Here is a 72,089-nt window from a genome sequence, read left to right on the forward strand (position 1 = left end):
CTCACAGCCTCCAGACTCTTTAAAGAATACATACAGACTTTTTTAGGATGATCGGATGAACATCCATAAAAACAGGACCCTTGGAATTTGTCTGAGCTGTTCCTAGTCACATCAGATTTCTCAACAAGCGAACGTTGAACATTATCTGAATGGTGACAATCCTTTGGAAAGGAACAGCCGGATTCTCTCAGATCCAATGAGGGACTCTTATTGGATATCAAATCCTTAAGAGTTGCAATTTCTGCAACAAGATCAGAATGGATCCGGATTTGTTCTTCCAATCTCTTTTGAAGAGTAACCAGTTTATCAGACCTTTTCCTACGATTGTTTTTTAAACCTGGTGAAGCGTCAATTGAGAATTTATGGTCCATATAGTCAGATCGCTACAAACACAGACTGATGAGGTATTAAACGTGTTTTCCTGCTCTGATACCAATTAAAAAAGCGGGGGTCTAACAACACCACCCAATAATTCGATTATCAATCTGTATGGACTAACTCTGAAATATTTTGCTAGTGAATCAACTAGACAGTCAGACTCAATCTAGATAAAAAGTATCTCAATGAGTTAATATCTCAATCTCTCGATTTAATCTTACTCAAGCAAACTGCGAGTCTTGATTAAAGAGAGATAACTTGGAAGGTACCAAAGACCAATGTCCAAGGATCAATCAATATCAATCAACAACCAAACGTTGGATTTCCAATTGATGATCTTAACGCACAACCTGTATTATTTCAATTATATAATAAATATAATGCGGAAAAGAAATAACACAGACACCAGAAGTTTTGTTAACGAGGAAATCGCAAATGTATAAAAACCGCGGGACCTAGTCCAGATTGAATACACAATGTATTAATCCGCTACAGACACTAGCCTACTACAAGCTAACTTCGGACTAAACCGTAGTTGAACCCCAATCAGTCTCACACCGATCCAAGGTACAGTTGCACTCCTACGCCTCTGATCCCAACAAGATACTACGCACTTATTCCCTTAGCTGATCTCACCCACAACTAAGAGTTGCTACGACCCAAAATTGCAGGCTTAAACAATAAACGAATCTGTCTCACACAGACAAGTCTATCAAAGGATAAATCTGTCTCCCACAGATAAACCCTAATAGAGTTTGTTCCGTCTTTTGATAATAATCAAGGTGAACAGGAACCAATTCATAATCCGGACTTATATTCCCGAAGAACAGCCTAGATTAAACAATCACCTCACAACAATCCTAATCGACTAGCGAAACAAGATGTCGTGGAATCACAAACAATGAGACGAAGGTGTTTGCGATTACTTTTTATATCTTGCCTATCGGAGAACTCTCACGATCTCAAGCCAATCAAAGATTGTACTCGTACGATAGAAGATGCAAGATCAGATCACACAACTACGATAAAAGTAGTATCGGTTTGGCTTCACAATCCCAATGAAGTTTTTAAGTCGTTAACCTGATTTTAGAGAATAAAATCAAAGGTTAATGGAGATCGACTCTAGCGAGCGCACTAGTAGCACACAGACGTGTGGGGATTAGTTTTGCCCAATGCTAGATGTATCATATATATAGTCTTCAAATCAGGGTTTTGCCTTGGTTACAAAGCAATCCATATTCACCGTTAGATGAAAACCCGATTTAGATTCAAGCTAATATTTCTCAACCGTTAGATCGAAAACTTAGCTTGTCACACACACTTGTAGTATACGATTACTGGGTTTGTGAAAACCGTGCCCAAACGTGTACTGGTGTATTGGTTCAACATAGTAACCAAATGGTTAACCATATGAGCATTTCATATTAACCTTGCTCTTCTTCACCAGAACTAGTTCAAATGACTTCAAGATGAACTAGTTAGAGAGTTGTTCAATTGCTATGAGATCTTATGTAACTACACAAGACACAATTGAAACAAAGATGATTCGATTCGATTGAATCGACTCATGAACATTAGCCACGGTTTGCATAAAGCATTCCTTAGTAATTTAAGTTTCATGTTCAGAGCACATCTTTAGATCATAACCACTTAATCTCACAAACAAGTTCGCAGACTTAAGTTAACCGGTTGAGTTTTCCAAACTCAGCAAAAATTCTCGACAAGAGAACTTCCTCCAGTTCGCGGACTAAGCACACAAACGAGTTTTGGAAATCCCAGCAGAAATTCTCGGTCGAGAACTTCCGACAGTTCGCGGACTGAGTCTACGGACTGGGTTCACGGACTTGGCAAGCCAATTCCACTATCCTTATGATTTCTCTTGATCGAAAAAGTTCGAAAACTTTGGTTCAAGGAATACATGGTTATGTAATATAAACTCTCATTCCAACCATTGAGACATTCTCAGAGGACGTTATATAGTCGTTATTCACGGACCGTTTCGCGTCAGAGCAATTCTCTAAGTGATTGAAACTTTTCATGACTTTCATCACTAGGTGAAGATAAACTTGATCAAAGCGAAACGCTTTACCAACACATGATTTCGAGATATAGATATGCGAGATATACTCTGCTCGAAATATCAAATGTGTATGATCCAGTCTATATAGCATACGACTTTTTGTCTCATAATAAGTAGGAGATATAATAGATAGACTTTTGAGTGATAGATAAGTTCAAGTCTCCACATACCTTTTTGTTGATGAAGTTCCATGGTTCTTTGAGTAGATCTTCGTCGTTGTATGATGAATCGCCATGAAGTCCTTGAGCTCAAATAAAAAAAATATATGTTTTTTTTTTTTAACTTTGAGTTGTTTGGCCTTGAAATTTCTTCATATCACTGTTGATATTGGAAGGGACTGATTTGCCAAAAAAAGAGGGTTATTATCGACAATTCCGCTCTTTATAGGGTTGTGAGTTGGACGTGTACGAACCTGTTTAAAGGTCTCAAATCCCTACATTCCTTTTTTCTTCTCTGATATTCTTTATATCTTAAGACTGCTTGTTGAAGTTGAATTATTGTGAAATCCTCTCACACAACCGTGCTTTCATGGATACTTCAAGCATCATGTCTTCAGATGGAAAAGATATCAATATGATTGTTAAGCCATCAATCACCAAGGAAAAAGAAAAATCTCCGGTGTCTCCATCATTGAAAAGAAAAAGAAAGAATGTGAGGAAGCCAAGGGCAGTTCCTTCTAACTCTCAGAAGATCTCTGATGTTCTTGATAAGTTGAAAGAGACAAGAAAGGAGATTCGACAAATAAAGGCTTGTGTGTTAAGATCTTTGGAAATTCAGGAAGGCCCGGTTCGACATCTTCAGCCAAGATGGTTTGTTGGTATTGACTCCTTCCTCCACGAACCTTATGTTCCAATGGTTGTTGAAGACAAGGAGTTCGGGAACGATGCAGAATTTCTCAAAGATATCAATGTCTAGAAAATATTCTTATGAGAATTTATTTCTTATGTTTTAGGAAGAATAACTAGAGTTTGGAATAGAAATTATTGTGAGTTCACATAGCTATGTCCATCGTTTTTCATCTTTATTTTTTTTAGGTTTATTTATTTAAATTCTAAAATTGTTTGGAAGATGATTTTTGCAGTATTAATCTTTATGGTTTTATATATTGCAATATTTTATGGTATATGTGTGTTTGCATCCGTGAACTATTATTGTCCCATATGATGTCAAAAGTTATCTCCTTTATATGTCGATATGCATGTGTTGATAGAAGGAGGAATGAACTTTTGACAAACAGAAGTTATGCCTTTTATGTCAATTTTTGATGGAAGATAGGTTAAAATCTTTTGTTCACAAGGATTATGTCTATTGTATGTCATTGTGCAAATAGTGATGGAAAATAAAATGAATCCTTGTATATGCAGCAGTATTGATCATTCCCTGATCCATATTTTATGTGTATACTGCAATGCTCCATAAGTTTTTTCTTGTGTTGAGCATAAGACGATTGAGTTAATAATTATTTTATGGTGAACTTAGTCGTAGCTCCGTAAGCTTTCTTGTCGAGCATTTCCAACTAGATTAATCATAAATTCGTTTGTGGTTATTTTGGTTGTGTATTCCGATTAAATTATTCATGGGTTCTCTTGTGGTTAGTTTAATTGAGAATTTTGGATATAGAAAATCATTTCTTCACGGTTTTTGGTGTCCAAGAAAATCCTTCTTTTCTTGTAAAAGTAAGTTCGCTCTTGTTGTTCTCTTGGGAATGACATCAAATGGGGGAGAGTTCTTTTGAACTTGTGCTTAATTTCCATATCTTTGTGGGGAGTGCGGCTGTGGAATTATTTAGGGGTTATCTTGTATCTTTATAAACTCCTTGATGAATGCATTTAGCCTCGGCTTTATGATTCCATCTAAACAAGTTGATATGTACTTTTCTTTGGTCTTGAAGCGTCTTCGTGGAAATTTCATTAGGATCCCGTTTTCGTACCTTTGCCAATTTTATTAATAAAAAGGGGGAGAATTAATGTGTAGTTCACACTACAAATACATTTGATTTACGTGCTTTATGGGTCATTATGTAAGGGGGAGTGGTTTTCATGTTGAGACGAAAGTATTGACTAAGGAGGAGTGATACATATCACCATAGTATTGTTGTCGAAGTTGTGATATGAGAACTTTGATGCTGTGTAATAATACTATGACACTGTATAACAATGATCAAGAGCTTTTGTTTTCTCATTGTTATGGATACGGAACTTCAACAACTATGATGCTGAATTGAACATCTATAGAATCATGGGAGTACTTGGAAAAGACGAAATTTTCAAGTAACGCTGAAGCACCAAGGAGATCAAGCATGTGGACGAGAAGCTACAAAGTTTTATTTATTTTTTAATCCATATGTACTGATAGTTCTGTCACTAACATTGACAAAGGGGGAGATTGTTAGAGCATTGCTCGGTCGAACTCGCATGCGTTGCTATCTCAAGCATGTTTGTCAATATTAGTGATCGAAACTATATGTCTTGATTTCTAGCATACTTATGACTAAGTCTCGGTCTAGGATAGTTAGGAATAGTTGATCTCTAGACTCCATGGCGATTATCTTGCAAAGACGAAGAACTACTCAAAGAACCGGTGGAACTTCATCCGACCAAAAGGTATGTGGAGACTTGAACTTATATATCACTCAAAAGTCTATCTACTCTATCTCCTACTCTTGAGACAAAGTCGTATAGGTATGATAGTTTTCATACATACACATTTTCTATTTCGAGCCGAGTTTACTCGCCTATCTTTTTCTCTAAATACGTGTTGGTAAGATTTTGCTTTAACCATCTTCATCTTTACCCGTGACGAAAGTCAAGATGACGTTTCAATCTTGAAAATAGTTTTGATGACGATAGTCGATTCTTTATGTATAACGACTGTTATAACATTATAGAAGAATGTTTCAATGATTGAAATGTAGAGTTGAGAATATGTAACCACCTACGGATGTAAGCATTTAGTGTGTTCGCACATTTGTGTATAAATCCATGTGCCGGAAACCAAGTGCATGCATATGTGTGCATGCGGTATTGGTGAAGGGGACAGATTGGGTACGCGTACTGGCGGAAATTCACGTCCGTGAAATTCTGCTAAGTTTGAAGTTTACGAACTCAAAAACCAGTCACCTTAGGTACGCATACCCGTACGCGTACTGGCAGAACTTTTTCACTCGAAAAAGTCCGCTGAGTTTGGAAACTAAAACCAACTCAAAATCCGGTAGCTAAGGTACGCATACCCAAGCTAGTTATTTCTCAAATCGGTAGTCCATGAACTTAAAACAATAAATTATAAGGAATGCAATCTTTGCAAACCGTGGGTATATTGTTCATGAGTTGATTCAAATGAATCAAACCGATTTTGTTTCAATTGTGTCTATGTATAAAGACCTAAGCAATTGAACAACTCTTGAACTAGTTATGAGAAAGATGAATACGATTGATATGAAAGCACTCATATGGATAACCATTGGTTAACCATTTGTGAACCAAGCAATGTACACGTTTAGGTACGGTTACTCAAACCTAAATGAATACATTTCATTTGTATGTGACAAGCTGAGTTTCGATCTAATGGTTGAAAGATATTAGCTTGGATAAATCAGGTTTTTCATCTAACGGTGATTATTCAATGCTTTATTACCAAGGTAACTTAGATTGCAAACCATGATTTGAAAATTATATAAGGAAACGTCTAGCAACTGTGCAAAACTAATCCCCACACCTCCTGTGTGATATTAGTTGGTTTGCTAGAGTCGATTCTCCTTTAATCGTAGGTTTCTTCTCGAGACCTTGTCGATTAACGACTGAAAAACTTCATTGGGATTGTGAAGCCAGACGAAAGTACTTATCTTGTAGTTGAGTGATCTGATCTTGTGATTTTCTATCGTACCAGTTCAATTGAATAATTGACTTGAGATTATATCTCCGATAGGGCAAGATAAAAAGAAATCACTAACATCTTCATCTCATCGTTTGTGATTCCGCAATATCTAGTTTCGCTACCATAAGATTTAGATTATTGTGAGGTGATTGATAATACTAGGATGTTCTTCGGAAAAAAAATAAGTCCGTTTTATCAATTGGTTCTTGTTCACCTTGATTTTTATCAAAAGACAGAACAAAACTTTTAGGTTTATCTGTGGGAGACGGATTTATCTATCCTTGTAAACTCTTCTGTGTGATACAGATTTATTTATTAAAGTCTCCGACTTTAGGTCGTAACAACTCTTAGTTGTGGGTGCGATCAGCTAAGGGAATCAAGTGCGTAGTATCCTGCTAGGATCAGAGACGTAAGGAGCGCAACTGTACCTTGAATCAGTGTGAGATTGATGAGGGTTCAACTGCGGTCCAGACCGAAGTTAATTAGTTTGTAGTAGGCTAGTGTATGTAACGGCTTAATACAGTGTGGTGTTCAGTCTGGACTAGGTCCCGGGGTTTTTCTGCATTTGTGGTTTCCTCGTTAACAAAACTTCTGGTGTCTTTGTTATTTCAATTCCGCATTATATTTTTTTATATAATTGAAATATCACAGGTTGTGCGTTGTATCGATCTCTTTGGCAAGCTAAGTGAAGAATGCAGATGCCAGGCATATGACAACATCCAGTTTTTCATGTTTCCCAATTAAAGAAGAAGATGGGATTACAGGCAGCTCTACCTCCTCAGTTACCATTGGTGGATCATGCAGGTCAGTTTGTAGTAGAGCCTGTTGTTGTCCTAAACAAAGGAAATACTCTTAGGGGCACTTCCAAAATTAAACAGATCTCAGTACAATGGTGAAATTCTGCCACAGAGGATGCTGCCCACCTACAAGCTCAGTTTCCAGATTTCATCCTTGAGGACGAAGATCTCTAAATGGGAGGGGCAATGTCATGATACTGCAAGTTACTTTCATTGTATTTTGAATTACATTTACTTGGGGGGTAACTTAGTTCAGTCAGGGTGGAATTAGCATTAGGTTATTTAGATTATTTCCTAGAAAACAGTAATTGAACTTGATGTAATGATAATTGTTGGATGCAGTTATCTGGATTGGCCCTTTAAAGACCAATGATTTTACTCAGGTGAAATTCAGTTAATGAAAAACCAAATTTGCTTTCAATCTTTGAAGGTTGAGATCTGCTTATAGAGAGAAAGCAGCTTGCTGCTAATTATCCATTGATCTAATCCTTGTAGTTGTACATCAGTACACTACAGTTAATTCCTATTTACTTGATAAGCAATCCTATTGTGTTTGGTTAAGTCCGAACCTTTTATCAAGTAAACATACTTCGTTGTTATATTGTCTCGATCTCGTATCCATAGGCGATCACACGAAGTGTGAACCGATTAGTTGCATTATTTCAACTCAGTCCATAGACAATCACTTTCGGAGAAATGACTTATAGGTAGGAAAAGTTTTAGCTTGAGGTATATTTGGGTACCTTCGACTTTTCACTTTTAACCTTTTCTTTTTTTGTTTTGCACAGTGTGCTTATTTCCCTTCGTACCTTGTTCCTAAGTTCTGAGAGTGGATAGCTAATATTGTGCTGACACAAACTATGTCGAGTATTCTTATCCTGAGCACATCTATGCCCATAAACTAATGTTAAGTAAAACTTCTTGAACCTGTGATTCTTCCCTCGTCAAGATGCTTGTGGTAGAGTCAATTTCATTTAGTATTTTGTATATATTACTAGATACATCTGACAAGATGTTCCTTGTTGTAAGATTCTAACAACGATTATATATTTTTTATTGAAAATAATTTTTTTCAGATTAAAAAAATATGTCACCAACACAAAAAGAAAATAATAGAAAAACGAAAGAGATGAGGAACCTGCCGACACAACCGTCTAGTTGGTCTTCAATGGGTGGAGCTGTGAGGTTGCCTCTTTTCTTTTTTTCTGATAGAATCATTCGCTACCTCTTATTTGGATTAATTATTCATACAAAACAAAATTGGAAGATCATTATTACCAGGGATAAGTAACTTCTCTAGAAAACATTCAATTAGAAATTGTGTGCCTTTTGTAAGAGAGTCGGCATAGTATTACACCATGTTTGTTTGCATTTGACTCCCGATCTGAATATGAGTTAATCTATGACTCAAGGCGAGTCAAATATCAGATCATTTGTTTTCTATTTTGAACTAGATCTGACTCGACCTCTGACTCAGACCTATCTCGAACCGACCCTGCCCGACTCATTTGAAAATAATCGTGACTCATGGGATCAAACCACTCGCTCACATATTTTTGAATCTGTTGAGTCAGATCTAATTTAAAACAAACATATTGAGTTAGATACAGAAGAGTCAAGCTATTTCAGTCAGATCCAGACGATTGCACATGCGTGAATAAACCAAGATCTATCCTTTTTTTTGGAAAAGTTTAAACAATATTTTATTTCGTAAATGAATCTAAATCGAATTGATTTTTTTCCTTAATCTGGGAGAGTGTGACATGGCGTGATATTATTTTTTTACGAAAAAATATTTTTTTAACGTGTTAATGTGCATGAAGATAAAATTATTTCTTTGCAACATAATTTCCCCGTTAATTGTGCATTCATTTCACCCTCTTCATTGCCAAATGAAATCGAATTCTCCATTCCAAAATCTGGTCAAAAGTGTCTAGTGTCCTGAATTATTTTCACCTATTCTCTCTTTGTTTTGTGCAATGTGTTTATTTTCCTTCGTCCCTTGTTCCTAAGTTCCGAGAGTGGGTATCTTTTATTATGCAGACACAAACTATATCAGGCCGCCTTATTCGGACACATCTTCGATACGGGGGTTTAGGATTGCTCGTTCTTGAGTATATCCCCGGACTAATGTTAAGGAAAATTTCTCGAACCTGTGATTCTGCCCTCGTCAAGTTGTTTGTGGTAGAATCAATTTCATTTAGTATTTATTACATATTACTTGATACATCTGACGTGATGTTCATTGTTGTAAGGTTCCAACAACAATTATACATTTTTTGTTGACAATAAATTTCTTCAGGTTAAAGAAAAATATTTCACCAACGAAAAATAAAATAATAGAAAAACGAAAAAGAGGCGGATCCCTTTCTAAGGTAACTTCTTTTGATGCATGTATTTATTAATTAAGGATTAATTATCAATTTCACGTGGATATGTGGTACCGACGGAGTCATGTAAAATAATTTTGACTACTACAAGATGGGATTGACTGGTTACAAATTTTGGTAGATAGGTTTCCCATTTGGCTTCCATCTGCTGCCTGATTTCCTTCACTGTAATTGTGTTGTATAGTAACTTGTGGCATTTGTCGAATTCTACTCTTTATTTCATTAATCATCCCAGAGATGTAACAATGATGGAATAGTGGGCGAGGTGATGAATTGAAGGAGGTTTTATGAATCTGTCTCGAAAAGAAACTTTGGCATTGCCTTCCATGGCGGTTTCGAGCACCAAGATCATAACCCATATTTTATATGTTAAGGTTGTCGTAATTCCTAGAGATTGCGCCAAAGCCATCACAGTATGGGCCTCCGAGTCCCTGCAAATGAAACCTGCACCTGGATGGCCACTGGTGGCTCCATCAGTGTTGATTTTAATCTAGTTCATGTTTGGGGCAGGTATCAAATAAGTGGATGTGATTGTGATTGAGGATAGTTTTAGGGTTAACCATTTACTTGTTTTTGTTCGACGACTAATGTTCAAAAGAGAAAAAAAAAAGAACCCACAATTGGGGGATATGAATTACTTCCCCCAACCAATAGTGTCTGCTAAGGGGTGTTTTTGGGGGCAAAAATACTAAAATACCCTTCCCTCAAAATAAAAATCAAAAAACTTAAAATCAAAAAACAAAATCATATCCCCCATTTCCATCTCCACTTCTTATTAATATATTTTAGGGTTAAAGCTTTGAAACCCAAATGTTCCCATTCCCTTTCAAATTCTAAATTTTTCCCACTCCCTTTCAAATTCTCTTCTCCTTCTATGCCGGCTCCTCTCTTTGAAATCGATTTTTTTTTACATCGCCGGAAGTGATGAAGACCATGCCGGAAGTGATGAATACCAAGCCGGAATTGATGAATATCATACCGGAAATGATGAACACCATGCCGGAAGTGGTTGAATACCATGCCGTAATTTCTTGAAATGATGAAGACCATACCGGAAGTGGTTGAATACCATGCCGGAATTTCTGGAAATGATGAAGACCATGCCGGAAGTGGTTGAATACCATGCCGGAAAAAAGTGCCGGCATGCTCGATAGAAATTTATCAATGCCGGTACTCAAGTGAAAAAAAAATCAAGTTTCTGGATACTTTACATCATGTGCCGGCATAGAAATTCAAGCAACATACCATGCCGGCACCGAGCTTTTTCAGCTGCAAAAATGGTGGATTCAAAGGAAAAAAAAAACAAATTTTCAACTTCTTATCAGCAATTGATCTCTCTTCACAATCATCCTCCATTTTCACCAAAAAAAGTTCCCTCTCAAATATTTTTTCCCTCCTTCTACTCTCACCTTACTCACACAAATTCAAATAAAAATACACACTAATTTATCCACCAAATACTTAAGATTTTACTAATCATTATTAACCACTAAACTTGATTAGTGAGGGCTAGATTAGGAATTAAAAAATTAATTACATAAGTGGAGACCCAGATTTAATATTTGGATACCTATTTTGTCATGTAGCTATATCCCCCAATTAGTTTTGATATCCCCCAATTGTGGGTTCAAAAAAGGGAAAAAGACGGTTCAGTCCAAAACCGCACAAAAAAGAACAGATTAGTCCACCCTGATCCAACCAGGAACAGATTAGTCCACAAAATGTATAAAGACGTTGTTATCCTTCGCACGCTTTTAATAAAGCACACTGCAGCGAATGGAATCAGTTTTGTAACTGACACAATGAACGTGGTTGCGACACGTTTGCTTCAAAAAAGAAACTGAATTAAAGAAACTGCGGCGTAACGGACAAAACAATAGATCCATTTTAATTGTTTTGCAGACTAAAAGCAGAAGAAAAAAATCGGTTGAAATTTTGCAGACAAACCCTAGAAATTTCTTCAAATAATTGAAAACTTCTTCAAAAACCCTAAAATCTTACTAATCAAAATACCTAGATGATTGCAGTATCAGTAACATCATGTTGAAAGTAAAAAAGTAGTTTCAAAGACAAACGCACTAACAGTGGAAGATTCAACATCAACTGAAGAAGAAATTCCATCAGTTGCGGTAGAAGAAAATCAAAAATCAACATCACCAAGAACGAGATCAAAGTCAGCATTAAAATATTCAATACCAATTTCATCCCCAACTCCATCAGTTGTTGCAGAAGAGATTCGGATATCAACGAGATTGAAGAGATCATTAGAAGATTCAACATCAATTTCAGTACCAGAAAGTTCAAAAACATCACCAGCTAAGAAGAAATCTAAGCCTTCAAATCCTCCAAAGCCTCCAAAGTCTTCAAAGCCTTCAACATCTGTTATCTCAAAAAAAGGTAACAATTCAAGTACAGTTCTGTCTATTTTTGAGCAATTTGTATTCAATTTCTTGTACATGTGTACAGATCTGTACACCGCCATGTTGTTGCAGTAATTCATATCTAGTTCTATCTTGTTTTTGAGCAATTTTTTTGGGAATTGTTGTTGGTGTATACATATCTGTACACCACAATGCTGTTGTAGTGATTCATGTCATGTTCTATTTGTTTTAAAGATGTTTCTGTAGCAGTGTACTGGTTTGTACACCAGCATGCTATTTCAAATTCATATGGCCTAATGTGTGTGTTGTGCCGTCACTTGTATTTACCAGTGTACACACCTTTGCACCAACATGCTATTCACCTTCATATGACCTGTTGTATGTGTTGTCAACCTGTTATTTCATCTTCATACGGACTAATGTGTGTGTTCTCAACATATTATCCCATCGTTTTTGGTGCTGGTGTACACATCTTTGCACCAACATGCTATTTCACCTTTATTTTGCTTGTTGTCTGTGTTTTAAAGCTGTTTTTGATATATTTTTGTATGAGTGTAAAGATTTGTACACGCACATTGATTTATGGCATGTTGTGTGGGAACAAATGTTGCTTTAGTTAGTTTTCTGTAGGAGTGTACACAACTATACACATGTATGATATGGTCCTATTTATGTGTACAGTGATATGATTTGTACTTATATGAGTATCATGAATGTATTGTTCTTCTGGGTTCATTTTCGTAGATACCAACAAACCATATAGGTCAAGTTTTCATGCCTTCAGTGACTTTGTGAATAAAAACCTTGAGGAAGATGAAACAAAAAGAGGAAAAAAAGTATGGTTCACCAATTATCAACTAGAGAAGCAAAAAGAAGGACCATTCTGGCATGTTATAGATATCTTTGTCCACAAAAAAGCAGACCGGAAAGATGAGGAAGATACAAGTAAAAAGAGAGATGATATATGGATTAAGAACCCAAACTCAATTCTGAAAATTGTGAGACAGTACCGCCATGAAATTTGTGACTCAGGGGGACATTATTTCATGTTTGATACTACCAAGAAGAACAAGAAAGTGGCAGTAAAGAGTGAACCTGAGGATTTGTTTCTATTTTATGGGATTAAGATGGTGCCAATGGAAGTTGAAAAAGGGGAAGATGTAAAAACTGCAGCTGAAAAAAGATGCGGTCCGCTGATAAACAGATTGACTCTTAAGAAACGAACTGAGCTGGGAAAAAAAGATGTGGAGGAGGAAATCGCACGTATCATGAAGCTAAACCCAAAGTAGAAAATGGAGATTGAAATAAATGTTGAAGACTTAGTGGTGTTGTTTACTATGTACTTGTGTATCACTGTCTTTTTTACCCAGGCAAACCGAAGTATGATTAGCAAGAACCAGTTTGCACACTATTTTGAGTCTTTGGATAGGATGAAGAGAACTTGCTGGCCAGTTCATATACATGAGTATCTCATGGCGTGCATTAAGAAACATCAGGATTCACCAATTAAATTTAATGGTTGTGTGCTTTATCAGTTGGTGAGTTTACATGTGCACACAGTTGTACACCTGACATATCCATTCACCATTTTAAATAATTTTGTTCATTGTGTTTGTTACTTTCTATTACATTTCTAACTATTCACCTATTTGTTAATGCATCATTGGTTTGCTTAACACAACAAAAGCATGAAGCCAAGCAATGAGGAAGGTGTGCCAAGGCTTCTTAGGTGGATCATCAGCGATGTTAGTAATACAATCGAGAAAGAACTGAATGATTGCATGAAAAAGGAATCTCAAAAAACTTTCTTAGAATAGTATATGTACATTGATATACACCTTTAAGAATGTGTACATGATTGTACATTGTTGATAGATTTTAAGAAAGTTGTCTTGTGTACAACAATGTACACTCTTACAACATGTGTAAAAAATTGTACACCTGTGATCAACGTTGATACTTTGGCATGTTTTCAGATGCAACAAGGATGGGTGAGGTATTATACTAATGAAGAGCGATTGCTTTTGGATGAGTACCGGAGGCAGAAACAAGAAAATAACATAGATGATGTGAAGGAAAAGCTGCGCATTTCAGATATGCGAAGAAAGGAGTTGCATGAGGATCTTACTGAAGTTCTGGATATGCAAGAAAGGATTCTTAGTTTCATTGAAGAGAAAAGACTAAAAGTTAATGAAGTTGGTCTAATGAACTTGACAGAAAGACAAGTTAATGATTTCCGTAATAACATTTTGAATGAAATCTTTAAATGTGCAAGGGAATACGGCTTGAAACTGAGGAGGATGGGGAGATTGAGGAGGAGGAGGAGGATGACGAGGATGAGGAGGAGGATGAGGAGGATGGGGAGGAGCACAAGGAAGATGAGGAGATTGAGGAGGATGAGGAGGAGGAGGAGGATGATGAGGATGAGGAGGAGGATGAGAAGGATGGGGAGGGTCACAAGGAAGATGATAAGATTTAGGAGTAGGATGACAAGGTTGAGGAGGAGCACAAGGAAGAAGATGATGATGGTGATGACAATGACAAGGAGGAGCACAATGAAGATGGTGATGTGCATGATCATAATTATGATGATAATAATGATGATGATGGTGATGACAATGACAAGGAGGGTAGCAAGGGTGGTGATACGCATGATCATGACAATGAAAAAGAGGGTAGCAAATGTGGTGATGACGAGCATGGAACTGAATCTTAAAGGAATGAAGTTCCGTCTGAAGCTCCTGAAAAGCAAAGGTACAACATCAGTTTTTTTAAATTTTCAAGTCATTTCTTTTTTTATGTGTGTATATAGTCGTACACCAGTGTGTGAAAGCTAATACCTTTTCTCAAAACTTGAATCTTTTTAGCACTCCTTCACCAAAGACCAACGAGGCAAATGAAGAAGAGGATGGAACAAGCCGAGGAGTTGAGTCTGAAACTGGTAACAAGCCGAGGTATATGTGTAGCTCGCATTTCTTCTCATTTTCTATATATGTTTACCAAGATGTACACCTTAGTGATTTATTCTGTGTGTGTATCAAGATGTACACCTTAGTGATTTCTCATTTTCTAAAAAAATTGCATTTTTTTCAGCACTCTTCTGCCAAAGGAAGTTGAAATTGGTGAAGGTCAAACTGATGAAATTGACAAAGTAGCTGGGTGTGAAGCTGCTAACAAGCAAAGGTATAAAGAAAATGATCTCATCTTATATATTTTTATATATATATATATATATATATATATATATATATATTTTAGTATGTGTGTACAAGGATGTACACCTTTATGACTTCTTATGAATTTGTGTACATACCTGTACCTTGGTGTAAAACTCTGTACACCATTGAAAATTCTCATAAAAATTTCATTTTTCAGTACTTCAATGCCAAAGACAATTGTAATCAATGAAGATAAACAAGACCAAGTGAACCTTGATGACCAGAATGTGATGGATGGTACTCGAACAGCTGAAATTGATGAAGCTACTATAATTGCAGCTGAAGCCATATGTCAGTTGGATCCTAAAGAATCCTTTTACTCACACAAGGAGAAAAATCACAGAACAAGACTTATACATCAATTGAGGACCTTATAGATAACTTGTCTGAAACTGTGTTCGTAAAGCTTGAAAAAGGTTGTTACAGAATGGCACCATCTGAAGTGAAGGAAAAGATGGCAACCCTGATTCTCCACGATTGTCCAAGCTTTGCATTATTGAGCCAAGAAGATCCAAAAGAAGAGTCATCGCAAAAATCATTATCCAATGAAGATGTACGAGAAAGGATCATTGAAGAAGCAGTGCAGTTCATTCAACAAAATCCTAGTGAATTTTTTAGCAGCCAAGAGGTAGAAGAAGAGAAGACGACTCCAGTGAGTACAAGAGCAGGGAGGATGAAGGAAGCAGAGATGTTGAAGACACAAGTCGCTGGAAAGTTGTCCAAGACACCACAAAAGAGAAATGCAAAAAGAAAGCTAGATCCTGATTTCACTGTCGAGGGTAAAAACAAACGAGTTGTGATAAAAGCAGATCCAAAAGGCAAGGGGATCAAAGAGGGACAAGAACCAGCTATCATGCACCAATAAAGAGAAAGGGAGATGTATATTGTCCTCACAATCCATTGCCAGATGTTCGTCTATCACCACTATACTGAGCTATGCAAGCAGGACAGGACAAAAAAAAGGTACAAAAATTCTTTGACTACGCAAGCCTGGAGTAAGTTCGCAAAACACCATGATTGAATGTTATAAAAAAAATTATGTGCACAACTTTGTACACCATGTTAACATTTCCTTTATGTTTCCGCAGCTCTGTAGCTTGGCAACTAACAAGCCTGGATGATCCAACAGTCAAGGAAGATATTTTAATTGCTGGAAGAGTACTTCGTGAACTGATGTTCAACAAATATCTGGACCAGGAGGTACTCCAGTTCTACATCCATCGACGTAGAAGAGCACTTGTCAGAGATAGCATTCGTCCTCCAGATGGAAAAAAGTACCTGAGCTGTGAAATTATGAGTCCTACTGCATGTGTAAGTTTCTCAAAACAAATAAGAAATGTCATGTATAGTTACTTTAATATGTATTATGTACATAGTTGATTGACATGGCGTGTTCTATGTGTTTTTAGATTTCTTTAGTTGTGTACATTGATATATACCAATATGCATATATGATTGACACATGGTCTGTTAAGTGTTGATTGTTAGATTTATTTAGCCATGTACATAGATGTACACCAATATGCATCTATGATTGACGCATGGTCTGCTAATTCTTGATTGTTAGATTAATATAGGTGTGTACATAGGTGTACACATGCATATCATACATGGATATACGGTCTGTTTTCAGGCCTGCAATGTTTGATTTGTTAGTTTTCTGTAGTAGTGTACATGCTTGTTAGTTTTCTGATTAAGGTGAGCCCAATTAATTTTGTTTTCTAACATATTATTAATTGCAGTATTATGTCAAGTATAATGTCACCGGCGAGGTGGAAAATCTTATGGTTAATTTCATACGGGACATGCCTGAGAACCTGGAATTTCTTGTAATCCCTATCAATCACTCTACAGATCAAACGAGGATGGGATTGCACTGGTCACTTTTGAATTTTGATTTCGAAGCCAATCAATGGAAATGGTATAACTCGTTACACTCAGAAAATGAGCAGTCATATCAAGACGATGCAAAGCAACTAGCAGTTGTGGTACAAGTGGAACTCAACAAGAAGAGAGCATTGAAGGGTCACCCACATATAGAAGAGCACGAATTAAACATCATGCCATGCCCTTCAAAAGGAATCAACCCGGACTGTCTAATATAGACTTGTTACTTGATGAAACGAAGTATGAAGACAACAAAAGGTATGTAAAAAGGTCAGGAGAGGGCCGAAGACATTTGTCAGCAAATGAGATCAAAATTGGTGGCCAAGATGTTGACAAAAGGCGGATGGCATGAAAAGGTGTGGGATATAGCAAAGGACGAGGAGCATAATCAGTGGCGCAAGACTACAGGAAAGCAACCATTGAAGAGGAAGAAGAGTTTTTAATCTTCATTCAAGATCACTTTCTGAATTTCTTCTAAACATTTTTAATCTTCAGACAAATTTTTTAAATTTCGGTGTCACTTTGTTTATGACTTATCTCTTTTCAAATTTCATTTTTTATCAATTTGTTTGACTTATCACTACTAAAAGACCTTGAATTAATATTTTTATTAGTTTCAATATTAATGTTACAAGTTTATGACTTATCTCATTCACCAGGCTTTGAAATATTAAGGTGTACTGGATTGTGCACAATTACTGACACAGCAGAAAATGTTTAGAAGGTGTACATAATGGTACACATGTACTGACAGATTTTTATACTTGATCAAAAGTATAAAAAATGAAAACATAAAAATATATTATTAAAATTGTATAGCATGTAGAACTGAAAAACATGAGAATTGAACATACCAAAAGTAATTACTAATTATATACAGATCTGAAAACATATAATATTACTGAGAAAAATAGACTAGAAGCATCCATTGTACACCAAGGTGTACATAGTGGTACACCTGTAAAAAGACAGGTAAGAAAAACTGAAGTTTGTAGGAAGGTGTACATAATGGTACACATATCCTGGCACTAATTATCCACGCCAAAAGAAAATTGAAAAGACAAAATCTTTGAACAAATGAAACATAGAAAAAATCATCAAATCATGGGGCAGGTAGCTCTGTTATGGTGACCAAGAGTGAAGCACTTTGTGCACATCATTTTCCTCTTTTGCTTCTCATATGCATTCTTGAAAAGTTGTGTTCTTCGTCTACCCAGTGGAGGAACAGGAATAGGAACAATAACCCTATCACTAGGATCATAAGACTGCGGCTTGTCATAATTGGGGATTGGCAAGATGATCTCCTGGTATGTCCTGTTGTACCATTCGGTGGTGAAGTATGGCTCAACAAATAAATAGATGTCTTCTCTAGTAGCTTGAATGGCAGCACAAGCATGCGCACAAGGAAAACCATTCACTCGCCACCTGTGACATGTACAAGTTTTCTACAATAGATCTACAGAATGAGTCCGGGGAGACCTGACTTCATACAATCTTTTCATGGACTGAACAACAGTCCAAGTACGACCAATGTCGATGTTTTCCTTTAGTAAAGCCTCATATTCAGGAGTGAGCCTAGTGTTGAATGTTTCCAGACCTAGTATCCTTCTCTCAGACATTTTCTCCATAACCTTCAAACGAACATAATAAAAACACAAAACATAAATCAAAAATATGATCCAGAAGGAATACGGATAAAACATGTGTACATTTTTGTACACATTAAGGAAATCCATGTGTACAATAATGTACACACAGTTGCAGAATCACAGATGAACACGTGTACAAGTATCTACAGAACAAGCAAATCCATGTATGCAACAATGTAGACATACTTGCATAAATAAAAAACTAAACATAAAACTCACCGTATCGCATCGAGAAGAACAAAAGCAGGCAACTTTTTGAAAGGAAGAACCCAGCTGTTAAAGGACTCGGCAAGAGTTGAAGAGCGAGCACCATATCTGCATACAGGGAAAAACTCATTTGCCCATTTCTCCTTTGGAATAGTCCTGATATAGTTAGCAACATGTCCAGCTCCAATTGCATGCATTCCCCTCAAAGCTTCTTCAAAGTTTGCTGGTGTGTAAAAGTACACAGCTTTGTAAAACAAATCAAGAACGGGCTTCGAGTTCGAATCACCTGATCCAATGGGGAGATTGCATTTGATGTGGTAAAATCAATAGATGTGATGTGGATTAGGAAAATATTTTGGAATGCCCTGCAGAAGTCCCTCATGACGATCACTAAGGAAAACAATCGTACGACCATCGACAACATGTTGAAGATTCTCCAGAAACCAAAACCAATTATCTTTGTTTTCAGAAGAAACAATAGAAAAAGCAAATGGGTAAAACTCATTGTTTCCGTTGATACATGTTGCAGCCATAAGAGTACCCCTGTATCTACCAGTAAGGAAAGTAGCGTCCAAGTAAATCATGGGCCTAAGATACGTATATCTATGCTTGCAAGCACCGTAAAAAATGAATATCCTATGAAATCTACTGGTTCCATCCTCAACTTCAAACTTCACATAGCTATCGGGATTAGTTTCTTCAATTGCTTTGACATACCAAGTAAAATCGCTATACGACTTCTCGTCATTGCCATATTGTTCTTCAAATACAGCTTCTTTCCCTCTACGGGCATGGTGATACTTAATATTGGACCCATAAGTTTTCTTGGAAAGTGACATGATATGTCTGGGTTTTAAGCTAGGATCACCCTGTAAATTGTCAGCAATCAAATGCTTGACTAACTTGGTTGTCACCGCAGGACTCTTCAACCTCAAACCAACACCACAACTATAAAAAAAAAACTGGAATAAGTAATGTGCACCACAATTTACACCTAATAAGATCTCAAAACCGACACTATGGACATACACACAAACCAAGCAAGAACATGTAATTTAAGAGTGCAACAAGTACAGTGCACTACAATGTACACCTAAAACAAATCTACATATATAAGATGCACAATTTACACCTAAAGATAAGTAATGTGGACTAGTATGAAAATCACTAACCTGTGAGCATTAGAATCTTTCAGCACGAACCGAGAAGTATCACCATTCATAGGCCCAAAATGAATCCTCCAAGCACAACCATCTTCTTCGCACTTTGCAGTAAAACGAGTTTTGTCATTTTTAAGAATAGCAATCTTGTGACCAGTAGCCATCTTGTACTTATCGACAGCAATCCTAACATCTTTAACACCACCCATGAATTCTCTACCAATCTCGTCAAATACATAATTCCATTCATCGATAATAAGAGGCTTCCCCTTGTCTGCATCATGATCTAACACCCTTACCATCTTAGGACTTTCAATTTCACAAGCAGACTTAGAACAAGAACCAGAACTACTGCTGCAACCAGATTTAGAACCAGAACTTCTGCTACAACTAGACTTAGAACGAGAAGTATGATTCAGAATCATATCCACATGCAAATAGACATCTTCATTATCAATAAGAATGATGAAACCAATTAAGCTTTGCAGTTGTATATCACCTGTCATAAAAACTACTTGAGCATTGTCCATATAGCTGAAACATATACTCCCAGGAGACAAAGACCTCCAGTGCTTACATGCTAAATGCTTCAGTTCTTCTACAGTTATTTTAGTATTAACACGAAAAACAGCAGAATGCTCACCATGATTCAAAACAACATTAATAAACTTGTCAGGCTTATTTGGTACCCCTACATATTACAAAAGAAATGATTATAAACATCTGAAGCTTCAATTTCATACAATCTAAAAAGTAAATGGTGTACATGAAAGTACACATTTAAAAAATGCCAAAAACATCAAGTAACAGTAAACCTAGATAAAAATACTCCATCAACTAAGCTCCAGAATCTTACTGGAACAAAAATAGAATACTAGGATATAGTATCAGTTCGATTTCATATCATGCATCATAAAACTAAAAAAATCAACATCAAGTAACAAAAATCGAATTTATCTAGTATTAACAGTAAATCATCATCATCGCGAGAATCAAAATCTACTATATAACAAAATATCAACTAAAGATCATACGGATTGATATCATCAACTCATACACTCAAAAAAACTAAACATCAGAAACAATACCTGAAAATTAGATTGAATTACAACCAAAACAAAACTAACCTGAGGTTGAATTCGGCTCCATTAGCAAGCAAATCCAATCTAAGCTCTACAAATATGATAAATCACCTCCGAATTCAAACCTGGAACGATCTATCTCTCACTCTGTGGTTTCTTCAAATCTGAGATTAAGAATTTTCGACTCTAGAACTGGATCGAACGTAACCTGAGTTGAAATATGATGAAGAAACGATTAAATCCTCACTGAAACTGTAAAATCTCCTCCAAAATCATCTCAGAGCTGCATCCTGTTTTGAATTCAAGTTTCAGATCCAGAAAATTCGATTTCAAAATCAGGCTTTATATACCATAAATCGTTCAAGGGTAATTATGGTATATAAGAAACTCGCAAAATCGAGACTCGTCCGTGAATTTGGACTAACTCGTCCAGGTTTGGACTAATCTGTTTTGTGCGGGTTTTTTTTGGACTAGACTGTACTAGGCTTCTGATGGATGGACTAGAACATCCAAAGCCAGTAACTTTGGGACTAAACGTCAATTTCTACTTCAAAAAAAAAGGGGGGAGGGGGGACCGCAACGCCTAAACTCCTAAACAAGACCCATAAAACTTACTCAAATCTCTCTCCTTATCAAAAACTCCCAATTCCTCGAACCCTAAAATATCACATTTCTCCTCTCTGTAACCCTTTCTGTTAATGGCGAATCTCAACAATCTCCCCTCAGACATTTTACTGGATATCCTTACTCGTTTACCAGCTGATAAGCTTGTACAGTGCAAGGTACTAAACAAACGATGTCTAGAGTTGATTTATCATTGCTTCGTCCCACAATTGCACTTATCTCGTCTTCCTTTCTGGTAAGTTAAGTTTTCTTGCCTTCAGCCTTGTTCAACAACTTCACCTTATTGAGCATGATGAGTGTTGTATGATGAGAAAGGTCAACTTGATCCTTTCATTTAGGACAGAATCTCCTTGTGCATGTAGACTTCTTGGTTCGCATAACGGCTTGGCTTGTTTTTATGGGATTCCGAATGATGTTGTTTATTCTGATGGGATGTTGAATGATGCTGCGCATTCTTATTGTATTTGTAATCCACTGAAGAAAGAGTGTGTGTGTGTGTGTATATTGCTGATTATATCTCTAGAGGTAGGGACGATGGTCCATATAAATATTGGTCAGGCGGATTTGGTTGTGATTCTGTAACTGAAAAGCACAAAGTTGTGGAGTTGGTTAAGTCACGGGGAGATCGTAGTGTTATAGCTTCATTATACACTGTTGGCAGTAGCGAGGGGTGGAGACAAGTTTATAAGTTGGATACTATGTTTGTCAGTGTTGAATATGTTGGATATGGAGTCTTCGTGAATGGAGCTCTCTATTGGCCGGATTCACATGAAGGAGACGTTTTCATATTTGATTTGACCAGGGAAACATTTCGTGTACTTGTTTCGTGACATCCTTTGGAAACAGGAGTTTTGTGGAGTGCTTACAGTATAGGGGTTTTCGGTGGATTTTTGTATCGTGCAACCAGATACTGCCTAGGCGTCGATAACTCCGTACATCATGACATGTGGCTGCTAAAGAACACTACTCCTGGCATGGAAGGGCATGGAGGAGCCGAACCATTGGGTTGGAGTCAAGAGTTTAGGTATCTTAAAAGAAAACCATTAGCCTACACCAAGAGGGGAAGATTTTGAGATATTGGTCGTAGCTTTATCGGCATTTATGATGCAGTTGCTAGAACCTCGGAGAAGCTTGTGGATTTTACTGAATTTTCTCAAATATTCCCTCATACGAATTCTTTAATTTCCCTACAAGATTTAGGAGCAGTAGATATACAAATAATGGAGTCAGCTGATGAAGAATACAAGAAGAAAATTGAGTCGAAGAATGGTTTGGAGAATTATGCTTACAACATGAGAAATACAATCAATGATGAGAAAATTGCTGGGAAATTGGATCCAGCTGACAAGAAGAAGATAGAGAACGCCATTGAAGTTGTTATCCAGTGGCTTGACTCCAACCAGCTTGCAGAGGCTGATGTATTTTATGATAAGATAAAGAAGTTGGAGAGTCTCTGCAACCCAATTATTGCAAACATGTATCAAGGTGGTGCTGCTGGACCTGACATGGGTGGCTTTGGTGGAATGGATGAGGATGGTCCTTCAATGGGTGGTGCTGGTAGCACTAGTGCAGGACCTAAGATTGAGGAAGTTGATTAAGTGGGGAGAGATATGAGTGACTGCTTGGGGTTCTGAAATTGGTGGAGATTCATTTTATTCAGTTCGGTTTAGTTTAGTTCTCAAGTTTTTATTTTTCTGACGATCAATATTGTGGTACAGCATGATGGCCTGTTGGTTGAAGTATTTAGATTACTAATGGAAATAATTCAGTTTTAGTTTGTGAAGTTTTCAATTATTGATGTGTTTATGCTTCTGCTTGATATCTTGTAAGCAAGCATTAACTGCGCTTTAAGATTTTAAGCTGAAATGAAAACAAATTGGTTTCTCTTATGGGTTTCAACCATTGGAACGCATAAACCTTTTGACATTATGTTAACATGTAACACGTAAAGCTTGTTATTAATCTATTTTTATGTCATCAATCTCGTTATGGCCTTTTTTTAGTTAAGTTGTATTGTTTTTATAATATGCAGTTGTTGCCCACTTGATTTAATTGCAATTTTAGATGTGATGCATGCTTTTAAGGATCTTGTTTCGTTTTGTGTGTTGGAGTCGAATAAGTATATGGAAGCAAAATTAGTAAAAACCTAAAAGTGAGAACTTTCTCAGTAGTATAAGGGTGTCTGCTTTGTAACTACAATTGTATGTGATTCTTTGAGACATGAGACTATTAAAGTTCTGCTAGGGGTGCACGAATGCACGCCATATGCAGCGCCCAACTTGGGTGTGTTTTCTATCATTTCTCAGACTTATAACAACTTCTCTTTATGACCCAACATGTCTCTACGAGTCAACTTTGCTCACACTTGTAAATTGTTGTATCCATCGTGTTTTGGAGTTTGGAGCCTATATTTAGTGTTGAATTAGGATCTCCAGTTTTTGGAGCAAGCAATACAAGATGAGTGCAGGGTTTCGATTTCTAAAGCTAAACGCATGTCTTTTTGTTTCGATTTGGTCCAGAAACTGTTCTCAGTTTAGTTTCACGAATTGACATAAAAAAAATCAGAGTGCTCCAACGGATGAAATGATGAAATTGAATCTTAACTTAGAAATTAGGACCGTGTTGGATTTGTAGGTTAGTTTAGTTCTATAGGCTGTGGAAGAAATTTGTGTTGCTGGGTCAGAAATGTCTGGGGTTGAATATTAGGTTTGAGGTTAAATTCCTACAAGATTTTATTTATTTTTTTGCCTCTCAGGATGTTTATACATCTTTTTGGTTGGTGAAATTGATGATATAAGAATGTTGGGTAGTTTAGGGATTTTTACTGACTTGAATTGTGAATGTGACATTAATTTGTTTTAAAAAGGTTGTAAATTTGTTTATTTGGTCGTCAGACCAGTCTTAGACCCGACCCATATTGATGAAGTAGGTTATTTTTATTGCAGCATGATCTGAAAAAAATTTCTGCAAGGATTTAGCACATGCCTTATTATCGACCAGACAAAATTTGAACTTCTTTAGCAAACTAAAAGGGGAAATTGTGCCTCATGCAAACAAAAGAAAAGCATCAGAATAGATGTAGCCAAAACAGTCGGGGATCGAAGTCTTGCAACATCAAAAAGTCATGCTCTTCATGGTCTGTTGTTGTGAATCAAATACTGACGGAATCCACACTTTCACTCCTTCCCCATCCTGTCTTTAATCGGTTTGCGCATCTTTTTGCCTTTCAATATTTTTAATTTTATTTATAGTAATGATCAGCATATTTGTAAAAATAGTTTGAAATAACTTTTACACCTCACCATCATGTGTCTGCCATATTGTTCAAAGATACAAATCACATCGTGATTGGAGTCTTTTGCTTTATTACTTTATAGTAACGCTACTCTATGCACGACTTTGTTATACTGTTCAGTGGTTGTGGTTAAGCCATTTGTCTGTCTTAATCTTGTGCTTGATATTTCACTGAGTACAAACTGAGCATTTCCCAAGCCGAGAGCACAAAAGTATCCCAAGGAAAACTGCCTGGGTTCCACTAAAGCATTAAAATGGCGCAAGGTCGGTGTGAATACAGAAGGCACTCGTCTCTCATATTGAAAATAATCATCAAATACAATTTCGCAGCAAACTGGGTAACTCTACCGGTGAGGTTGATCATGCATTCTTGCTCACTATCTTGAATCTGGCCGTCAACACGGAATTTGACATAGAAATATAGTCTCAGCACAGGGCAATACCCACAACAAAATTAAGTTGACACATAATCAATTCTTTATTCCAAAATTAATGCTCCAAATTTTAGGGTGTAATATCTTGACATTGGAGAAGAAATTTTAGGTAAAAAATATTAACTTTAAAAAAAAAATTAGCCACTTAGGAATGACTCACAACAAAAATGTATTAATAGGACCTCCACCTAGGTAGGGCTGTCAACGGCACTAAACGTAACGGATATTGGCTCTGCCGCTGCCGTTGCCATTAAAATTATCGGTTAACCGATATCCGTTAAGTTCCGACGAAAATCTGAAATTCAATTCCATTACCGTTACGTTGGACTTACCGGATAACGGATATTTTTCCGATAATTTCCGTTATCAAACTCTACAGCTGCACCACCATCTTCAGTGAAGATTCTTCACAACCATTTCAGTTCATCAACACCAGAATTTCATGGAACTGCTGCTGCAATTAGCACCACCATATCCCTGTAACCATTCAGCTAACATCATTAGACCATAACAGACCGATTTGAATCATCTTTGCCATTAATCAAGCATAACAACAAAACCATCTTCCACGTAAATCGATCTAGATTTGATTCCGACACAAGCAATTTCTTTCTTGTTTTCTCAATTTCTTGTTGTAAAATTGAATTGGAAACAAACCCATTTCTGATTTCTTCTGAAACCTCATATATTCATCAATTTTTGTAACCCATATGAACATCTACAACAACAACTTCTTCTTCTTCTTCTTCTTCTTCTTCCCCTCCTCCTCCCTAATTCGAAATCAACATCATCAATTCAAAATATGCGTTCTCGAATGCACAATCAAACCCAACTCTCCACTAAATCAAACCAAACTCTCCACCAAATCCTAGTTTCACAAATCAATTCCAAAACCCTAAATTAAGCTTCAAATTCTTAATTAATACAAAATTGAATTTCAGAAAGAAAAATAACTAGACAAGATATATTAGGAGATGATGGTGGTACTGGGATTATGAGACGAAATAGACGAAGAAGAGGAAGATTCAGATGAAGAAGAGATGATGGATAGATAAGTTTTCTTTCGGGAGTAAAGATATGAACGAGGAAGAGAATGGATAGGTAAATTTTCTCTCGGGGAAGAGAATGGATAGGTAAGTTTTCACACGTTAGCGGATAACGGAAATAAGGCTAACGAAAATAGCCCAACCAGTACCGTTACGGCAGGATAAAATTAACCGCTACATTATCGGTTACGGCTAACGGATATAATGGAACTCTAACCTAACGGAAACCGGGTAATCGGATTCGGCTAACGGATATCCATTAACAGGCCTACACCTAGGATTATTTTCACGCCTAGCATTGGAGATGCTCAAATAATATCTAAAATTTACTAAAAAAAAAAAAAACATTTAATCTATTAAAAATCACAAACAACACAATTTTAAGGAAAAATTGGAACGAGGATGTCTTATCTGCCACCTAGAAAACACACACAACCACCATTGGAGAAGGTCTAATGTGAGTATTTCAGATTTTGGACCAACAGTTGCAACTCAAATGCTAAATTGGCGACTCACGAGAACTGATTCACGTCAAGATTGTTTATCATTCCCTCCTAAACTGTCTGAAATTCTATTTGATAAACGGGGGTATATAAAGTGAGAAAAAAAAAAGTGGAGATAAAGATAATATCAAGATCAAGAAGCAGGAAAACTGAGAACATAATACAAAACTTCTAACCTGTGTTTTACACTCACAATTAATATGACATGGATCGGCGAACTTTTCAAACTTTTCTTCTAGGTATAACAGATTCATGTAGTTTACTAGTTTTTTTGCTATAACAAAAAAGAATTATTTTCACCATTTTCCCAGTTTCAATTTTCTGAATCAATAAAAACACACTTTTGCACCACGGATAGGGGACTATCAAGTCTGACAGGTGCTTACAGCAGTATCATTATCTCAACTTCATTGAAGCGAATTCTGTCGCTATGTCCATGGCTTCCTTCATGTGTGTCGCATGAGTACCCTGGAATTCAATCAATTTCCACATTAAAAACAATACACTGAAGTTAAAAAGACCAACTTGGTTCCCAACTGAAATATATATTTTCCAAAACCTAGGATGAACCGAAAATGGATACGCTTTCTGCGAAAGCACCCAAGGTTCTTAGGATTGCAGCACAAAGCATGTTCAAGAAACAACCTAACCAATGTACTATTCAGGGACAGAGTATCTGAATAATAAATGAACTAGATCGTGAACTAATCACAGCCGATGTTCCCGACTGTGTCAGACAAGTGAAACAATATAATGACAGTAATTTAATTTCCAACCTGGCCTTGAGCGAGACCACCCTTTCCTTTACCGCATCTCCCTTTTATTGGACCAAGAGCAGCTGTCAACCACTCAGACACCTCTAACCCTTTGCTAGTATCTCCATTCACAGGTACCCCGGCATACACTACAGCCTTGTTTGTGACTGCATCTTTGCTAAATACCATAATTGGTAATCCCTGTCAGTAGAAAATGGAGGTCATCATAAACACTTGACCACTATTATTTACTGCGGAGGGTCTTTCTGTAACCCATTTGCTAAAGACTGAAATCCTCTGCTTCCTCCTTCTATTCCACTCTGACGTTATGTTTAAAAATAAAAGTTTTGACCCCCATAGGGCTGTTTATTTTTTCCAACCCATTTTCAAAACTGAGCATATCCAGGTGTTCTAAACCCACGTTTGAATCATGGGTCAAGGGTGCATCCAATTTCATATCCATCTAAGAAAAAGTAACCCCTAATGTGAATACGTATCTCATTACAAGAAATAGATACCTCATCCTTGTGTTATAAAAGCACCATAGACAGATTTAAATGCAGTCCCCTTTGAGAACAGTATTTGTAATTGAAAACCGAGAGCAAGTTAAAAGAAATAACAACCTTCTTTTCCATAACTTTCACAACTGCTTCACGGGCTGCAGCTGGGTCAAGACCCACATCAATAGGAGATATGCAGAAAGCTTTTCCATCTGCAATAGCAGTGTCTGCCATCTCTGTAGCAACCTTAACAGCTTTCTGCATATTTTCTTCCGCTATTTTCTTTTGGGCCTTTCTAATTTGATCTTGATACGAAAGGGTTTTTTTTAACTTGATTCACTGTATCATTAAGAAATCGAAACATACTCGTACATGTGAATACAAATAGGGATGTTTAACTACAATACCTGAAGTTTGGAGACCCTGTCTTCCAAATCTGCTTTCATAGGTGCTGGAATAGTTGCGGCATCCAACAGATTTTTGAGAGCAGCTACTTTCTGATGATGGAAAAAATATAAACAGAGCATTAATGCTGTTTGCAAAAGGGAAGGTAAGAAAATACAAGGTCGATAACTTAGAGGTTAGTTCCAGAAAAATATACATTAAAACATGCAGTATGGCATCTACTGCAAATCAGTGGGGTGAAGTTATCATGAATCTAAAAAGGCAGGATTTTTTTTAGTACCTTTTCGAGAGTGCTACCCTCTAACTTGAATGTGTCACTAATTTGTAGATCTATTTCTTTCGCCAAATTTATTGCCTCAAATGCACCACCAGTTGTGACAGCAGTTATTCTGCGGATACCCTTAGCGATTCCCTCCTCAGATAAAAGAGCGAAGGCTTTTGCGTCTCGCGTATTTGAGATATGACTTCCTAGTTAAATAGATTTTAGAGCATGATAACAACTAATCCAGAAGACCACCAAATTTGAATATAGTTTACTGATTTCTAAAGTGAAAAAGCCAGTAATATTTTCTGACACACAGGAGTGCTCATTTTTGTAATACACTGTATTCAGAAGTCCAAACTGAAGCCTCCACAATCTCCTTGTGCTTTTTGAATTTCTCATGCATTTTCATAATCCCACATTTACTTTGAAAAGATAAATTATACTTTCAGGAAACCTTTAGCAGCATGAGCAATAACACATACCTCCACAAAATTCTGTTGAGATTGTTAACCATTCTTTATTATCAGGATCAGCAAGGAGATCCTCTACCTTCCTACCAATTGCCACAACTCTAACTGGGTCAGGGTACACCTGAATCGACACGTTAAAGGAAAATTTAACGATGATCTAGTTTTCATACTTAGAAAGGTCAGACTATGGTTGAGCAAATTCTTTTAAATTTAATCTGATTTCCAAGAGAACAAAGCAGCTTACTTCTCCAAAAACAGCTCGTAAACCATTGATACGCTTGGCATCAGCAAGAGTTGCCTCCGTGGCGTATACATCCATTTCATCATCGATTTGTTTGTTCACAATTGACTCAATTTTCCTCAAATCATTAGGAGGAATGGGCTTGCCTGCCAAAAAGTAAATGTACGTTAAATTCAGGCCAAATAGCAAGATTTTTTTTTTCTCCACTTTATTCATTTGTTTTCATAAGCCTGATGAAAAAATTTAACAAAGAATATTATACCATGGGAGAAATCAAAACGCAGCTTTTCTGGAAGAACAATAGACCCCTTCTGATCAACATGAGGACCAAGAACTTCCTGCATTTGTGCAATAGAGTTACTTACACAACAATTGAGAGATAGATTATTCGCTAGATCCTAAAAGATCGTCAAAAATGAATGTGGAATACCTTTAGAGCATAATTAAGCATGTGGGTACAAGTGTGGTTTGGGGCAATAAGAGCACGCCTGTCATAGTTAACCTGTTCGAATCATCACCAGACAAATAAACAAATAAGAAAAGATGAACAACTACAGTAAAATGACGACAAGAGAAAGCAAAAGAGTTTGTGTAACTTACTTTACAGGTCACTTTATCACCCACTGAAATTTTGCCAGTCTCTCCAGTGAAAGAACCAATATGAATAACAAACCCACCAAAAACTTGAACATTACAAACTTGAAATGACCCAGAGGAGCACACAATGGACCCCGTGTCAAATATCTGAGACCAGATGAATAAGTTAGGCAAGAGAAGGAGTATTTGCAGGACGCAAAGAAGATACATTATTATCATGTGAACATACAAAAAGCAAGACATGATTCAGTTAGGATTCTGGAGGCAGCAGTCGTTTAGTTTATACGCAGTCTTTAACTACCATATATTCAAATAGCTTCGCTGGCAATATCCCTATAGAATGCACAACTAGTGCAGGCCTTTGGACACAAACATGGAGAGATATTTTCCATCCTGGATCTGTATTGTTGGTTGGTTCAGTAAATGTTCTAGATATTTTACATCAAGACTAGAAGAAACAAGAATTTAGTATTTGTAAGTGTGTACATACTATATGCAAATAAATCAATAACAGTCAGTATCAAATATGGCCAACCATGCTAGGTGTGCAACCACACATTGTACCAGGGCCAGGACTGCGGTTTCAACACATAACACCATAGACCGTTTATGGATCACTTTTGGTCATAGCTACTTTTTCAAAACATGCGAGTCTAAAGGTTACTGAGCTTCACATTGGGATGATTGACGAGTTATGAAATGCATCAAAAAAAAAAAAACATATAGCAATTTGTAAGTACCTGACCACCTTGTTCAGCATAGAAGCTTGTTGTTTCCATAATAATACCGACTTCATCACCAACACTAGCACTGGTCATATATTCTGCGCCATTGTATATAGCTTTTACAACACTCTCGTGGTTCTACAAGCAATACAGACAAATTAACTCAAGCTGATTGATAACAATTGAGAATTTGAAAATTCAACGAATTCCAATTTCCTACTTATAATCCAAGAAACAGAAGGAAGAATGTGAGAAGAAAAAAATGAAGGAGAACCAACATAGTTAAATGCAACATAGAGAAGTGGTTACCAATGGAATACAGGAATCTGCAAATGTAAGCAAGATTAATGATAAAGAAGAAATTGGAAAACAATAAACATTTCGTATATGATGACTACATGTAACATGTACCTGGCTACAGAGAAAAACTTTTTACCTGATGGAAATGGAGAATCCATAGATACATAATACAACAACCCACTACCTCGAACATTTATATTTTTTCACAAGCAATTTAGTAATACTGAGGACATCATGCAATTTGCCAAAAAAACAAACGTAAAGATGCTTCATTCTACCAACCTTATTCCAGATAAACTTGTAGTTATCATTTGTTGGAGAGACTCCCCTCTTGTGCAATTCCGAAGTGGCATCAGCATCCATGACAATAGCACCACCAACTTGCTGCCAGATATATTTGTAAGTACAATAGAGTATGAACAAGTCAGGGAAGTTATAAGTTACACTTCCAATGGAAAATTTTCTCTTTAACTGGTATATACAGCACACTTTATCCGATAGAAGCATAATCCAGATCAGCCCATAATATTACATGGGATTTACGAAGCTAAATGCAATTGTAGGACCTCGATAAGCTGCCTAGGCACACATGCAGTGTATCAAAAGCACAGACTTTAAACACTGAAAGGAAAATTTCGATTAAGTTTGACTTTTGTGTTCTTAAATAAACTACCTCCCACTAGTTTTTAAATAACACTCCAGCAATAGTAATTACAAGTTTACAACAAAATCTTATCAAAATCGTATTAAAAATGTAAAAACATTAGTTTGGTTGTTTCGCCACCAGAAAGAGGAGCTATGTCTCCAGCACTAAAAAAAAATTACACCTAAGAAAACAAAGTTCATTAAGCTGGCACACTTGCCATCTTCAATTAGTTCATAATGTCCCAAGACACAAGATCCCGCAAAGTAAAAATAGACAATAAACTTTATAAAGAGAAAGAAAATCGTCAAGTAAGAAAATGATATAAATAAGAAAGAACAAATGGTAATCTAAAATAAGTTGGGAAATTTTGGTCCTCGGGGCATAATTTAGATATCTTATAAAAACAGCCAGATGAAAAAAAATGCACTAGGCAGATGAAATAACACCTTAGCCTGGGCACTCCTGGATCTATTTCTTGCTTCCTCCATTGCATCCTCGAAACCCTTTGCATCAACTAGCAGGCCTCTTTCTTCTGCCATCAGCTGATAGACATAAGGTAGCTTAGGTGCTTTAGAAAAATCTACATCTTTTAAGTGTTAAAAATATGAAAGCTTAACTACAATTTCTAGATCACAAACCTGAGTTAGATCCAAAGGAAACCCATATGTATGCGATAAGAGAAACGCATCCTGCAAACTATCAAGAGTCAGATTCTATATCCATAAGAAAAATCACACTTCCCAGTATCTCATGAGATTGACTTTTGAACTCTTCAGCTATGGGGAAAAAAACAGGTGTGCCAAACGATTAAGCATGATGACTTCCCAGAATAAGCTCTCCACAACTCATTCTCTCAAGTGTGGAGACTAACATAATAACAGTGAGAAATTAGAGCATTGTGATCTGAGTACATTTTGTATACGAACAAAAAGGATGCCGAGAACATTAGCCAGCATGCTTTAACTTACCGCCTCGAAGAGGCCCATGATGATAAATATAAATTTCAGAAATACAAGTTTGAAAGGCTTCTTAAGGCAAGCTAACAGATTAGAAACAAGTACTGTACTACCTAATCCCCAAACAACCTACATGATTCAAAAAGAAAAAACAATAGCAACAAACTAAATCGGTGACACTCACCTGTCCACTTAATACTTTCCCCTCAAGATCTTGAGCAGACTTCTTAAACTTCTCAATACCCTGGAGGCAGGTCAAAGGTCAGCTAAGCTTCTGAAGTTATTTGCGAAGTACATCGGTAACATGATACCTAAGTAACATTCTTAAGAATTGGTAATGTGCGTGTGTGTGTGTGTGAGAGAGAGAGAGATGAACTCATGATACCTTAAGTAATGTCCTTCCAAAACTTGTTTCCTCTTCTGCGATAGTGTTTCTAATATTCACTTCATGATGCCTCAATTCTGGAAAGACATCTCCCATCAGTTCCACCACAACTCTTACAAGTCTGGACACAGGCACAAGCACAAACAATTAGAGAGAGGGTCAAAACGAATACAAATACATAGTTACTGCACGCATCAGATTCAATTAAGCTTTCAGCTAAATGATTTATTGAGACAGCTAAAATACTCGTGTGCAGATTCTGGCATAAAATAATGATGTATATCCTTCATCCCTAGCACTGAAATGAGAAGATTTTATCTAGTATACTTTCCATGTTAAGAAGGTATGAGTTTCAAAAGTTTTTATCGTGCATCCTTGAGCCTCAACAGCTTTATTGTGCATCAGCCTAAAGCAGTTCAATCCATGGAAGTTTTATTGAATAGAATTCATACCCACTGAAGAAACCTTCTTGACCTTTAAGTACTTCACTTCCATAGCGCACTGCTCGTCTAAGAATGCGGACGCAGGACATATTCACGACCCTCATTGCCTACATGTGGTATATCAAAGTGAGTCCAAATAATTTATTATTCACAAATATGAAAAATCAAATATAAAAACTGATACTGAATTAAGACGGCTCTAATGCACAACCAAAAAACAAATAACCCAAGAAACCACACAGAAAGAAACTCTTTTTAGCTTAATTAAGCTTTGCCTGGGGAGTTTGATAGTTCTTATATGAGACATCAGTTGAGCCTCAGCTTCGATAAAGGAGGTGATATACTTATTAATTGGGCATATGAATGAAATTAAGAGAGCAACAACACAACAGGAAAGGAACTGAACAATTAAACACTCATTTTCAGCTTTGGACATTTCACCTGGACGAGATCCATCTGCAATCGCAAAAGAAAGAGTTCTAATATGGTCAGCCACAACCCTGTAAGCCATGTCAATTTTGTCCACATCATCTGCTCCAACTTTTCCAGAGTATGGTCGAGCTCCGGTGGCCTAAATTTTTTAAATCCATAATCGTTAAAAAATACTTTTCAATCAATATCCTGACTCTTATGAAGTTAGATTTTACAACTAAACTAAGCAAACATCAAGTGCTCACATGAGTATACAGATGATATCATGAAAGTAAGGAAAATTAGAAGAAAAAAATACTTCTCTACTTAAGCAGAGGTATGAAATAAATGGAATTTGGTTCGAGTCAACACTTGGGTTCAAAGAAAAATGGGTTGAAACTCCACGGATAGATGGGAGAAGCGTAACAATGCTGGGGACTGGCGGTTCGGGCGTAGTCAACATTATGACTACGGATTAATCGTCTGGTAGGCCACGTGTTTTCTAGACAGCTCATGTGATTGCACCCTGTGGGTAATTATTGTCTATATGGACATTGGTTCATCGACTGGAGATGTGAGGAAGATTCAGAAAGGAGATACTACAAGGAATTACAGTTCAAAAAATAATAATCTCTAAATAAACATCTCTTCAATGGAAAATAAATAATCTCAGAGAGGTTTATGAGCCAGATTAATCGTCAGATTCGTCAGAGTCATCAGATTTGTCAGAATTATCGGATTCATCATCATCATCCTTTGCAGAATCTTCTTCGATTTCTTCATCAGAATCATTATCAAGGCTATTGACGAAGTCTGGATGAATATCAAGATCATAGTCCTCCCAGTAATCTTCTTCTCCGCGCTCAGCCTCAAGGTCGGCTTGAACCAGCCTCTCAATCTCTCTAGTGCGCCGGTCTGGTTTGATTTTGCGCTCCGGTGGCACCCATACGGGTTCGTCTTCCGAAGCATCCAAGTCTGAAGCTACACCCTCAGCACGAGATTGAAGCTTCTCCTCAGCTACTGATATCCGGCGCTGAATTCGATCCCTTCGTTGTTGAAGAACAGCTAACATGTTATCCTCAGCTTTCCTTTTCAAGAGTTCCTCCTGAGTTATTCTACGGTTGATAGGGGGTACGTCGTATTTCATTTCCGCGGAATGGTCCCTGCTGCTACTGGAACCTTAGAATCCTCGTCCGAAGAACTAGAGGAATACTCATAATCATAGTCATTGCTGCTACTGGAAGTCACCATTGTATGGAACCAGAAGCACGGGATTACAGATATGCTAATATTGAATTCATGGACAAAATGGTAATCCTCAACTGTTACCTATTTACGATTTCACGAACTTAGTGATAACAACGTAAAACCCCAGTGCTCGTTCTTTCAAACCTGCAAAGCCGAGCAAAGAAATTATCATTTAAAGTCGAACATTGGCTTTTAACGAAACTATGAATAATTCACATAACCTTCCATATGAACATTCACTGATTTTTACGTGTACATACACTATAAATCACTAAACTCGCACGTACACTATGGATTCATCAATTCATAAATTGTGTTCTTTCAAAACTTGATTTCTATTTTAATAAAATGTGAATAAGTCACGTACCTTTAAAAAAAATCGTGAGTTATTAACTCACGTAAATAAATAAATAAATAAAAACGTTTTGCTCAATCGAGCATTCATTCACAAAACAAGGGTCTTCCCTATTTTTGTAAAGTCCAAATAAAATTTTGAAAGTTCATAAACAAATTTTTTCGTGAACTCCAGGTATTTTCAAAATTCCTTTAACCCTAAGGATTATTATTTATTAATTTTTACGAACAAACCTACGTTCCTAAAAGTATTTGCAAAGTTCATGCTTCGAAAACAAACTTGGGTTTTCATGAAACCTAATAAACAAAACTTTTGCTACTGCAACTGGATCCTGTCTATTAAAATTTTTATGTATCTCTTCCATACTAGGGATTTTTGCTCGTTTCTTAAACTATCGAACGAACGGGTACACATATACGTTTTCTAAAATTCTTCATAAATCCTGCGCATACATGCAACTAGGGGATTTCTTGTTTTATGAACAACACATGAATTATAGAACGAACAAAAAAAAATCGCACAAACTTACATACCGGCGTCGGCCGGAATTCTGCCGGACGGCGGCGGTGCTGGAGATGGCGTGAAATTTTTCTTCCTCCCTGTTGTTGTTGCTCACGTGAAGGTGATGAAGAGATGAGGAAGCTTGGTCGGTCAAAAAATAAAATAAATTTTAGGGTTTTTCCCTTTTATATCAAATTTATTTCCAGAACTTAATAAAACATGAGTTTCCTCTTTTGGACTCGGGCCCATAAATCCTAAACCGATCGTAACTAGGCTTCTGAACGCTCAAATCAGCAGTGTCTCATCTCTCCACGCATACGAGGTGACACTCTATCTTGCTATCAGGGTCCTCATCTGCGCATTTGCTCGTACACGACATCATTGGAGTAAATCGAGGATTCTGGGACTACCTTTGTAGATTGGGTTCAACCACTGATCTCATCGACTGAAAATCACCATTTAATGCTTATTGTGGAACATGATTGTCCCTCACTAAGCAGGGGACTTAATGTTGATGGTGGATTTTCAACAAAGGGCAAAACCGTAAAATCATGAGGCATGTTTTTGACACGGCTTTCAGGCATGCAACGATTCATATTTTACGAAGCCATGATAAGTATGTTTTCGAAAAGCCCCACTAGCTGAGCGATTTGATCCCTGACATCTCATCATGACCTTTGTGCAGAATAACATAATCGGGCGGTTCTCCGTAGATTGAGAGCTTAACGCCTTCACGACGTCGGTGACACTCACTATTCCCTGACTGCATGAGAGAGACCCACCTCCACATAGAAGAATAGTTGGGCGGCGGACGCCTTCAGGACATCGGTGACACTCACCGTTCCCTGACTATGTGGAGAGACCGTGTATAGATTTAGGCGGTTCTACGTAGATTGAGAGCACTAACGCCTTCAGGTCGTAAACAACACCCTGACTCCCTGACTATGCACCATTCAGAATGGATGTGACGCTTTAACTGGCTAATATCTTTTCTGCAATAGATTAATTCTGCTGTGACATTCACCACTGAATTCCCAGAATGATCTATTATTGCTCCTATTCCATGGTCGAATCCACGGCCTGATCCCATGGAATGACAATAACAATTGCTCCTATTCCATGGCCAAATCCACAGCCTGATCCCATGGAATGGCAATAAACAATTGCTTCGATTCCATGATCGAATCCACGGCTTCATCTCATAGAATGGCAATAAACTACTACATTATCTCATTATTTCGATTTCATGATCGAATACACAGCTGATCTCATGAAATGGTGATAGATAATTTTAATTACTCTGATTCTATAGTCGAATCCACGATCCCATAGGATGGTAATGCGTGTTTTATTAATCTGAATTCGTAGTCGAATCCACAGCTGATCCTATGAATTAATAATAAATAACTATTCATTTTATTACTCAGTTTCATGAATTATTCTCTATTGAATTTCATAAATTAGTAATAAATACTCAACAATTGGGCGTCTGGACTACCACTAAGTAAGTCCCGCAAAATGGTGTGAGTGTATTCGACAATGATGCACGGCTGAGCACCCGGATGTACGAACGAGCATCCAAAAATATGAAACAATGAGGAATCCTACGCAAAATAGGAGAAAACAATAAATGTTAATAAAATAATGAGAGGCTCCCAGGGCCGGGACCACCGACCGGCCGGCCATGCCCTAGCCATGGTCGGTGCCGCGCCTCTCCCATTATTTTCCTTATTTTTTGTTATTTCATGAACTCATGAAAACTCCTTGGTTTTAGCAACTTTCCTTGTTTTTTCAAAACTCATGAATCCTCCATAACTTCATGGATTCATGAAATAATACTATAAAATAAGGAAAGGTGTGCGGGACCGGGCAACCTAGCCGGCCGGCCATGCCCAAGCCATGGCTGGTACCACACCTTACAATCCTTATCTTTTTATAATTATTACTCCCTAATCTCATGAAACTTCCTTTGTTTCACAAAACTCATGGATTCTCCATAATTTCAAGGATTCATGAAAAATAATATTATAAAATAGGGAAAGGTATGCGGGATCGGGAAACCTAACCGGCCGGCCATGCCCTAGTCGTGGCCGGTCCCACACCTTGCAATCCCTAGTCTTTCATAATTATTATTTTCCTCAATTCATGAAACTCCCTGGTTTGAGCAAAAATCATGATTTCGTCATAATTTCTCAAAATCATGAAAAACCAAAAGCCAACATGGTCACACGACCAGCTAGCCTCTCACGACAATTTTAAATATTAAAAAACTTTTATTTTAATATTTACAAAATATTGATGAATTGAGCATACATGCTCATTCCAACAAAATCAAGAATTTCAGTCAAGATGAAACTCTTCTGAAAATTCACAATGTTGCTCGAACGCACATCAGAAAATGCTGAAACTCTCAGTAGTGAGACACGGACACCACAACAACACGTGCATGCCTTCATGACCGACCAGAGACATCCCTAGGGCTTGCACAAAGCCGGTCCCACACGTTTTCATAATTCTGACTTAATTTGCTCAATTGCTCGTATTGGGCCAAACTCTCTCCAACCAACCGGAGGATTGCTCAAATGACCAACAACTGGTCCCGTGATCACCAAGAGCCGGTCCCATGCTCTGTTGGTCGGTCCCTATCTCTCTTCTCTAGGTTTTATCACCTAATGTTGAATCCATCAATATTTCAGAAAATGATGAGACCGGCATTTAATCATCATTCTTTCACCAACTCTCAAAACTGAGAACCCTGGTGCATGCTCACTCGAACACTGGGCACCACATGGACGCCCATCATCCCATGTGGTCGGTCCCTTTTCAGCAATTCGCCAATTGATGAAGGATTGATCAAAAATTAGGGTTTCGAGCAAGTTCAAACATTAAATTATGTTGATCCAGCAATCAGTATCTAAATTAATTATATAATATTCGGTAATCTATCAATATTTTAATTAATATTTTATTGGGTCACGTCACCAGTAAATAATTCGCTGAAGCGAGCAATACTTGCTCAAATGCTCGAACATTGACCCAACTATCAATAATTCAATAATTCATCAGTAATTTGTCGAATTGAGCAATACTTGCTCAGTTGCAGTCAGATTATAAAAAATCATTAATTTTTCGAATTGAGCAATACTTGCTCAGTTGCTCGTCAAATTCTCAATATTCAGTAATTTGCAGAATTGAGCAATACTTGCTCAGTCGCTCAAATACTGGTCAATAATTCACTGAATCAACAATATTGAAATCATTTCAGAGAACTACATGTTCGACCCATGAATCGCTGAGCATTCATCACTCATGCTCGATTCAACACAATCTAGACCCATTGTCTAATTAGTCAACAACTGATTAATTAAAACACGTCTGCCTTACAGACCCCACGATTCGTGAGACATCAATCACGTCACAAATGTGGGATATCACTTAGGGTTTTGGTCTGGCGGTCTATGGCACGTGGATTCATCCACAACGAGAAGTGTGCGTAAGTTTTGCAAACGATTGAAGGAGTTAGCAAAGTAGTGGGTGCACGATCAGTCAAGTCTCCACACGACATGGAACTGACTTTACCACGATCTCCCACTTTCCCACTCTTTCACTCAAGAAACCGTCACACTTACAGGAATCAATGTGTTCACTACTCTAACAATATAAATAAGTCTTTGAACCCATGATTGAGGACAACAGATGGCGAACGATCACTAGCTATCAACTGTCTACATAGAATTTCTCGAGTAACTACTCTCAAGAGTCTATCAATCCATCAGAACTTATTCGAACTTACCAGTTCATCAATATTGCAGAAACCTTCAACACACTCACAATCCTTGATCCTACACAATTCTCAGCTTCCCTCCTATAGATCAACCCATCTCCCTCTTGGCGACCGAATTGACTCTGGAACGACCATTGTCTTGGTTTAGGCCGGAGTCATACAGATTGATCTCTCGAATCTAAGCACCCCCTTTGCAGCGGTGCATCTGTGTGAGGATTAACATTTTGCCCGACTGAGGAGTCTCGACAGCACACTCGTCTCTCCACTTCCCAAAAAACCGACGATTCGTTTTTCCCCATCTATAATTGGGTTCTCTTCTTCACCAAAACCATCAAGATTGATACGTGTATTGCTACAATTATCAAAATCAATGTTATCATATAGAAGAGCGACACTTGATTTCCTATCTTCATCAGAATCATAGGTCTCAGACATCTCATCAAGTGTTACAGCAAGACCTTTGTTTCCAGTGTATTTTCTACGATTTGGGCACTCGTTTGCAAAATGACCAAAATCTTTACATTTAAAGCACTGAGGCATATCCTCGTCATCATCCTCGTCAGCATCCCTATTTTTAGGAGGAATGCGATTGTGACGTTTATCTGATGACCTAAGTTTGTCTCTTGAAAACCGTTTACTTCTCTTCAATAGAAGATCCCTAAATTGTCTTGTGATCAAAGAGACTAATTTGTCAAGATCTTCATCTGATGAATCAACCTCAGAAATATCATCCTCAGAGACATAAACACTTTTACTTATATCAAGTTATTTTGTGTTCTTTTGTGCTTTGAAGGCGACATCCTTTCCGATTTTGGATGTATGCTCATGATCAAAGATCTTTAGCTTCCCAACCAACGTGTTTCTGGAAAGATTATCAAGGTTATTTCCCTCAACGATGGCATGCTTCTTAGACTCGTATCTAGATGGCAGCGATCTGAGAATTTTAATCACAATGTCCTTTTCAGGAATAGTCTTACCCAATGCAAAAGATGCATTAAAAATCTCAGACACTCTGTGATTAAACTCATCAAATGTATCTTCATCTGCCATACGAAGGTTTTCCCAATCGGAATTAAGGTTTTGAAGCCTAGCTTCCTTTTCGCTGGAATTACTTTCGAATAAATTTTCTAAGATATCCCACGCATCCTTAGACCTAGTGCAGTTTGACACATGGTACCGAAGGCATGTATGATGGCATTCAAACCGTCAAAATTTTACTTTGCAGCAAGTATGTCGGCAAGACTGTAATCACCAATATTCTTGGGAACGTATACATCTCCAACTGCCACAACGGGAGCATCATAGCCATTAACAACATATACCCATGATTGAAAATCACGTGCTTGAAAAAAGCTCGCATAGAAATTTTCCACCATAGGTAATTAGAGCCATCAAAGACTGGTGGTACGTTAATAGAGATAGCACCTATGTCCATAGAGTCAGATCGCTACAAACACAGACTTCTAAGGTCTTGAACGTGTTTGCCTGCTCTGATACCAATTGAAAAAGCGGGGGTCTAACAATACCACCCAATATTTCGCTTAGCAATCTGTATGGACTAACTCCGAAATACTTTCTAGAGAATCAAATAGACAGTCAGACTCAATCTAGATAAAAGTATCTCGAGGAGTTAACTCCGAAATACTTATCAAAGAGAGATAACTTGGATGGTACCAAAGACTAATATCCAAGATTCAATCAATGTAAATCAACAACCAAAAGGTCGGATATTCTAATTGATTGAACTTCAACGCACAACCTATATTATTTCAATTATAAAGATAAACAATATAATGCGGAAATATAAATAACACAGACACCGGAATTTTGTTAACGTGGAAACCGCAAATGCAGAAAAACCCCGGACCTAGTCCAGATTGAACACACACTGTATTAAGACTCTACAGACACTAGCCTACTCCAAGCTAACTTCGGACTGTATTGTAGTTGAACCCCAATCAGTCTCCTACTGATCCAAGGTACAGTTGTACTCCCCACGTCTCTTATCCCAGCAGGATACTACGCACTTGATTCCCTTAGCTGATCTCACCCACAACTAAGAGTTGCTACGACCCAAAGTCGAAGACTTGATAATAAACAAATTTGTCTCATACAAACAAGTCTATCAAAGGATCAATCTGTCTCCCACAGATAAACCCTAAAGTTATTGTTCCGTCTTTTGATAAATCAAGGTGACATGAACCAATTGATAATCCGGTCTTATATTCCCAAAGAACAGCCTAAAGTTATCAATCACCACAAAACAATCTTAATCATATGGTAGCGAAACAAGATATTGCGGAATCACAAACAATGAGACGAAGATGTTTGTGATTACTTTTTATATCTTGCCTATCGGAGATATTAATCTCAAGCCAATCAATTAGATTGTACTCGTACGATAGAAGATGCAAGATCAGATCACACAACTACGATAAAAGTAGTATCGGTCTAGCTTCACAATCCCAATGAAGTATTTAAGTCGTTAACCTGGTTTTAGAAGAAGAAAACGAAAGGTTAAAGGAGAATCGACTTTAGCACGCAAACTAGTATCACACGTAAGGTGTGGGGATTAGTTTTGCACAAATGCTAGATGTCTCCTTTATATAGTCTTTCAAATCTGGATTTGCAATCAATGTTAGATTAGTAACAAAGCATTCAATATTCACCCTTAGATGAAAACCTGATTAGATTCAAGCTAATATCTTTAAACCGTTAGATCGAAAACTTAGCTTGTTACACATAAATGAAATGCACGTTTCTAGGTTTGTTAACCGTACCCAAACGTATGCATGAGTTGGTTCAATAATAGTTAACCAAATGGTTAGCCATATGAGTATTTCACATCAACCATGTTCTTCTTCACCATAACTAGTTCAAATGACTTCAAATAAACTAGTTAGAGAGTTGTTCAATTGCAAGGAAATCTCATGTACCACACAATACACAATAAAAGCAAATATGATGTGATTCACTTGAATCGGTTCATGAACTTTATAGCCACGGTTTGCATACTGCATTCCTTAATCTTTATAAGTATTAGTTCACGACTAACATCTTTAGATATAACCTACTCAAGTTCGCGGACTTAAGTTCACAGAAGGAGTTCACAAACTCTAGCAAAATTCTCGGATGAAAACTTTCGCCCCGGTTCACAGACTGAGTTCTCGGACTTGGCTACGCCACATTCCGTTTCTCTTGATCAACAAAGTTCGCAAACTTTGGTTCAAGGAATAAGGACTTGTACATATATGTGATTACACAACAATGCTTATTTCCACCATTGGTTATATAATCTAAACTCTCATTTCAATCATTGAAACATTCTTAGAGGACGTTATATAATTGTTACACCATTTCTCGTCAAAGAAATTTTCAAAGTGATTGAAACATAACATGACTTTCGTCACTAGGTAAACATAAACTCGGTTGAAGCGAAATATTATTCATATCAAAATGGATAAGCAGAAACATACCACATCTAATACCAAATAATACTCATATCAAAATCTAATTCGCGAACCGAATACTAATCTCATTATCAAGGTATGACAGAATGGTATTTTATAAGTAATAAAAGTCATTGAGTGAGCATCAATCAATCCAATTTCTAAAATAGAACTATTGCTAAATCCATTCCTTGGTAAACATGATATGACCATCTTATTCATACGATATCTGGATAGAGATTTAAGACACAAGATGGATACATGTACAACCTTAGAAGGTAAATTAGAATACATAAAGTTAGTCATTGGCGCATAGCATTTCCATACAGTACACTAGAACGCATCAAATTAGTACGAGGTTCATATCTTATCCATCAGCTTAGCACACTACAGTACCAAAATAATAAAGTTGATCCTTGTTATCTAGCATTTCCATACAGTCCCGGTTTATTCAAGTTTTTCAGTAGATAATCTTTTTCGATTGTCTTAAATTTTTTTACAGTAGCCTAGTAGCTTAGGGTACAACAACATATTAGAAAATCAGAACAATTCAACGGTTCATTAAAAAGATATATACCTCACAACCTAACTGTTTTCAATGCGGACATACAAAATTCAGTCAAGATTTTTCTTATGATTTTAGGTAGCTAAAGTAATAGGAACCTCTTGAAAATTATACAGCAAGTTATCTACAAAGTTCCAAATAACATACTAAATATTTAGCTTCATCCGAAACACGGGTAAAGAAAAACTCACTTATCAGTCGACTTTCTAAGGCTGCAATTCAGCAGGAAATAGTCACGGTATATTCACGATTTCTAGTTCTTTCCCATGTCTGATCATTCTCAAATTTTTACAGTAGTATTATGGCCTACTGAAGAATAACATACTAAAATTTTACCTAATTATAACGGTTAGAATTTAAGATGTAAGCAAAAAAAAAAAAATCTGCATTCTAGGGTGTACAAGGCATACGGGATTTTCAAGCATGAACCAATAATGAGATAAATTGTAGCAATCAAACCACAAATCTCCATGATTAGAAAATACCCATTTCATCAATTTACATAAAGACATGGATCATAACAAAAATCCCCAATTTCCCAACAAGAACCCTAATTTCCAATTATATCAAATCAAAGTATCTTATGAAGGAATTCATGAATTGTTTTGATATACATGGGTTCATCTTAATTTATAACCACCCATTTCATCAATTTTTTACAAAATTGCATGGAACACAAGATATGTAGAAATCATACTAACCTCATGGTCATAAGCATTTTCTCTCCAAAAATATCAATTCAAACACCAATCCAAGAATACAAACTCAAACACCACCCCAAGCATCTGCAACGATTTTCTTCTCTAAGTATTTTGTGACGAGAATAAAATCCCCTTTCTCCTCATAATCTAGAAAAGATGAAGAAAATAAGAAAAACCTAGCTATGTGGGAGAAAAGAACAAAGCTTCTTCATTGAAAATGATTCCATATTAAACACCAATAACATAATCATCCAAATAAATAAAATAAACCACTGAGATACACTAATCTCTCAAAACTCATTTTTGAAAAGAAAAGGGAGAAAAATATTTTCAAGAGAAGAAGCATCAGAGAAAAGGTAATGTAGATCCCACAGAAAATGAAAGGGAATTATCTCTAATGAGAGTTGATTTTCGGAAAATGACTGAAATGTCCCTGTTTATATCCTGCCACTTGCCAAGCATGTTTAAAAACTAAATTGCTATTTAAGCACCAACAAATTTTTCAATCACACAAAATTGTTAAACACACTAAAATATCAGTATTTGAGGCATACCAAATGCAGAATTTGGCTAATGGTGGGTTAACCTAAACCCGAGAAAACTTTGGGGTCTTACACCATTAACCCCTTAAAAAGAACTTCGTCCCGAAGTTCCAAATAAAAACTAGAAGTAAAGAATGTTAACTGTGGTCATTGCACGAGTAGAAGACTGGTGAGTTCCAAACGCACAGTCCCGTTTGAACCGAAACTGCTTTGATACCAACTGTAGCGGATCAGAACGTCTTCGCTCCCAATGAGTCGGGTTACGACCCGCTTGGCAAGCTCCGACTTCCCGGTACGCCACTCGAAAAAATAGGTTTTAAATTTTTCGGAACAATTCGATTTTTACCAAGAAAATGTCTATAGATTCGAGTAAGTATCATATCTTCATCCAGTTTGGATCCGACAGTTAATGCCAGGGCTCATCCCATTAGGGACCTGTCAGTTAGTAGCCCATCCCCGAGGGACCCGACAGTTGTTAGCCTAAGCTCATCCCCGTAGAGACCTGTCAGTTATATCTCATTCTCGTAGGGACCCAACAATTATTAGACTTAGCTCATCCCTGAAGGGACCCGTCAGTTAAACAAATATGAACTACTTTGTCAAGCTCAACAGATCATCTATCTCAGATGATATGAACTGTAAGTAGCAATCATCTCCTCCTTAGATAGTATGAACAGCAGGTACGGCGACTACCTCTTACCAATACATTTTATGAATTACTAGAGTTGCAATCATCTCCGAATAGAGATGGTATGAACTGCCAAGCAACAACCAACTCTTTCAGATGAAATGAACAACCTTATAGTGTTGTGCTGAACCGCATATCGGCTGCCTAAATACCTTCTCCGTTGCTCGAAGGGATCAGGCACGATCGTAGTTCGTCACTTATTTTTTTAGATAATATGAACTACCTGCAGTAGTAGCAATTACCTCTTAGCTAGCAGATGATATGAACTACTTTGGTGGGTAGCCATCATCTCGCATTAGATTGTATGAACTGCTTGTGCTAACAATAACAATCTCTGACTTGTCACAATACCGGTTTGTCCATTTGGACAAAAAAAACCCATAACTGGAGACATTACATCCCACCAATTACCATTTCTGTCAACGACCTTTGAATGCACAAGTAGAAACATCCTGCTATAACATCATCACTACCATAGTTCAATCAACAATTAGATTAGTCATAGTTATTATATATACTCAAGAATTTAGGTACACAGTACCTTCAAACCTGTATGAATTAGCTAATATAAAAAAATGCATCAACAACACGAAGGTACTAAATGAAATTCCTTTGAGAATGTACTAAATGTAAGTCCTTTGAGACAAAGTAATCGACAACCCGTATAATGCACTTTAAAATCTACAAGGCTAAAATATGTGTAGCATGTAGTAAAATCTACTGGGACATTTATAAATTATTTAGCTAGAATTTCTCGTCTCCACATACAGATTTTACTGCCATACAAGACACTAATGTCCCTGGTGTTCTATGTTATTACTTGAATATCTCCCTAATGAATACCGACATGTGGTGAAACAACTTTCTTAGGAATTCTAGCAGTAGCAATACCAGCATCACAAGGCTCTGAACCATACATATCGTAAAAGAGCCACACTTGTCAGTGACTTAACATGGAACAATATGTAGTTTTTCACTACATTGAATACATAAGACTATAGAACAAAATCACCTATAAAGCCATGCTGAAAATTGATAACAAAACGAATCTCAAGGTTTACAGTTATCATTATTTTCTCTGATGCACATACAAGAGATTAAGAAAGTGACACTTATGTACGTTTTGCATTTATATCTATATGATAATGTATGTACGACGCCTTCGAGTCTAACCCATTAATCAATATCTTAGGTGTCAACCTATCGGTCCATGACTAGTACCAGCATCCCTTTACTAAGCCAAATAGCTAGAGCACCACTCACCAAATGAAACATTCCTTTTTCTATCCAACAATTTAGTTTGGTTGTATATATCCATGCATTACAATAAATCAATTAGGATATACACATAGGCGACATTACAATGAATCAGTTGGCTATGCACATGGATGGCAGTACAAAATGGATAAGCAGAAACATACCACATCTAGTACCAAATAATACTCATATCAAAAGCTAATTCGCGAACCGAATGCTAATCTCATTATCAAGGTATGAGAGAATGGTGCTTTAAAAGTAATAAAAGTCACTGAGTAAGCATCAATCAATCCAATTTCTAAAATAGAACTCCTGCTAAATCTATTCCTTGGCAAACATGATACGACCATCTTATTCATACGATATTTGGATAGAGATTTAAGACACAAGATGGATACATGTACAACCTTAGAAGGTAAATTAGAATACATAAAGTTATTCATTGGCGCATAGCATTTCCATACAGTACACTAGAACGCATCAAATTAGTACGAGGTTCATATCTTATCCATCAGCTTAACACATTACAGTACCAAAATAATAAAGTTGATCCTTGTTATCTAGCGTTTCCATACAGTCCCAGTTTATTCAAGTTTTTCAGTAGATAATGTTTCCCGATTCTCTTAAAATTTTTACAGTAGCGTAGTACCTTAGGGTACAACAACATATTCAAAAGTCAGAACAATTCAACGGTTCATTAAAAAGATATATACCTCACAACCTAACTGTTTTCACTGCGAACATACAAAATTCAGTCAAGCTTTTTCTTATGATTTGAGGTGCCTAAAGTAATTGGAACCTCTTGAAAATTTTACAGCAAGTTATGTATAAAGTTCTAAATAACATACTAAAAATTTAGCTTCATCCGGAACACGGGTAAAGAAAAACTCACTTATCAGTCGACTTTCTAAGGCTGCAATTCAGCAGGAAATGGTCACGGTATATTCAAGATTTCTAGTTCTTTCCCATGTCTGATCATTCTCAAATTTTTACAGTAGTATTATGGCCTACTGAGGAATAATATACTAAAATTTTACCCAATTATAACGGTTAGAATTTAATATGTAAGCAAAACAAAATTCTGCATTTTAGGGTTTACAAGGCATACGGGATTTTCAAGCATGAACCAATAATGAGATAAATTGTAGCAATCAAACCACAAATCTCCATGATTAGAAAATACCCATTTCATCAATTTACATAAAGACATGGATCATAACAAAAATCCCCAATTTCCCAACAACAACCCTAATTTCCAATTATATCAAATCAAAGTAACTTATGAAGGAATTCATGAATTGTTTTGATATACATGGGTTCATCTTAATTTATAACCACCCATTTCATCAATTTTTTCCGAAATTGCATGGAACACAAGATATGTAGAAATCATACTAACCTCATGGTCATAAGCATTTTCTCTCATAAAAATATCAATTCAAACACCAATCCAAGAATACAAACTCAAACACCACCCCAAGCATCTGCAACGATTTTCTTCTCTAAGTCTTTTGTGACGAGAATAAAATCCCCTTTCTCTTCATAATCCATAAAAAATGAAGAAAATAAGAAAAACCTAGCTATGTGGGAGAAAAGAACAAAGCTTCTTCATTGAAAATGATTCCATATTAAACACCAAAAACATAATCATCCAAATAAATAAAATAAATCACTGAGTTAAACTAATCTCTCACAACTCATTTTTGAAAGAAAAGGGAGAAAAATATTTTCAAGAATAAAAGGTAATGTAGATCGCCCAGAAAATAAAAGGGAATCATCTCTAGTAAGAGTTGATTTTAGGAAAATGACTGAAATGTCCCTGTTCATATCCTGCCACTTGCCAAGCATGCTTAAAAACTAAATTGCTATTTAAGCACCAAAAGTTTTTTTAAGCACAAAAAAATGCTAAACATACTAAAATATCAGTATTTGAGGCATACCAAATGCAGAATTTGACAAATGGTGGGTTAACCTAAACCCGAGAAAATTTTGGGGTCTTACACCATTAACCCCTTAAAAAGAACTTCGTCCGAAGTCCCGAAGTTCCAAATTTTGGGGTCTTACACGAGTAGAATACTGGTGAGTTCCAAACGCACAGTCCCGTTTGAACCGGAACTACTTTGATACCAACTGTAGCGGACCAGAAAGTCTTCGCTCCCAATGGGTCGGGTTACAACCCGCTTGGAAAGCTCCGACTTCCCGGTACACCACTCGAGAAAATGGGTTTTAAATTTTTCGGAACAATTCGATTTTTACCAAGCAAATGTCTATATATTCGAGTAAGTATCATATCTTCATCCAGTTTGGATCTGACAGTTAATGCCACGGCTCATCCCATTAGGGACCTGTCAGTTAGTAGCCCATCCCCGTAGGGGACCCGACAGTTGTTAGCCTAAGATCATCCCCGTAGAGACCTGTCAGTTATAGCTCATCCTCGTAGGGACCCAACAATTATTATCCTTAGCTCATCCACGAAGGGACCCGTCAGTTAAACAGATATGAACTACTTTGTCAAGCTCAACAGATTATCTATCTCAGATGATATGAACTGGAAGCAGCAATCATCTCCTCCTTAGATAGTATGAACAGCCGGTACGACGACTACCTCTTACCAATACATTTTATGAATTACTAGAGTTGCAATCATCTCCGAATAGAGATGGTATGAACTGCCAAGCAGCAACCAACTCTTTCAGATGATATGAACAACCTTATAGTGTTGTGCTGAACCGCATAGCGTCTGCCTACGTACCCTCTCTGTTGCTCGAAGGGATCAAGCACGATCTTAGTTCGTCACTTATTCTTTTAGATAATATGAACTACCTGCAATAATAGAAATTATCTCTTAGATAGCAGATGATATGAACTACTTTGGTGGGTAGCAATCATCTCTCGCATTAGATTGTATGAACTGCTTGTGATAACAATAACAATCTCTGACTTGTCTCAAGGTTTACAGTTATCATTATTTTCTCTTATGCACATACAAGAGATTAAGAAAGTGACACTTATGTACGGTTTGCATTTATATCTATATGATAATGTATGTACGACGCTTTCGAGTCTAACCCATTAATCAATATCTTAGGTGTCAACCTATCGGTCCATGACTAGTACCAGTATCCCTTTACTAAGCCAAATAGCTAGAGCACCAGTCACCAAATGAAACATTCCTTTTTCTATCCGACAATTTAGTTTGGTTGTATATATCCATGCATTACAATAAATCAATTAGGATATACACATAGGCGACATTACAATGAATCAGTTGGCTATGCACATGGATGGTAGTACAAAATGGATAAGCAGAAACATACCTAGTACCAAATAATACTCATATCAAAAGCTAATTCGTGAACCGAATACTAATCTCATTATCAAGGTATGAGAGAATGGTGCTTTAAAAGTAATAAAAGTCACTGAGAGAACATCAATCAATCCCATTTCTAAAATAGAACTCCCGATAAATCTATTCCTTGGCAAACATGATACGACCATCTTATTCATACGATATTTGGATAGAGATTTAAGACACAAGATGGATACATGTACAACCTTAGAAGGTAAATTAGAATACATAAAGTTATTCATTGGCGCATAGCATTTCCATACAGTACACTAGAACGCATCAAATTATTACGAGGTTCATATCTTATCCACCAGCTTAGCACATTACAGTACCAAAATAATAAAGTTGATCCTTGTTATCTAGCATTTCCGTACAGTCCCAGTTTATTCAAGTTATTCAGTAGATAATCTTTCCCGATTGTCTTAAAAGTTTTACAGTAGCCTAGTACCTTAAGGTACAACAACATATTCAAAAATCAGAACAATTCAACGGTTCATTAAAAGGATATATACCTCACAACCTAACTGTTTTCACTGCGAACATACAAAATTCAGTCAAGATTTTTCTTATGATTTGAGGTGCCTAAAGTAATTGGAACCTCTTTAAAATTTTACAGAAAGTTATCTATAAAGTTCCAAATAACATACTAAAAATTTAGCTTCATCCAAAACACGGGTAAAGAGAGACTCACTTATCAGTCGACTTTCTAAGGCTGCAATTCAGCAGGAAATAGTCACGGTATATTCACGATTTCTAGTTCTTTCCCATGTCTGATCATTCTCAAATTTTTACAGTAGTATTATGGCCTACTGAAGAATAACATACTAAAATTTTACCCAATTATAACGGTTATAATTTAAGATGTAAGCAAAACAAAATTCTGCATTCTAGGGTGTACAAGGCATACGGGATTTTCAAGCATGAACCAATAATGAGATAAATTGTAGCAATCAAACCACAAATCTTCATGATTAGAAAATACCCATTTCATCAATTTACATAAAGACATGGATCATAACAAAAATCCCCAATTTCCCAACAAGAACCCTAATTTCCAATTATATCAAATCAAAGTATCTTATGAAGGAATTCATGAATTGTTTTGATATACATGGGTTCATCTTAATTTATAACCACCCATTTCATCAATTTTTTCCAAAATTGCATGGAACACAATATATGTAGAAATCATACTAACCTCATGGTCATAAGCATTTTCTCTCCAAAAATATCAATTCAAACACCATTCCAAGAATACAAACTCAAACACCACCCCAAGCATCTTCAACGATTTTCTTCTCTAAGTCTTTTGTGATGAGAATAAAATCCCCTTTCTCTTCATAATCCAGAAAAGATGAAGAAAATAAGAAAAACCTAGCTATGTGGGAGAAAAGAACAAAGCTTCTTCATTGAAAATGATTCCATATTAAACACCAATAACATAATCATCCAAATAAATAAAATAAATCACTGAGATACACTAATCTCTCACAACTCAGTTTTGAAAAGAAAAGGGAGAAAAATATTTTCAAGAGAAGAAGCATCGGAGAAAAGGTAATGTAGAGCCCCCCGAAAATGAAAGGGAATTATCTCTAATAAGAGTTGATTTTAGGAAAATGACTGAAATGTCCCTGTTCATATCCTGCCACTTGCCAAGCATGCTTAAAAACTAAATTACTATTTAAGCACCAACAAATTTTTTTAAGCACACAAATTTGTTAAACACACTAAAATATCAGTATTTGAGGCATACCAAATGCAGAATTTGACTAATGGTGGGTTAACCTAAACCCCAGAAAACTTTGGGGTCTTACACGTACGGGTACGCATACCTAGCAAGTAGGAAAACGTGTATTAATACCTTGTAAGGCCTAAGGTCATGTTTGGGATTGTTATTTCATATTTTTGAGTCGGGTTCTTGAACCGAACTAAATACTTGATGGCCAAGCAATGTAAACCTATAAAAAGGTATTAGGTCATGTAAAATCGAGAATCTCATATCACAAGTTCTACATCAAAAACCTATGGTTTACCCCTTTAGGGGGAAACTACTATTATTTATCTTCTTTGTAATATGAGTGGCTAAATCCTTTATTGATTAAGGATGAATTCAATGTTCTAAGCGTGAAGCTTTATTAATAATACAAATCTATTCAGAGTTTTTATCATCTTCGTTTGTTTTTACCATATCTTGGGTTTATGAGTGATTCTTAGATTGATTTGTAGTGCACTCTAGATTGATCTATTGATTGTTCTATCGCTAGTGGAAGTTAGGGGATAAGTAATCATCGAATAACTCTCTACAAAAATAGAGATCGCGAGACCTTACAGAGGGATTCTGTGGAGGAATCATGTGTGAAAAAACACCAGAAAGTAAACCTTGAGCTAAGAGTTTAACTACTGGGATTAACCTAATTCACAAAGCTTAAAACGTTCGATTGGATTACACCTCGAGTGAGTTACTACTTGGTGGTTCAGTTGAATAAAATATGATATTGGAGAGCTTCCGTATCCGTGGTATAAGGAGTTTTGGGGATAGCACTGAGCTAGCTGCTATTCTACGGTTGGTGATGAATGGTTCTTACGAACAATAGATAAGTATTCTAATCTTGTTAACGCTTGGTAACATCGAAGGATTCCTTAATCATATATTTTATTTATATTTATCTTACAACCAAACCTCCCCTTTTGTTATTTACTTTATCTTACTGATCAAATAACCTATCAATTACACAGCTCTCTGTGGGAACGATCTCTTACTACCGCTATATTACTAGTTAATTAGTGGGAAATATCATTATTAATTTGTTGTGCCTACGACAGCCCATACAAACTTTGCGCTGCTGCCGGGGAGCAGTCGCTAATTGATTTGTTATTTGTTTAGCTTATTTTTGTTTTTAGATATTTTTTTTCTCTCTAATTTTGTCGTCATGTTTTCTTACGGAAATAACATGTACGGAGCACAAGATCAATCGCATAATAGTGGTAATCAATATGGTTTTCGATCTCAATATTATGACAAGTACCAACCATCCTATGGGTATAATCAAAACTAATCTTTTGGCTATGATCAATATCCCACGGAACCTTATGGATATTCTCATACATGTCAATAACCTTATGACGACCATGTAAGTGAACAATCACAAAGATGGGAGGATAGTTGTGCTTCTAATCGTTTTTCTTATGAAAGTGAACAAAAGCTTGATTGGTTGATTCTTCAGTTCAAGGCCAAATTGTCCACGCCAGAACCCCTTAATGAACAACTAAGCGTGGAGAATAACACATCAACCGAATCTCACTTTAATATATCTAACCAAACTTCTGATCGTTTTTATGATCATTCACCTATTCAAAAAGGGGAGACTTGGTCTGAAAATAGTGTGGTGAGTGAAGGTGTGGGTTATGATGAACGTCTTGACCAATTAATCCAAGCGATGGCGCAATCTCAACAAACGTTCCATAAAAATGAACAGAAACGATATGAGCAGCTCCAAGAACTTTAATAGGGCATGAAAAACTTAAGAAAGGACATTGTTAGAGCACTGCTCGGTCAACCTCGCATGTGTTGCTATCTCAAGCATGTTTGTCAATGTTAGTGACCAAAACTATAAGTCTTGATTTCTAGTCTCTTATAGCTAAGTCTCGGACTAGGATAGTATGTGTGGTTGAGCTCAAGGACTTCATGGCGATTCATCAGACAAGTAGAAGATCTACTCAAGGAATCGGTGGAACTTCTCGACAAAAAGGTATGTGAAGACTTGAACTTATTTATCACTCAAACGTATATCTATTCTATCTCCTACTCTTTGAGACAAAAGTCGTATGCTATATATATAGACTAGATCATACACATTTGGTATTTCGAGCCGAGTATATCTCGCCTATTTATATCTTGAAATATGAGTTGGTAAGATTTTCGCTTCGACCAAGTTTATCTTCACCTAGTGATGAAAGTCATGAAAAGCTTCAATCACTTTGAAAATTGCTCTGACGAAAAATGGTCTGTGAATAACGCCTGTATAATGTCCTCTGAGAATGTTTCAATGATTGGAATGAGAGTTTACATTACATAAACATGGATTCCTTGAACCGAAGTTTTCGAACTTTGTTTATCAAGAGAAACGGAAGATGGAAAGTTGCCAAGTCCGCGAACTCAGTCCGCGAACTGCCGAAGTTCTCAAACCCGAAAAATTCTGCTGAGTTGAAAAACTACTTGCGTGAGCTAAGTCCGGGAAACAACGAAGTTCTCAAACCCGAGAATTTCTGCTGGAGTTTGTAAACTCTATCCGGTATCTTAAGTACACGAACCTAGTCTGCGAACTTGAGATGGTTATATATCTAAAGATGATTTCTGAACTTAATCCTAAAAGACTAAGGAATGCTTTTGCAAACCGTGGCTATAAATGAAAAGGCAAGGGTACCCAAATACACCACAATCTTTTCGTTTGATCACAACCTATTCAATCTTTACCGTGTATAAACCTCTTGGAGCAACAATCACTCAAGGAATATTTCAAGACAATGTCCACTTGAAATAGGGTTAGTCCGGACTGGCTAACACGTGAATAATTATAGCAGATAAGTGGAGAGATCCAATACACTTTGTGTGATCGTCTATGGATGAAATCGAGACATTACTACAACAAAGTGTTAACTTGATAACCAAAACCTTATAAGATAAATATCAAGTGCCTAGTTAACAATACAAGTGTAATTACTTCAATTTGAACTTTATAATCTAAAGAAATTTCAGATTCGGTAGAATTACTTACCTTGGTGTTCTTTAGATTCTCCAACTCTATGTATAGCTTCCTTTCTCGATCATGACTTTCTTCGATTTGCTCTCTGTAATTTTTGATGCATTCAAGATAATTACCGGAACCAATAATCTTAATATCGTTCTCCAATTCATCAAGTTCCGTTTTCAATCTTTCATTCTCTTCACGAAGATCACAGTCGAGTGCCTTTGACTCTGGGGATTCTCGATCATCACCTTTTTGTTTTCTGTATTTTTCCGAGACTTCAAGATAAGTCTCACCATTACTTGCACGTTCTATATCCTTATATAGAATATCAAGTTCTCTTCTAAGATTTTCATTCTCTTTGCAGAGTTTATCACATTCAAGTGTTTTTGACTCTAAAGTTACTTCAATATCCTTTCCAAATGTGCATTCAACAGTTGCATGCAAAGCTTTGTGCTCTTGAACCTCAGACAATTAGAGCTATCAGAATTATTTTGCTCTTTATTATCTACACACTTCTGTGAGTTTTGAGAAGGAGAAAAATTCCTTTTCTTTTGTCTTAATAACTTTCTACATTCTCGTGCAGTTGTATCAACACTGCAATTCTCAGTTTTTGTATCTGAAGAACAAGTCTTAGTTACAACTTTAAGGGTAATACCCACTTCATTCTTGAATTGCTATTCAAGGTCAAAGATCTTTAATTTACCAACTAGAGCACTTCTAGACAGTGTGGAAAGATCATTAGCTTCCATGATGGCATACTTTTTAGATTCGTATCTTGGTGGTAATGACCGTAGAATTTTACACACAATATCTTTATCTGAAATAGTTTTTCCTAAAACATAAGAGGCATTCACTATTTCAGAAAGTTTTTCATCAAACTCATCAAAGGTATCGTCTTCATCCATACAAATATTTTCCCATATAAAAGATAGAGTTAGAAGCCTAGCTTCTTTTTCAGAGGCATTCCCTTCAAATACGATATTTAGAATATCCCAAGCCTCCTTTGATGTTTTACACTTGGTTACATGATGATGGAGGTCTCTTGTTACAGCATGTATAATGGCGTTTAATCCAAAAGAATTTTGCTTCAAAAACAATTTTTCTTCATTACTGAATTCTTTCAATTTCTTTAGTCTAAACTCAGTGGTTGAGTTTCCGACCAGTAATTTTGGGTGTATATACCCATCAATAACTAAAACTCAAGTATTAAAGTCATGAGCTTGAAGAAACGACTGCATAGCCATTTTCCACCATAGATAGTTTGAGCCATCAAACCCTGGAGGTACGTTAACTGGATGAATTATCATTTGATTCAAAACTTTATAGGTTGGATCACACCAAACACAGATTGTTAGATCTTTTCGTTTTTGCCTGCTCTGATACCAATTGAAAAGGCGAGGGTACCAAATACACCACAATCTTTTCATTTGATCACAACATATTCAATCTCTATCGTGTATAAACCTCTTGGAGCAACAATCACTCAAGGAATATTTCAACACAGTGTCCACTTGAAATAGGGTTAGTCCAGACTGTCCTAATACGTGAATAATTATAGAAGATAAGTGGAGAGATCCAATTCACTTTGTGTGATTGTCTATGGATGAAATCGAGACAATACTACAACAAAGTGTTCACTTGATAACCGAAACCTTATAAGATAAATATCAAGTGCCTAGTTAACATACAAGTGTAATTACTGTAATTATAAAATAAAAACAATTATAATGCAGAAATAAAGTAAAGCACACACACCAGAATTTTGTTAACGAGGAAAACTACAAGCTTGTAGAAAAACCCCGGGACCTAGTCCAGATTTGAATACTCAATAATCTAAGACGCTACAAAAAGTAAACCTGTAACTTCGTGTATACAATACTAAGTAAACTAAAATCCTAGTTACTCAGCTTCAGCAGTATTCTTGATTTGATAATATCTAGCAGAACCGAAGTTCTCTATAGATATTTGTTTGGATAATATCTAGCAGAACTGAAGTTCTCAATAGATAATTGATACCCAATATCCTAGCAGAACATACGTTCTCTTTAGGAGTAGATCTAGTATATCTTCTTAATGATTCACAACAACTTCTTCTTCTTCAAATCTTCAAATTCTTCAATCTTCGATTTAATCTTCAAAGTAACAATCTGCAAAAACCGACTTGAGTCCTTGTTGATTTGTCGCACATAACGGAGTCTGTTAACAATGGAAAATCAATGAATCTATCTTACGGATCTAGAAAAACTTAGATCCGTAGAAACGTTAAATCCTTGATCTAGTTTGAGTGAGCCTTATATCAGAAGAGAAGGTTCTCAAGAATAAACAAACTAGGTGCAATCAAAGATTCAACAACCGTTAGTCAATCAAATTAATCGAAAACAAAAGATAAACTGCAATTATCTAACTTCCCACCAACGGGTCGCGCTAGAGCTTCTCAATCCCAATGAAGACTTTCAAACGAGCGGATGTAAGAGATTTCACCTAATTAGATTACTCTCCTCTCCGATAGGCGACTTCACCAGTAACATAAGAACTGAGGAACTTTTCTGTCACGAAGGATTAGTTTGCTAGAAAGGCAAACTTCAAGTATTTATATACAAGGAAGTTTGGACACCAAGGAATTTCCAAAACCGAAAATATTCTCAAGATATTCAATAATAATTTTCATATTCGGTTTTCATAATTCCTGGAAATGCTCTGTCCAAAATATTGATCGAAAATCTCCTTGGAAAATCTTTAACTAGTAAATGCACATTACTAATTCTTATTTTCCATATATATAATTAAAAACCTTAATTAAAAGATTCTTAACTTATTTAATTTCGATCCTGGGATTTTCTTCCTTTTAGCTGTTAAAGAATATCTTTGAACAATTAAAGAAATAACATTCATGCACGTGCTCAAAGTGTTTCGACATCCTTTTATATTAACCAAACATATTTTCGGAATCTCTAATATCTATAGAATAATAGAAAATTCGAAAATATATTTTTGGAAAGTATTTTGTGTTAAAAACACAACACGCTCTCGGATCTGATTGAGATTTTTGTGGCAGACCGCACCCCATACAAGGATCGGCTCCCCTTGATGTACTGCACCCCTTACAAGGATCGGTTCCCCCTTTCACCCCTTACAAGGATCGGTTCCCTTCACCCCTTACAAGGATCGGTTCCCTTTCCCTAAGGTAGACAAAAACCGATCATACCACAAGTGATTACTTAAGATTGGTTACTAATAAAAGTTATACCAATAAATAAGTCAGTACTTTGTAAATAGTTCTACCAAGAACACAACAAGTTGTGAGCGGTTATACTCTATCAAACATATTGGTTGTTCATAAGATATGCAATGAATAAAAAAACCAATAACTCCTGGCAATTTCCTTTTAGGTCCACAAACAAGTTTATGAAATTACTTCCTTAGAACAGTAAAACATTGTTCCCTAGAATGAAATCCTCACCTTATACTCATACATAATCACAATAACATTCAAATGATTATGGCGATGTCTTATCTACAAAGTTTAATGGTTAAGCAATAAACCTCGTATTGTATTCCTTAATACTATGTCTATCTAGAGTGTAATCATGCTTTGAAGTTTCGTTTTCAATATACATGACTTGAAAGACACAAGATAGATATGGAACAAGTTAAGTCATAGTTACGAACCTCAAGCTGAAGGATAATGTCTTTGTTGTCTTCAATCCATCTTCAGATCTTTGTGAGTAACTGGAGCACAATACTTCTATCATTTCTAGTCTATCCTATCGAAGTTGACTGTAGTTTACATAATAGCGACTCGAGTTTTGGAACTAAATATGACAACCAACCTTGACATACCAACGCTTGGTGGGTTCAACTGAGCAGTGCTCTAACAATCTCCCCCTTTGTCAATTTAGTGACAAAACTCTATTACATATGGAGAAAAAAATTACAAAAATAACTTATTCTACATACGCATTCACATTTCAATAACACAATAACCCGGAGATGTTCAAACCATAAATGCCGCTGTTGACATTATAATAACAAAGCTATACTACTCCCCCTAAAGGTAAGATAGGTAGATATTCAATCCACACGTCTTTTTTATACCAATTTATATGACATGTTACTCCCCCTTAGTCTGTGCTTTCACTCTTTCGTTAGATATAACATTCACGCACCAATGTTCTTTTCCTTAGTGATACCAATCAATATAAATATCAATGCCAGTGTCACCTGTTTACTCCATATATTTCTCCCCCTTTTTGTCACAAAAATGACAAAGAAACGAAAAAATAAAGGACAACACGAAAAGAATCTTACAAATCTCCAATATCAAAACCGAAACTACAAGTAGTTTTATTTTGATATGTTACCAAGGAAACAATTGCCCGAAACAATTTTTCCCACTTAGTTTAGCAAACCAAAATGACTAATCACATTAGTTCCTTTGCTAAACCGATTGTTCAAGAACAATCGCTTAATTCGATAAGGCCAAAATAAAGTATACACTCCATTTCTCTCATCAGGTTCAAATTATCCATAAACTTAGACCTTTCAATTTCAAACGAACCAAATACTAGGTTAGTTAACTAGTATTTCTTTGTTTAGGCATTCGATTAGATTGAATAACCGAAACCTCACTTCGATAAGACAAACTAAGATTAGAATTAACTTAGTTTCTTATCCGAAATCGAATTGGACTAAGAAACTCATTCCGTACACAAATTATTTCGTTAATCCATAAATAATTCATACAAACCAATATAAATCAACTTGGAAAATTATTCACCTCAACCGGAAGCAATTGAATCAACATAAGACATTATAAGCACCGCAATTGCACCGTAATTTTGTAAGCCTAAACTATCGATACCATACAAAATCAAGATAACTATATTTTTTCTTAACCGGAACCAATTGAATCGCACACAACATCAATTGTACCGAACTTTTGTAAGCCTAAACGATTGATACCATACAAAAGCAAGATAACAATTGTTTTTCTTAATAGGGATCAATTGAAACACACATCCACACATACATCATGGAATAAAATATCAGTTGAACCTAAATTTCGCTAAGCAAAAGTAATAAATATATAATATAACCTCAGGATTTTCTTAAACAGGAAAACAATTAACTAACAACATTGTTTCCTCAAATTTCGCATCCACTTCTCCAATATGATTGCATCTTCGTCCAGGGAGAATTGATATCAAAATATCACCACGTTGTCATCCTTATGCGTAAACAAAAGAATAACAACACACCTCAACCTTTACTAGAGAAAGGTTGAAAACCGGTTTTAACTATTACGTGCCAATAATAATAAGCTAATACCAAAGACTCATATGTATATATACTATATACACAACTTATGAGAAATAAATTGATAATAGTACAATCATGACTAACATATGGAATTAATTGTCATCATCCTTTTATGATTATTTGTTTAAGCAACTCAACAAATTAGATATGAAATCCGCTAAATCAAAAGTCACAAAATCATAAAAAGGTAACCGATTATGAGACATATCTCATATAATGATGACAACACAGAGATATATTCATTTTTTCAAGAACGTTTAACACAATACTCTGAATGTCATAAGTATTGAAACTTGTCACAATACACAGATAAATTACAAAGCTATTCTCCTCTAATTGCCATTACTTCGCCATCCCATGGACTTACAATTCAATAAACTATCTTTTGATACCATCCTGGTTGTCTTTGGAGAAAACTTTGGACTCCATTTAGAAATGGATTTTGCTGAAGCAGCTTTGTTCTTCCTATTATTTCTTCCTGAAATCCAAGATGAATCTCTTGAGGAAATATTAGGGTAACTGAAATGTTGAAAACTCCGAGAGTTAGCCTTTCTCCAATTTGGAACATCATATCTGGTCTTTACAAAGTTATCTCTCCTTTTGTAGTTTGGGCGATTCTGAGGAAACTTTGTAGAAGCTTGATAAGCGAACCTGGAACTATCATTACAATAATTATTTTGTTCATTTTTAGGACAATGGTGTCCTGATTTAGCATTATTGAGTTCAGCCAATTTTGCGGAAACACGTGCATATATGGCTTTCTCATTCCTTTTACGGAATCCGCAACTCCTTTCCAGGTGTCCTTTATTTCCACAATAAGAGTAATGCTTAGTAACACACGAAACATGTAGCTTAGTGTTACCTTGTTGTGGATTCTCTTTCTTTGGAGTTTGATGAAATTTACATTTTCCATCTTTTGCTGAAGATGAAGGTGCTACAGATTTTTCTTTTCTGGAAGAGCAATCTTTTGTGGCAACTTTTGAAGCAATTTCTTCAGCAGAGTCTTTAGGTTTTACAAACTTTGTTTCCTATTTAAGATTCAAAGTTTGTTTACCTTTGTAGCCCAGTCCTCGCATGTCACGAGGAAATCTACTTGACTTCAGCATTGAGTCAAGTTGTTTTGTGCTACTATCAAACTTTTTCAAGTCCGCTTTTAGACCCATATTCTCTTTTTCCAATATTTCTATTTTTTCGAGAGAATTATCTAAATCAACCTTAAATTTATCAATTTGAACTTTATAATCTAAAGAAATTTCAGATTCGGTAGAATTACTTACCTTGGTGTTCTTTATATTCTCCAACTCTGTGTATAGCTTCCTTTCTCGATCATGACTTTCTTCGATTTGCTCTCTGTAATTTTTGATGCATTCAAGATAATTACCGGAACCAATAATCTCAATATCGTTCTCCAATTCATCAAGTTCCGTTTTCAATCTTTCATTCTCTTCACGAAGATCACAGTCGAGTGCCTTTGACTCTGGGGATTCTCGATCATCACCTTTTTGTTTTCTGTATTTTTCCGAGACTTCAAGATAAGTCTCACCATTACTTGCACGTTCTATATACTTATATATAATATCAAGTTCTCTTCTAAGATTTTCATTCTTTTTGCAGAGTTTATCACATTCAAGTGTTTTTGACTCTAAAGTTACTTCAGTATCCTTTCCAAATGTGCATTCAACAGTTGCATGCAAAACTTTGTGCTCTTGAACCTCAGAACAATTAGAGCTATAAGAATTATTTTGCTCTTTATTATCTACAAACTTATGTTATTTTTGAGAAGGAGAACAATTCCTTTTCTTTTATCTTAATAACTTTCTAAATTCTCGTGCAGTTGTATCAAAACTGCAATTCTCAGTTTTTGTATCTGAACAACAAGTCTTAATTACAGCTTTAAGGGTAATACCCACTTCATTCTTGAATTTATATTCAAGGTCAAATATCTTTAATTTACCAACTAGAGCACTTCTAGATAGTGTGGAAAGATCATTAGCTTCCATGATGGCATGCCTTTTAGATTCGTATCTTGGTGGTAAAGACCGTAGAATGTTACACATAATATCTTTATATGAAATAGTTTTTCCTAAAACATAAGAGGCATTCACTATTTCAGAAAGTTTTTCATCAAACTCATCAAAGGTATCGTCTTCATCCATACGAAGATTTTCCCATCTAAAAGATAGAGTTAGAAGCCTAGCTTCTTTTTCAGAGGCATTCCCTTCAAATACGATATTAAGAATATCCCAAGCCTCCTTTGATGTTTTACACTTGGTTACATGATGATGGAGGTCTCTTGTTACAGCATGTATAATGGCGTTTAATCCAAAAGAATTTTGTCTCGAAAGCAATTTTTCTTCATTACTGAATTCTTTCAATTCCTTTAGTCTAAACTCAGTGGTTGAGTTGTCGACCAGTACTTTTGGGTGTACATACCCATCAATAACTAAAACCCAAGTGTTAAATTCATGAGCTTGAAGAAAAGACTGCATAGCCATTTTCCACCATAGATAGTTTGAGCCATCAAACCCTGGAGGTACGTTAACTGAATGAATTATTATTTAATTCAAAACTTTATAGGTTGGATCACACCAAACACAGATTGTTAAATCTTTTCGTGTTTTCCCGCTCTGATACCAATTGAAAAGGCGAGGGTACTCAAATACACCATAATCTTTTCGTTTGATCACAACATATTCAATCTCTGCCGTGTATAAACCTCTTGGAGCAACAATCACTCAAGCAATATTTCAACACAATGTCCACTTGAAATAGGGTTAGTCCGGACTGGCCTAACACGTGAATAATTATAGCAAATAAGTGGAGAGATCCAATACACTTTGTGTGATCGTCTATGGATGAAATCGAGACAATACTACAACAAAGTGTTCACTTGATAACCGAAACCTTATAAGATAAATATCAAGTGCCTAGTTAACATACAAGTGTAATTACTTTAATTATAATATAAAAACAATTATAATGCGGAAATAAAGTAAAGCACACACACCAGAATTTTGTTAAACAGAAAAACTACAAGCTTGTAGAAAAACCCCGGGACCTAGTCCAGATTTGAATACCCAATGAATTAAGACACTACAAAAAGTAAACCTGCAACTTCGTGTAGACAATACTAAGTAAACTAAAATCTTATTTACTCAGCTTCAACAGTATTCTTGATTTGATAATATCTAGCAGAACCAAAGTTCTCTATAGATATTTGTTTGGATAATATATAGCAGAACTGAAGTTCTCATAGATAATTGATACCCAATATCCTAGCAGAACATACGTTCTCTTTAGGAGTAGATCTAGTATATCTTCTTAATGATTCGCAACAACTTCTTCTTCTTCAAATCTTCAGAATCTTCAATCTTCGATTTAATCTTCAAAGTAACAATATGCAAAAACCGACTTGATTCCTTATTGATTTGTCGCACAGAACGGAGTCTGTTAACAATGGAAAATCAATGAATCTATCTTACGGATCTAGAAAAACTTAGATCCGTAGAAACATTAAATCCTTGATCTAGTTTGAGTGAGCCTTATATCAGAAGAGAAGGTTCTCAAGAATAAACAAACTAGGTGCAATTAAAGATTCAACAACCGTTAGTCAATCAAATCAATCGAAAACAAAAGATAAACTGCAATTATCTAATTTCCCACCAACGGGTCGCGCTAGAGCTTCTCAATCCCAATGAAGACTTTAAAACGAGCGGCCATAAGAGATTCCACCTAATTAGATTACTTTCCTCTCCGATAGGCGACTTCACCAGTAACAGAAGAACTAAGGAACTTTTCTATCACGAAGGATTAGTTTGCTAGAAAGGCAAACTTCAAGTATTTATAGACAAGGAAGTTTGGACATCAAATAATTTCCAAAACCGAAAATATTCTCAAGATATTCAATAATAATTTCCATATTCGGTTTTCATAGTTCCTGGAAATGCTCTGTCCAAAATATTAATCGAAAATCTCCTTGGAAAATCTTTAACTAGTAAATGCACATTACTAATTCTTATTTTCCATATATATAATTAAAAACCTTAATTAAAAGATTCTTAACTTATTTAATTTCGATCCTGGGATTTTCTTCCTTTTAGTTGTTAAGGAATATCTTTGAACAATTAAAGAAATAACATTCATGCACGTGTTCAAAGTGTTTCGACATCCTTCTATATTAACGAAACATATTTTCGAAATCTCTAATATCTCTAGAATAATAGAAAATTCGAAAATATATTTTTGGAAAGTATTTTGTGTTAAAAACACAACACGCTCTCGGATCTGATTGAGATTTTTGTGGCAGACTGCTTCCCATACAAGGATCGGTTCCCCTTGATGTACTGCACCCCTTACAAGGATCGGTTCCCCCTTTCACCCCTTACAAGGATCGGTTCCCTTCACCCCTTACAAGGATCGGTTCCCTTTCCCTAAGGTAGACAAAAACCGATCATACCACAGGTGATTACTGATGAGTGCCAAATATTGTATAATTTTATCCCTTTTTGTTGGCATTTAACTCATCTTTTGCGCAGTAATTCTACATTTTATCCCATATTCTGTATTTTCATTGTTTTCAAGAATAAATATTTTTCTTACTTAATTTTGCATTTTTAGGTAATAAATAAAGTTTGGATGAATTGCGGAGCGAAAAGAGAAGAAAAGTAGTGAAAAGACGGGAGGAATTACACAAGGAAGCCGCGAAGAATGTCGTGCACAAGACCAAAAGGCTAGAAGTGGGCTTGAAGAGGAAGAATTGTTCTTAAAGAAGACATGGGCCTGGCATACCCAAGGCCCAAAACCCTCACCCAAACCCATTTTCTATATCCAAGCCCGTCTCGGATTTCAGCCGTCAGATCGAAGCATTTCAGCATCCTACGGTCGCTCCTATGCATGTGCATCAAATCCCGATGATTCCGCTAAACACTACAACACCTAACCTAATCTCGCACCGTAGACTTCGTTGTATTTTACATCCTACGGTCGCTACAAGCTGCTTCTTTCTTAGCCGTCCGATCCACCTACCATCTCCATATCCAGCGGCTTCAGCTCGTGGTACACACATCTTGATACACCCGCCTAACACACTAATACTCGAACCCTATGACCTAGCCAAACCGCTCCCTACCCTAACCCATATCGACCTCCACCTTCTTCTTCCTCTCCCCCTCTCTGCAACAGAACCACCATACCCTGCCGTACCACCACCTATTCCACTTCCACAACCACCACTACCTACACCAACTACCACCAACTCCACCATCTCCATCATTACCCGACACGACCCATCCCCCTAATTCGAAGCGCTTTAACCTCTCTCACCAACTGACCTAGGTGAGGGTTGATAAAACACCTCAAATTAGGGAGCAATTGTAGCGATTGGGAGCAGGAGAAGAACCGAGAGAGGCAGAGAAGACATGGGGCGACGTCAATTCAAAGTTTTGGTGAGTAAATTTCGGAGATTGAAAACCCTAATTTCAATTCTAGGGTTTCGGAAAAATTGGGTATTTGGTGATATAAATAGGGGGTGATGTAGAGGGGTAGAGGGGGATGATCTCTGGACTAGCCAGAAAAATATTTTGTTCTGTTTTATTTCACAATTTCAATTTCAGTTATTGCATGATAGTTGATAGTGAATGTTATATGATGTTTTGATTTTTATCTTCAATGTTGAGAATGTTGTTTCAATTAGCATATGTGATGAATGTTGATGCTGTTAACATGTTTTTCATGAACTAAGTTACTGCAGCTAAGGCTCAGATGAAGCCTTAGTGCATTGTTGGATGATGAATTGCTAGGTTAGAGCCTTAATGCTTGTTTTTCTTGAGCAATGGGAGAGATTAGTGCTCATCTGTGTGCTTGTGATTGATTGTACTGTCAAAAGACAGTCAATGCTAGGAGCACATTAGTTGAGCAAGCTGATTTTCTTTCCATTCCAATTGTATGCTTAGGGTCTTAATTTCAACCTAGAACTACATTGTTTGGCTAGGACACCAAGGTGGATTCTAAGCCATTAGCTTAGCCACAATTCCTTTCTTCAGTCACTTACAATTCCAGCTCTGCTTTTATTCACTTCTTAGTTACTTTCCTTTACTGTTTTGCTTAGTTCTTGCATTTTGAAGCTGTGTGCACTGAAGTCAGTGCACAATCTCACCCCTGCCCTTGGCTTACAGCCTTGGTTCCTTGCTGTTGTTATTTTATATCATCTGCCATCTAATCCTTGCTGTGCTGCCATCTTGTGTTAACTGTTTTAGTTCTTTGTATCTGCCACATTACCTTGCTTTGCTCACTGCCATAGTACATTGTCTCCATTGATAGCTTAGGAAAATTTCTTCTACTCCCTGTGGACTAATCCCTTTCTTATCCCTATATTATAAAGCTTGACCTTGTATACTTGCAAGTTTAGTGTGTAACCCCATTTCCACACCAAGTTTTTGGCGCCGCTGCCGGGGAGTGGTGTTGTGTGTTAAATTTCTTTTCCTTTGCTGTCTTTCATCTACTACTGCATACTCTGCTGAAAATTGCATCTTACCTTGCTGTGCTTGAAGCTGTCTCCTGATATCATTGCACTATTGTTCACTTGCAGGTGCCACTGAGTTGCTGCTGCTGTTGCTGCTGCTGCTGCTGTTGCTGCTGCTGCTGCTGTTGCTGCTGCTGGTAAGCCAAAGCCTGCTGCCAAGCCTGCTGCCGCTGGGCTCTGCCTTCTACTGGTGGGCTTGTACTTCTCTGAACTGGGCTTCACCAACTTCAACTGAACTGGGCTTGCCAAGTGTTACTGGGCTCGTCCAACTGAGGTGGGCTTCGTTGCTGTTGCTTCTGCTGGGCTGCTAAACCCAACTGCTGTTGCTGGGCTTGAGCGTGAGCTGCTTAGGACGATCCTAAAGCCCAACTGGGTTGTGCAACTAAAAGGGGACTAAAAGCCTGTTTTTGGGCTTCCCTCCAAAAACCAAGTAAGCCTAACCCATGAGTTAACCCACTTGGGCCTCATTTAAATTCAAATTCGGGCTTGTAATAATTAATTTAATTATTTATTTGGGATTGTAATAATTTTTATTTATTTTCTTTTTCTTTTTTTGTTTATATTTGGGACTGTAATTATTTTATTTATTTATTTTTTTTTTCCTTTTATGGGCTTGTCTTAATTATTATTATTGTTTTTATTTTCTTTTATGAGTTGTGCTAATTTATGCTAGGTTTAGTTCAAAAACTTTTCCAAAGCCCAATTTTAAACCAAAAACAAAATCCCTTATTAAAACCAAAACCCATTCAAAACCAAATCTTCGTAACCCTTATGGGCCAAAACTGTTTCCGATTGCTCTGACTAAAATGTTAGTTAAGGTACCTACTAGGACATGATTGTGACCTACAGAGACCAAACAAACAGACTTGTTAGAATTAACCCAGACGAACCTATCGAAATTCTAAGTTCTGAGGGAGACAGTCCATATCAACCAGAAACAATGGGAGAACCCCGTACCCTCAAGGATTATATGTACCCAACTAGAGCCAGTCAACCTTCTTGTATTGTGCTACCCGAGGCTAATGGCCATTATGAGCTGAAATCAAGCACAATACAGATGCTTCCTATTTTTAGAGGTGTTGAGAATGAAAACCCGTACCACCACGTGAGAGAATTCGAGGAAATTTGTGGAACTCTGCGTTTCACTCAAATGTCCGACGAAACCCTAAAGTTAAGGCTTTTTCCTTTCTCCCTGAAAGATAAGGCAAAGGCCTGGCTCTATGCTTTACAGCCTCAATCCATCATGACATGGGATGACCTCATAAAGGAGTTTTTTAAAAAGTTTTTCCCGAACCACAAGACTGCGACAATTCGTCAAAGTCTGAATAGCTTTGTGCAATTAGAAGGTGAGACCTTAGCTAGATACCTGGAGAGATTCAATGAATTATTGCTCCAATGTCCCCATCATGGTTTTGAAAAATGGAGACTTGTGAAAATTTTGTATGAAGGTCTAGATGTGTCCACCCGAACAACGGTTGAGTCGATGTGTAATGGTCTATTCGTAGACAAAACTGCTGATGCTTCTTGGGACTTCTTGATTGAAGTAGCTGAAAAGACGCAACAGTGGGAATCCATCCGTGAACCCAGAAAGACTACATCCGAAGCGAAGGCTTTTAGGATTGAAGCAGATTTCGAGGGAAGAGCAAACATGGCATCAATAGTTAGGAGATTAGAAGAGTTAGAACTGCATAAAAATTCAAAACCTTCCACCCCTACTCTCCGAGAACATGTCGCTTCGGCTGTATGTGCCGCTTGTAACGATCCCAACCATCAATTCCAAAATTGTCCCGATTTGCTTGCAGTCCAGGAATCTAGGCTTGAACAGGCACATGCCATGTTTCAAAAACAAGAACATAACCCCTATTCACAGACCTACAATCCAGGATGGAGAAACCACCCTAACTTTTCATGGTCAAAAGGACCCACTCAGGGAGGACCATCTCAACCCAATCAGATCTATCAAAACAATCAGGGATATCAGAACAATCAAGGTTATCAACACCCGAGAAACCCTCAACAACAATCAAACTCTCAACAACAATCATATCCTCAACACAATACCGACAAGAGATTATCCACCCTAGAGGAAATGTTCCAGAGTTTGGTGCAAAGTCAGAAAAATCTAGATCAAAAGATGGATCAAATGTGTGAGAGAGAAAAGGGTAAACTTCCTAGCCAACCCCAACAAAATCCAAAGAGGATATTTCAAACAGGCACAACATCCTGCACTGAAACCTCACCCGATCAAGTCCATGCCATTACCACCCTCCGAAGTGGTAAAGTCATCGAGAACAAAGTGGGCGAACCTAATGAATCTGATACAAATTCCACGCTGTCTCCACAACCCCAGAAAACCAAAGAATCTGAGCAAGTTGGAAAGCCCGACAATTCTACTGCTGTGAATGTCCCTTTGCCAACTCATTCTCCTGTTGCCCCATTTCCTCAAAGATTGATCTATCAACAGAAAAGTACCCATTATAATGAGATGTTAGATCTGTTCAAGAGAGTCAACATCAACATTCCTTTTCTTGAAGCAATCAAGCAAATCCCTGCTTATGCCAAATTCCTCAAAAACTTGTGTACTCAAAAGCGCAAGCTCAATGTGCACAAACGTGCTTTCTTAGCTGAACAGGTGAGTTCCATCATTCTGAACAAAACTCCACCCAAGTTTAGGGATCCAGGATGTCCAACAATTTCTTGCACTATAGGAGAACACACGGTCAATAAAGCGTTATTAGACCTAGGTGCAAGTGTTAACCTACTGCCATATTCTGTTTATGAGCAGTTAGGTCTTGGGGAGTTGAAACCAACATCTATCACTCTACAACTGGCAGACCGATCTGTCAAGATTCCTCGTGGAGTGGTCGAAGACGTTTTGATCAAGGTTGACAAATTCTATTTTCCCGTAGACTTCATTGTCTTAGACACTCAACCTGTACAAAACCCAGACTGTCACATTCCTGTCATCTTAGGACGTCCTTTCTTGGCTACGTCCAACGCAATCATTAATTGTCGTAATGGAGTGTTGAAACTGTCTTTTGGCAACATGACGGTAGAATTGAATGTATTCGATATTAGTCAACAACCTGTGAATCTTGATGATGATGATGTGCATGAAGTTAATATGATTGAAGGATTAATACAAGATTCGTTGACTAACATTCTATCCGTCGACCCCTTTCAAGCATGTATGGAGAACTTTAACCCAGATTCCTATGATGATGCATACTGTAGTGACGTCCTATCTCTGCTCGAATCTGTACCTCAAATGGACATCACTGAAAGGAAATATGAAGTGGAACCACCCTTACTCTCTGATTCCAAGCTCATTCCATCCATTGTTGAGCCACCCAAGCTTGAATTGAAAACATTGCCTAGTACGTTGAAGTACGCATTCCTAGGTTCTACTGATACTTTACCCGTCATTATTTCATCATGTTTAGACACGGAACAGGAAAGTAAGCTTTTAGAAGTACTTAAGGAACACAAAGAGGCCTTAGGATGGACCATCTCAGATCTCAAAGGAATTAGTCCCACCATTTGCATGCACCACATTAACCTTGAAGAGAATGCCAAACCATCTAGGGAAATGCAAAGGAGACTTAATCCTAACATGAGAGATGTAGTCAAAGGAGAAATCCTGAAACTACTTGATGCGGGTATCATATACCCAATACCAGATAGTAAATGGGTTAGTCCCATTCAAGTTGTGCCTAAGAAGTCAGGCATTACTGTAGTTCAGAACGACAAGAATGAATTAGTCCCTACTCGTACAACCACAGGATGGCGAGTATGCATCGACTACAGGAAGTTGAACACAGTAACACGGAAAGATCACTTCCCGCTCCCTTTCATTGACCAAATGCTAGGACGTGTGTCTGGACACAATCACTACTGTTTTCTAGATGGCTTTTCCGGTTATAACCAAATTCACATTGCTCCAGAAGATCAGAAAAAAACTACATTCACGTGTCCATTTGGGACGTTTGCTTATAGACGTATGCCCTTCGGGTTGTGTAATGCACCTGCTACTTTTCAGCGTTGCATGATGAGCATTTTTTCTGACATGATAGATAGTTTTCTCGAGATCTTTATGGATGATTTCTCTGTTTTTGGTTCCTCGTTTGACGAATGTTTGAAGCATCTTGCCCTCGTGATATCCAGATGTAAAGAAAAGAACCTTGTTCTAAATTGGGAAAAATGCCATTTTATGGTGAATTCAGGAATAGTTCTAGGACACATCATCTCAGAAAAAGGAATTGAAGTGGATAAAGCTAAAGTTGACCTCATTCAACATCTACCACAACCTCGCTCTGTGAAGGAGATCAGATCATTTCTAGGTCATGCTGGTTTTTACCGGCGATTCATCAAAGATTTCAGCAAAATCTCCAGACCTCTGTGCAGTCTTCTCTCCAAAGATGTTGCCTTCAATTTCGATGCTGCTTGTGTGAAGGCATGGGAGGAATTAAAAACCCTTCTCACCACCGCTCCTATAGTCCGACCACCCGATTGGAAGCTTCCGTTTGAACTCATGTGTGATGCCTCTGATTATGCTGTTGGTGCTGTTTTAGGACAGCGAATTGATAGACTACCATATGTGATATACTATGCTAGAAAAACCCTTAATGATGCCCAACTCAATTATTCAACTACCGAGAAGGAATTGCTTGCTGTCGTTTTCGCATTAGACAAGTTTAGATCTTATCTGATAGGGTCTAAGATCATCATATACACATACCATGCGGCTTTGAAGTATCTTCTTTCCAAGAAGGATGCTAAAGCTCGCCTTATTCGATGGATACTATTATTACAGGAATTCGATCTCGAAATCCGTGATAAGAAAGGTTGTGAGAATGTGGTTGCTGATCATTTGTCTAGATTAACTTTAGAGTCTATTGATGAATTTGAGCTGATTAGAGAATCATTCCCAGATGAACAGCTGATGTCTATCTCAGACCTTC

At 36.8% G+C, this 72,089-nt stretch overlaps 3 protein-coding genes, 1 long non-coding RNA gene and 1 pseudogene across 4 annotated transcripts; 2 read left to right on the plus strand and 3 right to left on the minus strand.

Moving 5' to 3' along the window:
• The first annotated feature begins 13,371 nt into the window (after positions 1–13,371).
• Positions 13,372–14,615, plus strand: LOC113295061 (prothymosin alpha-A-like). Its single transcript, XM_026543420.1, has 3 exons — positions 13,372–13,437; positions 13,876–14,124; positions 14,385–14,615. Exons 1-3 carry the CDS (start codon positions 13,372–13,374, stop codon positions 14,613–14,615), a joined length of 546 nt encoding a protein of 181 aa, XP_026399205.1.
• A 4-nt stretch (positions 14,616–14,619) lies between these two features.
• LOC113295062 (heat shock cognate 70 kDa protein 1-like) lies at positions 14,620–23,324 on the plus strand. The gene is made up of 7 exons (XM_026543421.1): positions 14,620–14,653; positions 14,712–14,853; positions 14,993–15,082; positions 15,275–15,408; positions 15,534–15,697; positions 16,069–16,080; positions 22,953–23,324. The coding sequence occupies exons 1-7, from the start codon at positions 14,620–14,622 to the stop codon at positions 23,322–23,324; spliced, it is 948 nt and encodes a 315-aa protein (XP_026399206.1).
• A 3,815-nt stretch (positions 23,325–27,139) lies between these two features.
• LOC113295063 lies at positions 27,140–34,383 on the minus strand (annotated as a pseudogene).
• A 410-nt stretch (positions 34,384–34,793) lies between these two features.
• On the minus strand, positions 34,794–35,249 carry LOC113295064 (glutamic acid-rich protein-like). The gene has a single exon (XM_026543422.1). The coding sequence runs from the start codon at positions 35,247–35,249 to the stop codon at positions 34,794–34,796; it is 456 nt and encodes a 151-aa protein (XP_026399207.1).
• A 13,078-nt stretch (positions 35,250–48,327) lies between these two features.
• Positions 48,328–52,100, minus strand: LOC113292892. The gene is made up of 2 exons (XR_003331930.1): positions 51,740–52,100; positions 48,328–50,015 (listed from the first exon to the last, which is right to left on the minus strand). It is a non-coding gene; the product is annotated as an uncharacterized LOC113292892 (long non-coding RNA).
• Between the last annotated feature and the right edge of the window lie 19,989 nt (positions 52,101–72,089).

This window comes from Papaver somniferum, chromosome 7 (assembly GCF_003573695.1).
Source record: "Papaver somniferum cultivar HN1 chromosome 7, ASM357369v1, whole genome shotgun sequence".
Classification (NCBI taxonomy): domain Eukaryota; kingdom Viridiplantae; phylum Streptophyta; class Magnoliopsida; order Ranunculales; family Papaveraceae; genus Papaver; species Papaver somniferum.

Bases quoted from the DNA above. Each gene is read 5' to 3' on its own strand.
- LOC113295061 (XM_026543420.1), top strand. From the start codon at position 13,372: ATGGCGTGCATTAAGAAACATCAGGATTCACCAATTAAATTTAATGGT. The intron at 13,438-13,875 runs GTGAGTTTACAT...GCATGTTTTCAG, and splicing joins GTTGTGTGCTTTATCAGTTG to ATGCAACAAGGATGGGTGAG. The intron at 14,125-14,384 runs GTTAATGATTTC...ATTTAGGAGTAG, and splicing joins TGAACTTGACAGAAAGACAA to GATGACAAGGTTGAGGAGGA.
- LOC113295062 (XM_026543421.1), top strand. From the start codon at position 14,620: ATGAAGTTCCGTCTGAAGCTCCTGAAAAGCAAAG. The intron at 14,654-14,711 runs GTACAACATCAG...GTGTGTATATAG, and splicing joins GAAGCTCCTGAAAAGCAAAG to TCGTACACCAGTGTGTGAAA. The intron at 15,409-15,533 runs GTCAGTTGGATC...AGCTTGAAAAAG, and splicing joins AATTGCAGCTGAAGCCATAT to GTTGTTACAGAATGGCACCA.
- LOC113295064 (XM_026543422.1), bottom strand. From the start codon at position 35,249: ATGAAATACGACGTACCCCCTATCAACCGTAGAATAACTCAGGAGGAA.